General features: G+C 36.2%; 5 protein-coding genes and 1 pseudogene across 6 annotated transcripts; 4 read left to right on the top strand and 2 right to left on the bottom strand.

Annotated features, from left to right (window-relative positions):
* The first annotated feature begins 17,797 nt into the window (after positions 1-17,797).
* On the top strand, positions 17,798-22,676 carry LOC149618592 (putative glutamate receptor). Its single transcript, XM_089854507.1, has 7 exons — positions 17,798-19,848; positions 19,955-20,043; positions 20,498-20,582; positions 20,702-20,863; positions 20,927-21,283; positions 21,637-21,917; positions 22,312-22,676. Exons 1-7 carry the CDS (start codon positions 19,822-19,824, stop codon positions 22,523-22,525), a joined length of 1,215 nt encoding a protein of 404 aa, XP_089710633.1. The 5' UTR covers positions 17,798-19,821; the 3' UTR covers positions 22,526-22,676.
* Positions 22,677-22,871: 195 nt separating this feature from the next.
* On the bottom strand, positions 22,872-30,220 carry LOC149618591 (uncharacterized). Its single transcript, XM_089853870.1, has 5 exons — positions 29,929-30,220; positions 25,777-25,889; positions 25,566-25,714; positions 24,847-25,230; positions 22,872-24,220 (listed from the first exon to the last, which is right to left on the bottom strand). Exons 1-5 carry the CDS (start codon positions 29,984-29,986, stop codon positions 22,993-22,995), a joined length of 1,932 nt encoding a protein of 643 aa, XP_089709996.1. The 5' UTR covers positions 29,987-30,220; the 3' UTR covers positions 22,872-22,992.
* Positions 30,221-35,314: 5,094 nt separating this feature from the next.
* Positions 35,315-39,791, top strand: LOC149618590 (glucose dehydrogenase [FAD, quinone]-like; annotated as a pseudogene). The gene is made up of 10 exons (XR_016375157.1): positions 35,315-35,559; positions 36,427-36,632; positions 36,716-36,912; positions 36,982-37,113; positions 37,180-37,301; positions 37,412-37,579; positions 38,012-38,311; positions 38,957-39,131; positions 39,198-39,420; positions 39,490-39,791. The product of XR_016375157.1 is annotated as a glucose dehydrogenase [FAD, quinone]-like (transcript).
* A 2,605-nt stretch (positions 39,792-42,396) lies between these two features.
* Positions 42,397-45,839, top strand: LOC149618589 (glucose dehydrogenase [FAD, quinone]-like). Its single transcript, XM_089854506.1, has 10 exons — positions 42,397-42,490; positions 42,850-43,055; positions 43,162-43,354; positions 43,464-43,595; positions 43,658-43,779; positions 43,978-44,145; positions 44,228-44,527; positions 44,910-45,084; positions 45,395-45,617; positions 45,677-45,839. Exons 1-10 carry the CDS (start codon positions 42,397-42,399, stop codon positions 45,837-45,839), a joined length of 1,776 nt encoding a protein of 591 aa, XP_089710632.1.
* Positions 45,840-46,402: 563 nt separating this feature from the next.
* On the top strand, positions 46,403-50,606 carry LOC149618588 (glucose dehydrogenase [FAD, quinone]-like). The gene is made up of 10 exons (XM_089854505.1): positions 46,403-46,439; positions 47,901-48,106; positions 48,162-48,354; positions 48,680-48,911; positions 49,018-49,078; positions 49,131-49,381; positions 49,462-49,669; positions 49,916-50,090; positions 50,157-50,379; positions 50,446-50,606. The coding sequence occupies exons 1-10, from the start codon at positions 46,403-46,405 to the stop codon at positions 50,591-50,593; spliced, it is 1,734 nt and encodes a 577-aa protein (XP_089710631.1). The 3' UTR covers positions 50,594-50,606.
* Positions 50,607-51,876: 1,270 nt separating this feature from the next.
* Positions 51,877-61,402, bottom strand: ClC-b (chloride channel protein 7). Its single transcript, XM_089855283.1, has 22 exons — positions 61,063-61,402; positions 60,717-60,854; positions 60,451-60,516; positions 60,259-60,391; positions 59,070-59,179; positions 58,845-58,988; positions 58,700-58,783; positions 58,461-58,554; positions 57,496-57,560; positions 57,325-57,435; positions 57,194-57,248; positions 56,411-56,471; positions 56,195-56,333; positions 55,985-56,078; positions 55,718-55,887; positions 55,331-55,596; positions 54,304-54,418; positions 54,160-54,243; positions 54,000-54,089; positions 53,810-53,893; positions 52,224-52,304; positions 51,877-52,108 (listed from the first exon to the last, which is right to left on the bottom strand). Exons 1-22 carry the CDS (start codon positions 61,219-61,221, stop codon positions 52,010-52,012), a joined length of 2,442 nt encoding a protein of 813 aa, XP_089711409.1. The 5' UTR covers positions 61,222-61,402; the 3' UTR covers positions 51,877-52,009.
* Positions 61,403-62,345: the final 943 nt, after the last annotated feature.

Here is a 62,345-nt window from a genome sequence, read left to right as displayed (position 1 = left end):
CACCAATATGAATAATAGTAAAATAAAACAAAATAAGTCAATTACACCAAAATCAATATTCTTAATTATTTTACCAGGATTATTTAATTTTTGTACTTGAATTTCAACTTTACTGAACTTTTTGGGGGGGGGGGGGATAGAGTAAAAAAATCACTTTTATATGTTAACAGCAACTTCGCATTTGAATAGTACTTCGACTTTCATCAAACGTAGTATTTTTGGTAAACACTGCAAGCAAAAACTAATAAAATACCGTAATGCAGTAAAGGGTGCTTAGCAAAGTCGATTTTATTTTTGTTTGTTTTCTGTCATTCAGAAAGCAAACTAAATGTCCGGTTTCTCGACTATATAAAGCAAGCAAAAGGAGAAAACTTGCCTTGAATTTATCAAGTTAGTGTCGAGAGGCTGATCACTCCGCTCGAAATGATTCCATAAATTGGCGTAACCTCAACGTAATCTTCGAAAGCATAACGTGATCTCAAGGTAATCTTCGAAATAATGGCATAGTCTCAACGTAATCATGGTGTAATCTTCGAAATCATGGTTTAATATCAACGTAATCTACAAAATCGTGGCGTAATCTCAACGTATTCTTAGAATTCTCATGGTAATCTCAACCAAATCATGGCTAAATCTCAACGTAGTCTTCGAAATCATGATGTAATCTCAACGTAATCTTTGAAATCATGACGTAATCTCAACTTAATCTTCGAATTGTCAAGGAAATCTCAACATAATCATGGCTAAATCTCAACGTAATCTTCGAAATCATGGCGTATTCTCAGCGTAATCTTCGAAATTATGGCGTATTCTCAACGTAATCTTTGAATTCTCAAGGTAATCATGAGTAATCTCAACGTAATCTTTGAATTCTCAAGGTAATCATGAGTAATCTAAACGTAATCTTTGAATTCTTAAGGTAATCATGAGTAATCTCAACGTAATCTTTGAATTCTCAACGTAATCTTTGAATTCTCAAGGTAATCATGAGTAATCTCAACGTAATCTTTGAATTCTCAAGGTAATCATGAGTAATCTCAACGTAATCTTTGAATTCTCAAGGTAATCATGAGTAATCTCAACGTAATCTTCGAATTCTCAAGGTAATCATGAGTAATCTCAACGTAATCTTCGATATCATGGCGTAATCTTGCTATAAGTCGCTTATTTATAACCTCAGACTACGTAAAAGATTTGCAGTCAAACTAAAAGCGACCACCCCCTCGGATTGCGGAAGTAGAATGAGAGCTCACTGTTCATCCTTTATAATTGAAGAAGAAAAAAGAAACATGCTCAACTTGGCATTTATTTAAGATAAATCATGAAAAAAACGACACGTTCCTCGAATACGATGCATATAACGCAAACTTCATCGTTAAACAAATGCATTACTGGTTTGGTTTCGCGACACAAAAAAGCACTTAACATCCGTATGATACGGCAATACAGGTGATATTTAAATACTCGACCGACCGAAGCGACTCCAAGACGGTTATTCTTCTTGGCATAGCTTGAGTACTGAATTTCATTCATTGTCAGAATTATATATACAAAAATGTCATATAGGGTTGCTTTATCTCAGGTTTGTTTATTTCACTCTGTTTCGTTCAGGTTTCGAAAAATCCGGGTATTACTAAAATAAAAAATTCCCATCCCACCGGTTTTTATTGGGTTTTTGGTTTTCTATCTTTAACAAATATAATAATAATATATGACAAAGTGAAACCATGTATTCGTGTAAAACATTTAAGAAGATATAATCTATTAATTTAAATGCTCCTAAGCTGCATAGCTTTGCCGCGGAGATGCCGTCAGGGGCATATTAAATTATATATAAAGACATTTCAAGCCTTGTACTTTCGTTAAACATCACAGAGTGGAATTAATACACTTATTAATAATTATCATTCAAAAAAATTAAAATATGAAATGAGACTAGCACAATAATAATGTAATATGTACCACTTTTCTTCGAAAAAGCATTGAAATAAACAATACCACCATATTTAGATTTATCCTAGGATATATTTAATTTTTGAAGTTGGAATGGAGAACAGAGTCATCTGGGCGCGCCTCAAAGTCCCGGACCCACCTCCACGGGACGGATGGGGTATAAAAGAAGAGGCGGGTCAGAACGACAGAGGTAAAAAGGAATTACGTATTTTTCGCCGTCCCCGTCAGCAACGTCATCAAAACGTAGTTTAAGTGTGTCAATAAGACAATTTAAACTTTTCGTTACGTGTTGGAGGGAGGGGCTCTATACTGGGCTATGAGTAGGACAGAAGTAAAAACTAACCGTTCTCCATTCCTACTTCTAAAATTAAATCTATCCCTGATTTATCTAAAATATATAATTATTCAATTAAGTAAGTATTCTCAATTATTTAAAGGGCAACTTCAGGCTAAAATTTCTTATATCCTACCTATCTAGACGGGCGTTATGGCTTTAGAAACTAAAAATGTCCCACGCCCTGGCGGGGATCTCCAAGTGTCTTATAAACGACTAAGCTAAACAAATATAAAACCAATTTACCCATTAAACTTCCCCAAAAAGCCTGGTAATTATAATATTTTCCCCATAAAATGAAAACCCACTTTCCATGTAGTTCAGTGATCACGCCCCTTATCCGTGTAGTGATTGATTTTCTCTTAAGCTCATACCCCATCACCCATTTGAATTTATAGTTTTAACACGTTTATGGATAATTTGATTGAAAAAAGATCTGTGCATAATTAACTGGTTTATCAAACCTTTTTCTAACAGACTTTGAAACAGGGTTTCTACATAATCATGTGTAGGTTATAAGATTTTGGATGCCGATTTAATTTAATAATATCCAAGATTTATTTTAATGTGCTTTTAGTGATTTATGTAATTTTACAAGCAGGAATGGAGAACAGAGTAATCTGGGCGCGCGTCTAAGTCCACGCCCCCCCTTCCCCGGGAAAGGGGGGGGGGTATGTAAGACGCGGCAGGTCATAGCGACAGAGGTAAAGAGGAATTACGTATTTTTCGCCGTCCTCGTCAGCAATGTCATCAAAACGTAGTTTAAGTGAGCCAGCCAATAAGATAATTTAAACTTTTCGTTACGTGTTGGAGGGAGGGGCTCTATACTGGATGGTCTATGAGTCGGACTGAAGTAAATACTAACCGTTCTCCATTCCTACTTCTACAAAGAATTTTTTAATTAATTACGACATAAGGCCCAAAGGTGTAAGTGCAGTTTATTGGACACTTTTTAAAATTTAAAATAAAGTCCATGTTCATGTTCAGCACACTAAAATTAGTCAGAAACAATGAAATTTTTAACTGTAATAAATTTTGGTCAGGCCCTTGTAAAAACATTATCATAGTTTTTGAACTAAGCCGTTCAGCCTATGGCTTCATTTCGACTTAAAGGACGAAGGCTTGATTAGGTTTATTTTGGGTTAGGTAAGGTTCAAGTTAGGTTACTTTAGGTTCAGGTCATGTTAAGTTAAGATCGTGCAGTTTGAAAAAATATTTAATTTTAAAGTAATGCACTAGTACAGGTGTTTTTGTTTTGCAAAAATATTTTACGACAAACGAATTTAGTTCTTTGTGTTTTGAGAGTGCTGCACACAAATATTGATTTCCATTTAAAGTTTGCTAGGTAAACTGTTTTGGTTCAGGCGAAAAACTATTAAAATGTCGCAGAATAATAAATAAACCTTTTAAGGGTAATTAGAAAACTTTTCCTATAATGCGTTTGTTTTTGGTCATTAAAAGGACATAACGAGAACAAAATATAAGGTCCATTTGTTAGATTGGCCTGACTTAATCACGCTAGCGTCGAGGGGCAGGTAACACAACGTAATCGTTGTACACGCACTTCGAAACCATTACGAAGTCCGCAAAAAATTTCACTTGGACATATTAGAACTCCATGGAACCAGCTACTTCTTTTACTTTGTATAATTGGATATGTACCAATATGATCATGGACGTCGAATTCCCAAAACTTGAGTGAAGGAATGAAGAAACGTACGGGCGAGACCTTCATGAATTTGGCTAACAAAATCTGGCACATGTTCTTAGTATTAAAATAGCAACTGTACCCTTGGAGTAATTTTGCTGTAACCGGAGAAATGTTGGTAAAACCTTTACAGATAAACTGAAAGTGAACAGCACCTCAGGTAAAGTAAATAGAAAATGACAGAGTATTTATTTTGTACAATTTCATAACGGATGAAACATATATGACTTGGCAACGTAATAAATATGCCACATATAAACAATATCTCCTGACCACAATAACGCGTTTTTTTTTAATTAAACACAACAGTCATTATTTGAAAACGAATATCTGGTTTTTGTTCAGCCCCACACTTAACGACTTCACGTATAATTTGTTTGGCACTCCATAGTTACGAAAACAAAGCTGCAGACAATGTGCAAACTTGTTAAAATGGCTATTACATCAGATATGATCTGAAGAAGTAAAAATACTTCGAGAGAAATGTCATATACAGCAGCCTTTGCTGAGGTTTGTTGATTTTATTCTCTTGGTTTTAGAACTAATCAACTAATGGGTTCAATTTCATCACGAATACACTATTTCCCCCAATGTTTCCCCAGTTTTTGGTGTGACCAAAACTGTAATATGGCCGGGGTCATCTTGTTATAATAGGTTCATGCTTATATCATGTTTCATATTACAGGTACCATTCTACCTGGAACCAGATGGAAATGATGTGACCGGCGTATGTTCAGTATTATGGACATATCTAAGCGCGCGTCTGAATATCAGGTAGAAATGAGGTACTTCATTTCGAATTGGCTTAGAAATAATTTTTCGTTCACCTTACAGTCTGCTACATGTCGGTAGTGTTGATATGGGAAACGTGTTTCCAAATGGAAGTGGTACTGGAGCTGTTGGGACTGTTTTACGAAACGTAAGTACGCTATTGCTTGTCTATGAGTCTCTCCAAAAAGTGAAAGCCTTGGAGCTTGGACTTTCTAGCGCATGCGATATTTTAATGCTTGAGCTATGGTCTTAGTGAAGACTCATACAAATACATACACCAGGGTGACCACCCGATGGTGCGGGAAGGGGTTCCACTTATGACCGTTTCTTTGCACCGTTTGAACGAGTAGACCTAGGTTAGACATTAGTCCTGTACATATGAATAGCCAATGAAACGAGAGGAAGGTGGAGCGGACAGTTTAACCTAGTTATAAGCCCTTTCCTTGACCTGCGACCAAGTACTATTATGTGATTTCTAGTGTTATATACAAATTTCTAGGAGACAGATTTTTGTCTGAGTCCAGTTTTTGTAACAAAATCAGCGGTGGACTACCTGCATTACACAACGGCTGTTCTAAGAGAGGACTGGATTTTCGCATCCGGACCACCGAGGAAGTTTTCCAAGAATTACTTCTCGTCTCTCGAATCTTTTCAAAAACCTGTAAGACAATCATAAATGTCGCAAGCCCCATGCTCTGTGACATTTCTTTAACCTTAATCAATGGCAGACTGTATTTTATTATTCATTTATTTTCTCCATAGGTTTGGGTGATACTGGTCGTCGTGTTGGTCGTGTACTGTTTAATCTGGGCAATTATTGCACACATCTTGAAGACAAAGAGAGAAAGATGGTCCTTCTTAAAGGATTTTGGGAACTCTTTGTTTTATTCGACCATGACACTTTTGAATCAAAACAAAGATTTCACTGGTCAGCGCACTTTCGAACGGATTTACGAAGTCTCATGGAAAATAGCAGCAATGTTGTTGTCACTGTCGTTTACCGGTCTATTGCTGGCCAAATTGGCTATGAAGGACGATCCCTTACGTTACGAAACAGCAAAAGACATTTTCTTAGACAAAAACATTAAGCTGTTTCTACTGGAAGAAAGTCCACCTCACATTGATATGAAGGTAAATATTATCAGAAGTGTACTACGAAGCGGGGTGGGTAATTGTAACATGATTCTTCCCAACATCATTTCCAACAAGGCTACTCAACCGAATCACATACGCGATAAATATCTCCCTCATCAACACTCTATTAGCGCTGCTTAACTATTTCCCAAGGCGCATGCGCTTGTGGATTTTAGTCCCATGTCAAGACAATCAAGGTTTGTTGGTTAATTGATAGCTGAGGATTTAGTAAATACCAAACAGTTATAGAATTTACCCTAGCACGGTGCGATAGTTACCCATCTGAAGTTTGATGAACGGGAGAGCAAACAAAAACGGTGAGCCTGTGAAGAATTATGTTACATAACTAAAGTATTAAGAGGATACAGAGTGCCACCCTTCTTCAATTATCCCCTTGTGATATTATGATCTCTGATACAAGCCAAGATGCAATGATAGATGTTTAAGAAAATAATCCTATGTTCTTAATTTCACAGACGTCGTTGGACGTTGAAAAAAATGGTCTTTGGAAAAGAGCGTACAACGATGGTACCATACGAACGTTGAAAGATGTTCCCATTTTCGATTACATGGAGGAAGTGAACGTTGGAAGGATGGTAATTTCAACTGTGAGAACAAACTTTCTAGCAATAGCAAAAACGGTCTGCGGGACAATGCCAGACTGTTACTGTTCAAAGGAAACTTACATGATTGCAAATTACGCTATGCTAATGAGCAAAAATCTTGACTTGAAGGCGAAGAAACTAATAACATTTCTGTGAGTTACTAAGGTTTATTATTTTAAAACTTTATTGAAGTTTTACGGTGTTTTTGAATGTATCGCGTGAACCCGTAGCCAATTGGCACTACCCTTTTTTCAAGAGCCAGGATTGAAGGTGACAGGTTCGTGTCACAAAAGAAAATAATTACGTTTGAGGTGTTCATGTTGACATTACAATATAGAAAATAAATTCGTTCTCGCCTTTAGCTGTTCAATTTTTATATATACTCGTGTTGTTCAAATGAGAACACAGTATCCTCAGCTGTAACTTGGAACATAGGAAGTTAGTCCCGTAGAGTTGTATTATAACCTATTCCCTTGTAACGTGACCCTATCTTTCTGGTCATGTTTTTGTTCACCAATAAGCCATTTAATCTATTAAATTCAGAGAGTGGTACTTCTTGGCGCCAGGGAAAAAACCTTAGATGTCGGCCCTGTTCCTCTGGTTTTTGCCTCTTTTCTGGATTTAATGGAATTGTCTATAGTGCAGAAATGAATAAACACAAATAACTTCCAATCACTATCAAATGTTGAAAACGTATTATTATTATTATTATTATTATTATAACACTTTTCAACAGCGCCAGTCAAGTTGACGAAACTGGATTAATTCAATATCATAAGGACACTTTGTCATCTTTGGGACAACTGTGTCTGTCATCCACAGAACCAGAGAGGAAGCTGGACGAGCCATTGACTAAGAACAAGTTTTACTTTGTGGTGTTGTCTTACTGGTTTTTGTTCAGTTTATCCGTAATCACATTGTGCCTGGAATTGTACATGTATAATAAATAACCAACGAAGATAAGTTAATTCACACCCAAGAAACAGTGTCCAAGCAGTCGCTTCATAGAACAGAAAATATTTGACATAAATGAAAATAATGTAAAGTGACTGAAAGAGTCCACAGATTCTCTTCACTTTAAAGTAAAAGGCTTGGTTTGCATTTTTACCTTTTTACTTTTGCACCAGCTAATGATGGAGTGCAAAAGTATTGTGCTTTGTATAAAACGAAAGTTTACTACCCCAAATTTATAAAGTTAATTGATATTTCAAATTTGTCTAAAACATTAAAGAAGGTAAACGCTATTAAGTTAAACGCTCCTGCTGTATAGGCTTGTCTGCAAAGATAACGACAGTAGTATATTTAAAGACAAGTCTCTTTCGTTTAACATCACAGAGTTAAATTACTATACTCATTAATAATTAAAATTCAACTACATTAAATTCTCAAATAAGACTAGCACAATAATAATGTAATATGTACCACTTGTTTAAATACGCATCAAAATAAATAACACCACCATATTTAAACTTAGGAAATGTATATTATTTTACAGATAAATAAATATTCTCAATCATTTACAGGATAAATTAGCTTTTAAAATAATGAATATTTCAAACGGGAACCATGCATTCATCTATAACATAAAAAAATATACGAGCAATTAAGTTTTGTTAACTGTCCTTACGCGTTAGGCCTACTCTACTGAGACGATGCTGACCAGGAGTCTAACCCAATTGGACGACTAGTAACAGCTGACGGATTTGTTCAATAGGAGTATTAGCATATATATGTTGTTTGGATATTGACTTTTTTATCGGTCGTGTGAAACGCAAACTGAATATCCGTTTTCCATGACATCCAAATAACCAGTCGGACTAATTTTCAGAGAAAAAGTAAATAGACTATATCATGCAAGCGTCGAGGGGATAATCACTCAGAGAAATCTGTGTACACGCTGCTCGATATTATTGATTACGTAATTTTGGCACAATACAACTCTTAGGGTCAAGCTCTTTCTCTACCCTTAAAATGGTGGTCATATTGACATAATCTTGTCAGCTCTAGGTGAGCAGTTCCTCGGCCAAAAGAAAAATGAAAACGATCCTACTGTTTCATTTCAATAATTGAATAACAGGTAAAATCTATACGACTTCCCATGAAGGACAGTGTATGTTTCGATTTAACAATAATTCTTGACCGTACGATCAATACGAAACTCTGACCGAAATTATTTTAAATAATTGAGTGGGTTTTATTTCGCACTCTGCACTTAACGCCTTAACGATGTATTTCTTGGGCAATTCACAGTCACGGTATCTGATAGTAAAAATAAAATCGCATTCGTTGTGCAACAACCGACGCCGTTAGAAAATAGATATACTCTGTTAAAAGTAAGAATCAAAAATGGGAATCGGTACCAAAATGTCGTATACAGCATCCGTATCTGAGGTTTGTTCATTTCATTCTGTATAGTTCAGGGCACATCAAACAGTTCAAATAACATTGAGATATTTTATATTATATATAGATACCATTCTACTTCGAAGTGCAAAGAAAGACGAATGATATAACTGGCGTATGTGCCGTATTATGGGAGTTTCTAAAAGCGCGTCTAAATATCAGGTAGATACGAGCAGAAGGGGATAATAGAAGAAGGATGACAATCTGTATCCTCTTAATACTTTAGTTGTGTAACTGTAACATGATTCTTCCCTGGCTCACGCTATTTGCTTGCTCTCCGGCTCAAAAAACTTCAGATGGGCATCGCCCCATGGGCTGATTTCTATAACAAACCTCGTCTTGACGTGGGACAGAAATTCTTAAGCGCGCCTTTGCAAATAGTTAAGCGCCAATAGAGTAATGTGATTCGGTTTAATAACCTTGCTCCAAATGTTGGGAAGAATCACGTTACAATTACCTCGCTTCGTGGTGCACTTCTCTCGAAGAGTAATCTTTAGAAATAATTTACGGTCACTCTACAGTCTCGTCTATGTCGATGACTTTGAACACGGAAAGGTTTTTCCAAACGGAACTGGAACTGGAGCAGTTGGGACGATTTTACGGAACGTATGTACACATTTAGATTTTCGAATAGTAGGAGTTGGTCCCTTTGAGTTGTTTCATTATATATCGTTCATTTTAATGAAAATTAAATAATTTAGGAGACTGATTTGACTATGAATTCAATATCTCTAACACAAGAAGTGGTGGAATATTTGCAATACACAGCGCCAATTATAAGGGAGGACTGGCCTTTCATATCAGGACCCCCGAGGAAAATATCCATAAGTTTCTTCTCAACTCTCGAATCTTTTGAAAAACATGTGAAAAATAAGCGAAAGTGTGTTTGATGGAATGAGCAATAACTATTGGCTTTTCAACAGGTGTGGGTTGCGTTGTTCGTCGTGTTGATCGTGTACTGTCTTATCTGGGCAATTATCGCGCACATCTTGAAGAAAAAGCGAGACAGTTGGTCCTTCACGAAGGAATTTGGAAACTCCTTGTTTTTCTCCACCATGAGTCTTTTAAATCAACACGAACATTTCACTGGTCAACGCATTTTCGGCCAAATTTACGGAATATCATGGAAAATGGCTGCGATGTTGCTGTCACTATGCTTCACTGGTCTGTTGCTTGCTAAGTTGGTTAAGAAAGAAGATCCATTACGCTACGAAACAGTAAATGACATATTTATGGATAAACACATTCGGCTATTTCTACTGGATGAAAGTCCACCACATGATGATTTGAAGGTACAGTAAAACATATCTCTGGTTCAATTGGTTTTGGTTACTTCTCAGGCTCTGGCTTCTGATTTCAACCAAAATCTATTCAGCTCAGCACCTGTAAAATATTCTTATTTTATTAAATTCGTAGTATTCATTGGATATTGAAAAAAATGCTCTTTGGGAAAGAGCGAACAAAGATGGTACCATACATTCGTACAAACAAATGCCCATTTTTGAATACTTAGGAGAAATGACCGATGGTAAGATGGTCCTCACACTCCCCAAAGCAAGTACTGTAGCAATGTCGCAAGCGTTCTGCGGGGAAGCTTCGATACTTACCTGCTCAAAGAAACCATTCTTGATTGCAAATTACGTTTTGGTAATGAAGAAAAATCTGGACTTGGCAACAAAAGAGCTTATCACGTTCCTGTGAGTCACTAATTAATTAAAATTTTTTAAAAAACAAACGCTGGTAATGATCGTGTTGCCAAAGATCCTTGCTCCAACCTGTAAACCCATTGTGGGTGGGTCAGGTGTGTAAAATCTTAAGTGAATGGAGGGTTATATTTGACTAGCGGTATAGGTACCTTGTTGTGGCCGTGGGGACATTTTAATTGCTTACCTGTATAAATATAAAGATGTGATTTCCCCAATCTCTCGGGCACTGTGGCCCTAATCAACGGGCCAGGGATGTATAAACACATAATTACCAACCTCTCTTTTCCAATAACACACAATTTGAAATTCAATTCATGGTTCTTTCAATTCTTTTACACGCAATAGTGCCATTCAAATTGATGAAACTGGACTAATTCAATACAAAAAAGACCTATTCGTATCTTTGGGAGAATGGTGTATGTTATCCGCTCAACCACGAGAGGAGACCGACGAGCCTTTGACAGCGAAGAAGTTTTACTTTGTGGCAATTTTTTACTTGATTTTGTTTAGTGTATCTGTAATTGCAATTTGCATGGAATTCTACACCTATAACAACCAGTAATGAAACGTTAACTACACAACGACGAAAACATTAGTTTTCACTCATAAATCATGCCGGAGTTTCACATAAGGGTTTGCATATCCCCCCCCCCCAAATATCCAAATATATTTCTTTATAAACAATTAAAAGTAAAAATATCAAACATGATCATTATTCGTTTTGGGATGTAGCATAAACCATATCAACATGTGTTTTTGAATATAGTAAGATAATAATGAATTCAACTTTAATTGATGCAGGGGTTCAAAAGCGATATATAAATTATCAGCAGAATAATGATGTTTGTTGGATTCCGCAGGTTTAGTGACTATATGTTATAAAACATTTATAAATAAACATCATAAATCAAAGCAGAAGTGAGATGAGACTAGAAGTACTGAGCTAACCAATTTCTTCACCAGGCGAAAGTGAATATTCTTGATAACAAACCAACGGTTGGCCCTCTAGTGGCGGTTTCAGAATTTCCCCTCCAAAGCGTGAGACTCGCGCGGTGGTAGACGGCCGAACTAGATTCAAGCACCCGCGTCTGTGTTCAGCGGCTTTAGGTTAAGGGGAAGGGGGTAAGAAATGTTTTTGGAACTCGACCAATTTTTTTCTCTCTAGCGTAGGCGCGATTGAAGCGGCGTAAAATCCTGAAATTTGTTCACTAATGCCAGGATCTATTACCAATGCTAGAGCCCTTCACTTCTAGTCTCATCTCATTTCTGATCAAAGTAAAATCAAGCGTTCATAAAACAAAACAAAAAGTGTACTTCGTTCACAGTTCCCAGCCTTTGAAAAATGAAAAGCAAACGATCCTCCTCTCAACCCCTAGGCATACACGAACCAACTGATCAGAGAAGAGCTTTTCTTGGGGGTCAAATGTTTAGAGAAAATAGTATTCTTTGGTGACTATCCAAACGTTAATCCTTGGTACTATATTGAGCACAAGCATGTTCCCTGTACTAGGCAGAGTGGGGTTGACAATATCCTGAGGGAAAAGGGGCTTATCATATTACAAAGTATACTTTTTGTTTTTATCTATGACTAGCTGTTACCCGCGGCGTCGCTCGCGTGTAATAAGAACTTCCATCAAAATGATATAAAGAATGGGTAGATTTTACTGCTGACTAATATTTTTGTAGCACCCTAGGAGCGAAGGCACTCAGCGTTGTCCGTCAGCCCTTAGGGACATTTTTCATTACTTTTCACGTGGACATAATTCCATAAAGACGGGTTTTTTAATTTCTGGCCGCCATTTTAAAAGATGGCAACAAATCGAACGTAAAAGACCATTCAGCCCGTCTATAGGTTAAATTAAACCAATGTACCAAAAATTTGAGAAATCGGTTGAAACGCGCGGACTCAGTTGCACAGAGAAGATTTTTTTACATTTCTGGTCGCCATTTTTCAATATGGCGGCGGATTGGAAAAATCTTTCTTAGTGCGCGCCTACTACTTATGAGTAACGTTCCTACAAAATTTCAGCCTTCTAGGGCAAGCGGTTTGGTCTGGGCGTTGATTATCAGTCAGTCAGTCAGTCAGGACTTTGATTTATATAGATATAGATATTTTGCTTCAATGCTCTAACAAAACTTGCACTATAATAATGTAACAAGTATCACCAAAAATGTATATATTAAAACAAAAGGTCTCGATCACCAATTACGCGATGAAATGAACATGAACAGTAGTTAAGCATAGGTCAACTAAGGCAAAAAAATATATATATATCTTTTTGAATTATGAAAAAAAGCTCGACTGCACGTGGCAACCACATACGAATGTGGGAAACAGAGACTTTCTTATAATATATATGCTTTTGGTATCACATATGTATAAACGCACCAATATAAAAAATACCAAAATAAAATAATTCAATTAACCAGGACGATTTAATGTTTGTACTGGAATTTTAACGTTACTGAAATTTGTAGGACAAATAAAAAAATCACTTTTATTTGTTAACAGCAAAGGATGTAAACTTCGTATTTGAATAGTACTTCGATTTTCATCAAACGCGGCATTTTCGGCAAACACTACAAGCAAAAACTAATAAAATACCGTAATGCAGTAAAGCGAGGGGGTAGATACTTGAGAACTCAGGTGTACAATAAGTCTGTACTCAATGTATACTGCCAAAGCTGAACTGTGAGTTCTGAAGGCTTTGGACTCAATGCACTGTCAAAGCTGAACTCTTTTGAACTCAGGTGTACACAGAGATCCAGAGCGTCTACCCCCTCGCGCTTAGCAAAATCGATTTGTTTTATTTATGTTTTCATGCATTCAGAAAGCAAACTAAATATCCGGTTTCTCGAGTATATAAAGCAAACAAAAGGAGAAAACTTGCCTTGAATTTATCAAGTTAGTGTCGAGAGGCTGTTCACTCCGCGTAATAGATCCATATGCAGCTCGAAATGATTCCACAAATTGGCATAACCTCAACGTAATCTCAAGGTAATCTTCGAAATAATGGCATAATCATGGCGTAGTCTCAATCTTCGAAATCATGGTTTTATATCAACGTAATCTACAAAATCATGGTTTAATATCAACGTAATCTACAAAATCATGGTTTAATATCAACGTAATCTACAAAATCATGGCTAAATCTCAATGTAATCTTCAAAATAATGGCATAATCATGGCGTAGTCTCAACGTAGTCATGGTGTAATCTTCGAAATCATGCTTTAATATCAACGTAATCTACAAAATCATGGCTAAATCTCAACGTAATCTTCGAAATCATGACGTAATCTCAACGTAATCTTTGAAATCATGGCGTATTCTCAACGTAATCTTCGAAATCATGACGTAATCTCAACTTAATCTTTGAAATCATGGCGTATTCTCAACGTAATCTTTGAATTATCAAGGTAATCTCAACGTAATCTTCGAGTTGCCAAGGCAATTTCAACGTAATCATGGTGAAATCTGAAATTAAACTTCGAAATCATGACCTAATCTAAAATTAAACTTCGAAATCATGACGTAATCTCAAGGTAATCATGAAAATAATGACGTAATCCTCGAAATCATGGCGTAATCTTGCTATAAATCGCTTAATCATTATGTATCCTCCTTGTAACTGTGGTATAGTGTTGGTTACACCGAGTAATCTTTGATTAACCTAAGATTACGCAAGGAATTTACAGTCCAAACTAAAAGTGACCAGCCCTTCGGATAGCGGAAGTAGAATGAGAGAGAAATAAAAACATTCAAAACTTGGCATTGATTTAAACTCATGAAGAAAAAACGACACGTTCCTCGAATACGATGCATATAACACAAACTCTGTTGTTAAACAAATCCATTACTGCGACGCGAAAAAGCACTTAACATCCGTATGATACGGCAATACAGGTGATATTTAAATACTCGAACAACCCAAGCGACTCCAAGACAGTTATTCTTCTTGAGTTAGTGAAATTCATTCATTCTCAGAATTATAGATACAACAATGTCATATAGGGTTGCTTTATCTCAGGTTTGTTTATTTCGCTCTGTTTCTATCAGGATTCAAAAAATCCGGGTTTAACTAAAAAATTAGAACCATCCCACCGGTTTTAATTCGGTTTTTGGGTTTTTTATCTTTAGCAGCTGTCATTTAGTAATTGTCATTCAAAAGTCACTTCTTACTAAAAATAGTCTTAAAATGTTTCATAAAAAATAATAAATATTAATAATACTTTTGAAGTTGAAATATTAATAATACTTTTGAAGTTGAAATATTAATAATACTTTTGAAGTTGAAATATTAATAATACTTTTGAAGTTGAAATATTAATAATACTTTTGAAGTTGAAATATTAATAATACTTTTGAAGTTGAAATATTAAAAATACTTTTGAAGTTGAAACATTATTTATCTTAACCTATCTTTAAAATAAAAATTATTCAAATTCATCAAACACACCTTCATAATGGGTGGGCTGGGTTTTTTTTATAATTCGAACCCTGGATTCTTTTCGAGTATATTAAACATACCGCTCAACGATCAAATAGCACTTGAATCACCAATAAATCATTTCATAATACAGGTAGTATACTTCTTGGAAGAAGACGCGAATGAAATACATGGTCTATATTCTGTTTTATGGGAATATCTAGTTGCCCGTTTAAATATCAGGTACGTAGAAGTAGTTCTGAGCAGAAGGGGATAATAGAAGAAGGATGACACTCTTTATCCTCTTAATACTTAAGTTATGTAACATGATTCTTCTCAGGCGAGGGTGCCCTTTTTGTTTAATCTCCCGCTCATCAAACTTCAGATGGGTATGTAACTATCGCATCGTGCTAGGGTGAATTCTATAACTGTTTGGCATTTACTAAATCCTCAGCAATCAATTAACCAAAACCTTGATTGTCTTAATTGACGTGGGAAAAAAATTAATCCGCAAGCGCATGCATGCGCCTTGACAAATAGTTAAGCAGCGCTAATAGAGTAATGATGAGGGAACTATTTATCGCATGTGTGATTGCGTTTAGTAACCTTGCTCCAAATGTTAATTCTGATGTTGGGAAGAATCATGTTACAATTAACCTGCTTTGTATTGGTACGCTTCCCTCGAAGAGAAGTATTATATAGTTCTAATGCAAGGTATTTCAAAAGTCTGTGTCACCAATAATTTTGAGTTCACTTTGCAGTTTGATATTTGTCGGCGAGGTCAATTTCGGAAAGGTTTTTCCAAATGGAAGTGGAACCGGAGCAATTGGAACAGTTTTACGCAATGTAGGCAAAAATTATACCCAACTGACTTCTTATCAGTGACAATTATTATTAAATGTTCTAGGAGACAGATTTTTGTCTGAATCCATTTACACTAACCAAAGAAGGGATGGAATATCTGCATTACACAACGGCAGTTGCTAGCGAGGACTGGTCTTTCATATCTGGTCCACCGAGGAAATTTTCAAACGATCAGTTCTCAAGTCTAAAAACCTTTGAAGAATCTGTGAGAAATTTAGGAAAGTAAGTTAGTGGGAGTGTGCAATAAATACTTGTTTGTTTGCCTTAGGTCTGGCTGGTATTGTTCGTCGTGTTGCTGGCGTATTGTTTAATCTGGGCACTTATTGCACACATCTTGAAGAAAAATTCCTTTCTAAAGGAATTTCCAAACTCCTTGTTTCTCTCAACCATTAGTCTTTTAAATCAACACCAACATTTCACTAGTCAACACCTTTTTGGGCGTATTTACGGAATCTCCTGGAGAATTGCTGCAATGTTGTTATCTCTGTCGTTCACTGGTGTATTGTTGGCTAAATTGGCTAAGAAAGACGATCCTCAACGTTACGAAACCGTATCTGACATCTTTTTGGAAAAAAATATGAAGCTGTATCTACTGGATGAAAGTCCACCTCATGATGACATGAAGGTACGTACGTCAACCCTATTTCTATCTATTGTCGTTGACGAAGCGATGTAAAACGAAACCAATTTAAATTAGAATATAATTAGCATTTGTACTTTATTCACTTGAACTTTATGATATCACAAACGTTTGATTTCTTATCAAGCAGTTAGATTTGAACCAACAAGATGGGACCGACCATTAGCACACTTTTGCGGTGCCCCAGCGGGTCTTTCAAATTTACAGTTACGGTACAACTATTTGGTAAAGCAATACAAAATTTCCAATAGAATGAATAACTCAGCAACATTTATCTTTATAACCACAGAGATCTTTCTTTAAAATAAAAACTATACAGTTCTGTTGTAAGAGATTCTTAATATTTAATTCATAGTACTCTTTGGATGCTCGAAAAAATGCTCTTTGGAAACGCGCCTCCAATGATGGTACGATAAAACTCTACGAAGATACTCCCATTTTGGATTATATGGATGAAGCGTACAACGGTCGGATGGTAATCACATCGTGGAAAACAACTTACCTAGCTACAGCTAAATACGTCTGCGGAACAATGCCTGATAGTTACAGTTCCAAGGAACCTTACATGACTTCAAACTACGCTCTCTTCATGAACAAAAATCTGGATTTGCAAACGAAAAAACTAATCTCTTTCCTGTGAGTTGTAAATATATTTTGCAAGTTTGAGGAATGTATCGGCAATTTGTACTTCACTTAAATCATAAGTTCATAAGATATGTTCCATAAGTTTGTCACTGGTTACTAGAGCTTGTCATGAAGTGACTTAGGTGAAACGTCATAGATTCTAGTAAAGCGGCGCCTGGTGAGGCGCTGTCAAAGACTTAGTACAGACTAAATAGGAAGATGGACTGTAAAACCGAGCTGTAGTCAATTCTCGCGTCGTTCTCGAACTAGCTCTCAGTTAATCTCTAGCATTACGAAGTAAAGCAAGTGCCATACTTATGGAAAATAAGTACTAAGCCTTTAACAGCCCCTCATCATTCGTCGCTTTACAAAATCTATGACGTTTCATCTACGTCACTTCATGACAAGCTCTCATCAGTAACCAGTGACAAACTTACGGAATATATCTTATGAACTTATGGTTCATCTAATTACCACATTTTGACACAATGTTCAAGAATCAAATGTTAGGGTAAAGTACCGCTACTTAAGTTAACGCAAAGTGTCCTCCCCCAATTAAAGATGATAACAAATCAATTCCTATGGGAAAATATTTGTTGAAATTTGACAACATGGATTTTTTTTTTCAACAGTGCTAAACAAGTTGATGAAACTCGACTAATTGAAGCTAGAAAAGACACTATGATGTCTTTGGGACAAATGTGTCTGTCATCCACAGATGCGGAGAAGAAGCTGGACGAGCCATTGACAGCGGACAAATTTTATTTTGTGGGATTATTGTACTCTATTTTGTTCAGTTTATCTGTAATCGCCATGTTCGTGGAAATCAACATGTATTTTAGTTAACTAACGCAAACAAGTTAAGACATATCCAATAACCTATACTCAAAATAAGAGACATTCTATTGCTTATCATCAACCAATCTACTCGTTTTTAAGCTAGAACAGCAAAACATATAAAAGCAAGTCTCGGTTGTGGTTTAGTTTAAACAAATGCCACTAGATGCTCCCATAATCGAGGGGTGGAGTTGACTGGCCTTCTAAGCTTAGTAAAGGCTAGTTTTGGCTCCGCCCTCAACGTTAACGAGTTCTGATTGGTTCCTGCGGCTTTGGCAAGGTAAACTTTGTGTGTAGAAGATCAACAAGAATGTTAGGGGTGGCACAGGAGCCGACAGTTGCCTTAACAGTGCGGAAACTCCTACATCGGCACGGTCGTCCATTATATGCTCAATGATCAGCTCGCCTATAGAACACCATTCGTTTTATTTCTGCTCACCCCTACAAATATAATATTTTTAAATGTTTCCTGTAACCGTAATAATATCATAACCTCCCCACTACTATGCAGACACTCTGGTAATTGACGTATTTACTTAATACGCAGAGCACGCATTAACCCTTAGGGCACCAAGCCAACGGTCATTGTCACAACATCGTGTAATTAAGTCTAGGGAGGAAAGTTGTTAAACGTGTCATTAAATACGGCCACACCCAACTTCATATTCCATAATTTGAATATTAAAAACAAAAACGTGATTTATTATTTAATTCCTAAATTTAGCATAATTAATAATATTTCATTTGCGTATATCAAAAAGGACTTGTTTGATAAACGTTTCTGTGGAAGCAGAAGAAGCAAGAAGCATTGAATTTAGTTAGCTTAAGGACCGTGCAGTGGCGCGTATAAGAAAATGTCTCTCCATAACTTGCCCTAGTGCAGTAAGGGGTGCTTGCAAAATCGATTTGGAATTTGTTTGTTTTCAGTCATTGAGAAAGCAAACTAAATGTCCGGTTTCTCGACTATATAAAGCAAACAAAAGGAGAAAACTTACCTTGAATTTATCAAGTTAGTGTCGAGAGGCTGATCACTCCGCGTAATAGATCCATCTGAAATGATTCCATAAATTGGCGTAACCTCAACGTAATCTTCAAAATCAAGACGTAATCTCAAAGTTATCTTCGAAATAATGGCGTAATATCAAGGTAATATTCGTAATCATAGTGCAATCTCAAGGTAATCATCAAAATCATGGCGTAACCTCAACGTAATATTCGAAATCATGACGTAATCTTCAAAATCATGGCGCAATCTCAACGTAATCTTGGCGAAATCTCAAATAAAACTTCGAAATCATGACCTAATCTCAACGTAATTTTCGAAATCTTGACGTAATCATGCTATGAATTGCTTAATCATTATGTTTCCTCCTTTTAACTGTGGTATATAATGTTGGTTAAACCGCCGCAACTGCGTAAGATTAGCGTAACCTCAGATTGCGTAAAAGATGTGCTGTCAAACTGAAAACCAACAGCCCTTCCAATAGCGGAAAGAGAATCACAGCTCACTGTTTAACCCCTTGAATAATAAAAAACATGAATAACTTGCAATGGATTTAAGAAAACTCAGGAACACAACGACACGTACCTCGAATACGATCCATAAAACACAGCTTTCCATGTTAAACAAACCCATTAAGGTTTGGTTTCGCGACACACAAATCCACTTAACATCGATATTTGCACTGCAATGCAGCTGATATTTTAGAGCATATTGACTGTTTTACTCCAACAAAAGAAACGATTTGAAAACGGTTCTTCCTCTTGGCATAGATCGAATACTGAAATTCATTCTTAAAAATATCGATACAGAAATGTCGTATAGAGTTGCTTTATCTCAGGTTTGTTTATTTCACTCGGCTTCATTTTATTTTTGAGTATATTAAACCTACCTTTCAACACGAACAAATAGCACTTAAATCACCAATAAACCATTTCATATTACAGGTATTATTTGTCTTAGAAAAAGAGACGAATGAAATGCATGGCCTATATTCTGTTTTATGGGAATATCTAGTCGCCCGTTTAAATATCAGGTAAGTAGGAGTGGGAATGAGCAGAAGTATAAAATGTTTTTCATCGAGATACGTGTACCACAAAGCGAAGTAATTGTAGCATGATTCTTCCCAACATCAGAATTAACATTTATTATAGAAAGGTAACTAAACCGGTTCACGTACGCGATAAATAGTTCTAACATCATTACTCTATTAGCATTTAACTATTAGCCATGGCTCATGCACTTGTCGATTTTTGTCCTTTGTGGGTTGATTGCTGAGGATTTAGTACCAAACAGTTATAGAATTCACTCTAGAGTCTAGCACGGTGCGATGTCCATCTGAAGTTTGGGGAACAGGAGAGCCTGGGAAGAATCATGTTACATAACTAAAGTATCATGAGGACACAGTGTCATACTTCTTATATTATCCTCTTCTGGTATGAGGTATTTCAAAAGTCAAGGCTAAAAATAATTTTGACCCCACTTTGCAGTTTGGTATCTGTCGACGATGCTTATTTAGGAAAAGTGTTTCCAAATGGAAGTGGCACCGGAGCAATTGGGACAGTTTTACGCAACGTTAGTCCAAAAATTATACCCAAAGCACAAGCCCCTACTCAGTGACTTCTTGCACAGGCGATGTGTTAAAGATTGTCGTATACCCCTTGCCGAGTACAATTATGTATTAAATATTTCAGGAGACAGATTTTTGTCTGAATCCACTTACACTAACCAAAGAAGCGATGGAATATCTGCATTACACAACGGCAGTTGCTAGCGAGGACTGGTCTTTCATTTCTGGTCCTCCGAGGAAATTTTCAAACGATCAGTTCTCAAGTTTAAAAACTTTCGAGGAAACTGTTAGAAATTTAGGAAAGTAAGTTAGTGGGAGTGTGCAATAAATAGTTGTTTCTTTGCCTTAGGTCTGGCTGGTATTGTTGGTCGTGTTGCTCGTGTACTGTTTAATCTGGGCACTTATCGCACACATCTTGAAGAAAAATTCCTTTCTAAAGGAATTTCCAAACTCCTTGTTTCTCTCAACCATTAGTCTTTTAAATCAACACCAACATTTCACTGGTCAACACCTTTCTGGGCGTATTTACGGAATCTCCTGGAGAATTGCTGCAATGTTGTTGTCACTGTCCTTCACTGGCGTTTTGCTAGCTAAATTGGCTAAGAAGGACAATCCTCTACGCTACGAAACAGTGTATGACATCTATTTGGAGAAAAATATTAAGCTGTTTCTACTGGCCGAAAGTTCACCTCATGATGACATGAAGGTACGTACGTCAACCCTTTTTTAATCTATTGTCATTGAGCAAGCGATGTAAATCAAAACCTATATAAATTAGAATATAATGAACATTTGCACAACGCTTTATTCACTCGAACTTTATGATATCAGAAACGTTTGATTACTTATCAAGCAGTTCCAGATCTGAACCAACAAGATGATACCGAACTTTCCGGTTCCCCAGTGGGTCTTACAATTTTTACCATTAGGGTGAAGCAAAACCTAAGGAATGACAAATATAACGAATAACTGAACAACATTCAACTTTATGACAACAGAATTTTTTCTTTAAAATAATAATTATACAGTTGCAAGAGATTTTTGATCTTTAATTCACAGTACTCTTTGGATGTTCGAAAAAACGCTGTTTGGAAAAGGGCCTTCAATGATGGTACGATAAAGTTTTACGAAGATACTCCCATTGTGGATTATTTGGAAGATGCGCACAATGGTCGGTTGGTAGTAACAATGTGGAAAACAACTTTCCTAGCTACAGCTCAATACGTCTGCGGAACAATGCCAGATTTATACTGTTCCAAGGAACCTTACATGGCATCAAACTACGCTCTCTTCATGAACAAAAATCTGGACTTGCCAACGAAAAAACTAATTTCTTTCCTGTGAGTTGTAAATATCATTAAGAAGGTATAAGATATGTTAAATAAGCATGACACTTCGTATACTGAGAGCTATGTCGAGAATGACGCGAGAATTGACTTCTTGCGGTTTTACAGTCCATCATTCTATTTAGTCTGTACTAAACCATTGACAGCGCCTCATCGGCCGTCGCTCACTAAAACCTACGACGTATCATCTACGTCACTTCATGACAAGCTCTCAGTAGCCAGTGACATTTTGACACCCTGTTCAAGAAACAGATGTGATGGCCAAGTGGCGCTATACTTAAGTTAACGCAAAGTGTCCTCCCCCAATTAAAGAAAGCATGAGTTAAAACAAATCGATCCCTATGGGAAACATTTGTTGAAATTCGACTATATGGATTTTTTTCAACAGTGCTGAACAAGTTGATGAAACTCGACTAATTCAAGCTAAAAAAGATACTTTGATGTCTTTGGGACAAATGTGTCTATCATCCACCGATGCGGAGAAGAAGCTGGACGAGCCATTGACAGCGGACCAGTTTTATTTTGTGGGATTATTGTACTCTGTTTTGTTCAGTTTATCCGTAATCGCCATGTGCGTGGAATTCTACATGTATTTTACTTAACTAACGTAAACAAGTTAAGGCATATCCAATCACTGTCCTTTAACGGTATCGGTTGCTCGAGAAACGATAAAAATATTTTACCTTAAGTGGATAAAGAGATGATTTTACCTTTCAACGATGATGCCTCTTTAAAATTGTTATATTTTCAAATCAGTGATGCACCTGTAACGTAAATTTTATAAATTGGCCTGTTACTGAGACTAACTAAAATATTGTCATTCAATCCTGATAATTTTAAACTTTCATTGTAAAAACTTAACAGCACAAAAAAACGAAGACTCTTGTTTCATGAATGTATATACATTAATTTCTTAAATCTTTCACTACGGCTTATGAAGCTAAGAAACCCATTGTTAATAGTTTTAACGTTAGAGAACAAATCTTACACAACCAATATGGCGTCTTTATAAAAAATAACAATTTTTTCACTCTAGCCTTTATTTGATGTTAAAATTACTCTCATTTTTTTACGAACAATATTTGAAAGCGTTCGAGAGTACTTGAGCTTGTGTCGCTGCAAAAGGAAACCCAATCTTAAGTAATGGACCTGAAAACAAGGTTTTTGATGGAATACTGAAGAAGGGTGTCCTCAGTAGGAAACTCTTGTAACGCTTCTTGCGAATACGTGGAACTGGTTCTGGTGAGAGTGGCTCACTTTGAGTATTTATTGTCTTTCTTGAAGGGGTAAAAGTTGGCGTAGCTGCGAAAAAACTAGGACACTGAATGGCAGCATTCACGTTCTTTAGAAAGGACAATTCTGGCACACTCTTGGTCAGTTTCACGTTATCATGAAGCTCAGGTGTAACTGATTCCTGAGTCTCAACTTGTATCTCTCGTTTGCATCCACACTTTGACTTTGATTTTATGGCTTGTTCTTGATTGCAACTAATCTTCAAACACTCCGTTTCCATTTGTATTGATGGCGCAACGACGTTCTGCTCAATGTCATTAACCAATTCGCATTTGCAATCCTTTGCATCTACGTTCGTTACTCGCACCTCATTTGGCCATGGTGTAACTTGCAGTGACAGACTTTCATTTGTTTCCGTAAATTCTGTTAAACCATATTTTATTTTTGGAGGACCACTGAAATTGTCGTTAGGTTGAACTCCTTCGCATAATAAGGTCTTGTTCCCTACTTCAACTAAATCCGTTTGTACGTATTGGTTTCTTGTCTGCCATTTTTTCTGTGAATTTGCGCGTGACGTAAGCTGAAGTAACGAAGCTTCAGTTTGTGTCCATCGCTCAAAGGTTTCAAATGACTCATTGGTAAACTCCAACTTTATGGAAATGTCATCATCGACTTCTAACAGTTCGTCGTATAACGATTTGGGTTTCAGTGATTGTGTTTCGAAGTCGAGACTGTTCAAACAAAATGACGCATTCGAAGTTAGGGACAAATCTTCGCAGCCTGAGTCATAATAATCTTCTGATTTCATTTGCCCCTTACAATTACCGTTCATAGATTTTAATGATTCAGTGTTTGGCGTATTAATTGTACTATAAGGATTAAGAGATGCGCATTTAAAAGACGTATTAGATGACGATCTGCGCAGTGATTTGTTGTTGTTCAACAGCCGAATTGACTCTACTTCGGCATCAAGTGAAATACCCTGTTCCGAGTAAGAAATTGAAAATCTCCTTGAATCACTTAGTGTGTCTTGGGATCTGGTGTTACGACAGACTAGACATATCCTGAAAACAATAAATAAAAATAATGAGATAACTGTTACACTACGTATGACCTTTGGCTAGAAGAATGTGTCATATTCTAGCGTATATGCGAAAACATAAACCTATAAATCTCATCTGTGATAAGGGCTATAGTATTGCCACCGGTAGAGGCTGCTTCTCCATTTTAGTTCAAACTTCAAACGGGATCAGAAAAACGAAATACATGGCCTATTGTGATTTCCCTTCCTTTGTACAGTAGGGTTTGGGGAAAAGGTCAAGATCACAATAGACAATCATTTCTGGCAAATTTGCAGCCTGGAGAGACCCATCACCCTTTTAATTTTGGCTCATGTGGGGCCAATAACATGCTGGCTATCCTTCAGCACAAAAATTTTACTTCTCCAAAGCAGGACCCAAACAGAATTCTTCACGAGGACGGACTCACGGAGCAAAAACTAGCCTGTGCCAAGCTTAGCGGGCCAGTTAACTTCACCCCTCGACTATGGGAGCATCTAGTGGCATTTGTTTAAACTAAACCATAGCCGAGACATGCTTTAATAAAATACACGATCGCGTAGCAATATCATTTCGACCCAGACTTATGGAGAGTACTATAAGGTTATGACACAACATTTGCGTTCAGTTACCTCTGATTTTCTTGAAAGAAATCACTCTTTTCTTTCTGTGCTTGTAGGGTTTGCACTTGTTCTTTCAGGGATAAGCTTTCTTCCAACACCAGAACCGTTTGAGCTTCAAGTGCGTCGAATCTTCTTTGTTCTCTGCACAACTGGCTAGACAACTTAGCAATTTTGCCCTTTAGTTTTGTTAATTCCATTGATTCAGAGCTATAACAAGCAGGAGGTGGTCCTTCAATAATACGGTTGATTTGGCCGGCGGATTCCGCTTTTAAGAACGTATTAACGGTTTTAGAGATTTCTTTTTTGATCCTAGTTTCCATTTCTTTCTGAAGATGGATAACCCTTTGAAGTTCTTCGCATTTGAGCTCCAAGGAACATATGAGTTCTTGCAAACTGAAACGTTAAGAAATGGTTAAAAAAAATAATATTTTTACCCATTCATTAAAGGGACACTATAGACTGCTAAATGTCAGGCTAAGTTAAACCAGATGGGCACATTCCCTCACTAGCCTACCCCTCTGTAAAGTTCGCCGCCATTTTGACGGAAAGAGGGGGGAACTTTGTGATTGGCCTAGAGTAGGTTCCCTTAGAGCGATTCCACAGAAAGCATTGGACGATGAGTAAAAATTATTTGAAATACGACACAGTCACCACGTGTCACATGGTTTGATGTTATTCTGAATTACACCACTTAATATAATGTCCCATTAAATAAATTCAATAAACACCTTTTAATTCGTATTTTGTCCGCGTGAGATTCATTTAGCAGTTTCTGATTTGTCTTTTCAAGCTCTAGAACGGTGACTTCGAGTTGCTCATATATCAAAAGTCTCGATTCACTGACATCTTTTAACGACTTTGATTGTTGGGATAGGAACTGCGTGAATGAAAAAATCGAATTTAATCAAACTGATTTGAAATTAAACTTGAGTTTCTTACCTTAATTTCATTATAATAATCATCTATTATTTCTTCCTGTTGATTTAACGTTTCTTCCAAATCTCTATTTCTTTCAAGTAATTTCTTGCCCAGTTTCGCAGCTAATTGCAAATCTGAAATATTTAATGAACATTAAATTTATGTCCACTTGACCAAAATATAAAAGTCCAATAGGCCTATCATTTAATAATAGACCATTTCGATGTAAATACGAGAGAATAACAAGGGGGTAAAACTTTGCCTTCCATCTCGCTTTGTGGCGCCTGCGCTGTAGTCGTTTTGTATCATGAGAGTGCGCAGTGAAGGCAATGTACAACCCCCCTTGTATGTCCTAATACTGAGGGTTGCCAACCAACGTTTTACCATCGTAAAGGTCTATTTCCTGTGTCACGTTTACAATTTCCTGACTGTAGCAACAACATGCTGTCGTTTGAATTGCGTGACTCACAGGGAAAGTGACGTACGTTAGTCGTAAAATTGTTATGGATATTGGCATAATATTCGAAAAGAAAAGTTTACTTTCTGTTGTAATAAAAAAATCTTAATGATCTTGTCTTGTTATAAAAAGACGTCAGCAAACACGACGTTCTACGTCTTTTATAACGCCTGATTTTCCTGGTGCGTTTATGTTATACGCGATAGATATAAAGAACTATCATTACCCGTAAATGACCATGAAAATTCTATAAACTCATACTCTTTTTGCCTTCAGGGTAAAAAATAAATAACTTATAATAACTTCAATCTTGAATTTATTCATTAATATGAATAACTATCTCCAGGAATATATTTATATATTAATCTTTAAAAAAGCCCTGCCATTGACAGAGCTAAAGTGCAGCTTAGGCATTTCGGGCTAAAGGGACTTTGAGTGTGGTTAGTCCCTTGACAGGAATGTCCATATACCTCATGTTTCGACTTACCCAGCGTGGGAAATAAAGCAATGGCACAGGGCAGATGCCCAGTTTAAAAATTGCCAGGTACAGTTTAAAAATTAAATTGGAGGGAGGTCAGTGGTCCACGGGACCACTAAGAAAATTCAAGGGTGACCAGAGTAATAACATTAACTCAAATATTTTAAATATCCACTTTTTTAGTTTAGCAGACGACTTGCCCTGGTCATTGACTGGTCATGGACCAGTTAAAAAAAACCTCCTTATTTCCCACCCTGGTCTTAAGCTGACGATACTTTTGAAAATGGTGTATAGACCATTTCGGAAAACACATACAGAGAAACCATTGGTCGCCATTGGGGTATTCAGTTCTCCCTATTGCCAAGAGGCCCGAGTTCACTACACGCTATTTGGGAGGCTAGCCAACTCACACTGCCTCTAGCGGTGCTTCTTGGAGAGAGGGAAAAGACCCCAATGGCGGCCTCGCCACTGTGTGTTTGTTTCTCTGTATGTAATTTCCGAAATTGTCCATTCCGAGCTAAAAAAATCAGCAACTGTATATTTTACCTCAACTAATGCACTTCTGTTAATTACAAAACGAAATATAATAATTCGAATATTGAATAACCCGTTTAATTGCGACGTAATGAGGTCGAGAAGGAAATTCCTAAGCTGTATTTAAAATAATCTAATCAAATATCATTTATATTTCCCTATAGTTTATTTTTAAATAGGTAAATTAATATTAACTTCGAGATGAGAAAACGCGGGTTTCAAGTTCTAGTTTGACTTCAATCTTTTAACCGTATCTGGTTTTTGTTAAATTCCTGTTAGGGTAGACACTCACTCCACAGGTTTATATAAAATAATTTTAGTTTGCCTATGGCCCCTGCCTAAAAATACTTTTCATGCCATCAAAGTTCGTTTCACCCTCGTGTTTCAACTTCTCCAAGTGTAGAACTGGAGACTCAGGTGGTGAAACATAAAAGACCCCAACAAACAGTCTTTTATGTTCTGGTATGGGGAGGTTCTGTTAACCCTAACAGTCCCTTAGCGCAGCTGAGTGCTTCGAAGTGGTTCTGTTATGTCAATTTGGGGAGGTACTACCGTGTCAAATCGAACAAAAGACACTCTATTTGTATGAAAGAAGTTTTTCCTTAGAAATGGGTAGAGTCGACCTGCCTGCACCTGTATGCACTTGATGGGGTTGTCATTTGTCAGAATGGGACTGCATTTATTTAGTTTGTAACGCCGTTTAGATATTAGAGAGTTTAAGCTACTCTAAACTCTATAAAGAAATTTCCTCCCTCGTTTCTTAACTTTCAGGGTTGCCAGAAATTTGTTATTAGAGCTTCTACTGCAGGTTTGTAACTGAATTATAACTACTAAATCGACACAGAATACTACAAGCTGTTCAGTCTGTTAGAGATAGATATTGAGTTGCACTCAGAAATGAATGGCTAGCAACACTTATCTGTACACTATATATATAATAGTATGACGCTCGTAAATTACAAATCAAATATATTTCAACCAAACAATTTGTTATTAATCAAAAAGTTCTTAGAGAAGTGGCCCTTGGTGAAACATACCTAATACGTATAAACACCTTAGAGTAACATGGGCCCGGAAAACTGCAGGCCATTTCATTTATAATACACAAACAAATCTTTATCATAACGGCCAAACATGGGAAATCCACTACACATTGTTATTGTGGAAATATCAATAGTTCAAAGAACATATGCGTTATCTGTTTCTACTTTGTTTTTCATAAGGGGCTATTCACTACCACATATTACAATATAATCGGTAACTCTTATACATAATGTTTATGAAGTGAATAGGCCCTTGATTGTATTGTTTCTCGTCTTACTTATATATCTTATCTCTTGAATTCAAAACTGAATACTTTCTAAACACAGAAAAACTTTTCTTTATCAAATGATGTTTTCAATAGGAACCTTGTGCTCAAAACGCTTGAATGATTTTTAATTAATTTACATGTAACAAAAGTATGACCCCGACGAGACTCGAAACGAAAATTATAAAACGTGTGATGTTCTAAACATTTTTCACACTCAAGAGTAAAAAGATAAGGTAAAATTATCGAGTTGTATTTCAAAATATTATCTCAACTAACATTGACTGTTGAAACTTTAATCACTAAAACGGGTCATAATTAAATATAGTACCATAGTTTAGATTGAAGTAAGATTAATTTTTTTTATTGCGATTAACGCTCTGAGTCTCTGACAGTGTGAATTCGGTGTATATGCCTTTATTCCGTGGGTTAGTTCACAAACTACAATAATTTATGAATTTTTCCATGTATTTAAGAATATTCCAATGTATTTACGAATATTCCAATGTATTTACGAATATTCCAATGTATTTACGAATATTAAAATGAATTCAAGAATATTACCATGAATTGAAGGATATTACCATGAATTCAAGAATTTTACCATGAATTCAGAAATTTTACCATGAATTCAGGAATATTATCATGAATTCAAAAATACAACCATGAATTGAATAAATAGCACGAATTTGAAAATATTACCATGAATTCATGCATTTTACCATGAATATATAAAATACCATGAATCCAAGAATACTACCATGAATATATAAAATACCATGAATCCAAGAATACTACCATGAATATATAAAATACCATGAATCCAAGAATACTACAATGAATATATAAAATACCATGAATCCAAGAATACTACCATGAATCCAAGAATACTACCATGAATCCAAGAATACTACCATGAATCCAAGAATACTACCATGAATTCAAGAATACTACCATGAATATATTAAATACCATGAATCCAAGAATACTGCCATGAATATATAAAATTCCAAGAATTCAAGAATACTACCATGAATATATAAAATACCATGAAATCAAGAATACTACCATGAATTCAAGAATATTACCATGAATTCAAGAATACTACCATGAATATATAAAATACCATGAATTCAAGAATATTTCCATATATTCTCGACTATAATAATCCTATATATTATTTTCCTTAATTTCCATGGATTCCTTAAAATCTTATGCAAAAAACCCAAATGCATTTCACGAATTCCAAGAAACCTTATAAATCAAGTCGATTCCCAATAAAATGCACGATATCCTAAAGATTCGCAACCTCCCTAAAATCTTAGTCCAATTAAGTGCTATAAAACTTGGAACCAAAGATAAATCTCGTAAAAGCAATGAAAGTAATCAACTTACCATCAATATAAGACTCTTCGGCCTTATCTTGCAATTCTTTATCTTCCATAAATTCCATTTTTAAAAAGTTAATTTGGCACAAACATTTTCAATTAAACTGAAACATTAAGAATTGCTCGACTTTCGAGATATTTTTGCAAAAACATTGCTTTTAAGATAAAAGTAGCGGAAACACTTCACGAGCATGAAGACCCAAAGAGTTTCGGGACAACACTGAACTGAAGAGTGAAGAATAGAATAGATTGAAGATATCACGCGCCTGAGCCGGGTATTTGAATTTAACACAATCTACTGAAACACAAAATCTTATCAAGAGAGTTTCTCTAAGCCGGGTAAGGCCTCCCTTATCGTCAATCCGAGTTTGCGTTAAGTATTTACCTTACCATGAAAATTTCCCTCATTTTACGTCACGAGCTCCTAGAGATAATGAAGCATTCTTCGGTTGACACGCTTATCAAAAGGGATAAGATTTAAGGGTAGATTTTTCAATACATGTAGCGACATCTATGGCAGATAGGAAAATCTTATTTTGAAGTTTTATTTAATTTTTTCTGTGTGGAATGAAATACCTTTTAAATTTGTGAGGTTGAAATTAAGATTAAAGATTAAATATTTGTGTTTCTTTGGTCCTTCTACGATAAAACTTATAGATGGCAGCACAAATTTTATGAAAAATATGAGGCATTTTTAAACATTTTATAGACTTTTATGGTTAGGTGCTGCCGCGTAGCGTCAATTAAAAATAGAAGATGAATTTGCTTCTTTTCAAGGCACAGGGGGCATCGTTGAAGTTTAGGCAAGGTTTAAGCAAAGAGAAGGGAAATAGGGAGAGATAATCGCATAGGCAGCCGTGATCCATCTAGAGGGGAAAATTTGTGATACGCGGCGGCTCTTAACGCGCACCTTATTCGCGCACAGTTGACGTTATTGGTTCTCCTCTTTCTGGCTACTACGCCACCAAAATTGCTCGGAAAGGTTTAAACGTTAAACGTACGCTTTAAAAATAAAAAGCCGAGGCTTAAGTGAAATGATCAGCCAAGTGGGCTTTTTTAAGCAGAGTTATTTATTTATCAGAGGTAATTTAAAATGGTTTACCACAAAAAATGCTGCTACTTGAATTGTAGTAGCAATACGCGGTATTCAAGTAATCCAAAAATGAACGGTATAACTTTTAAACCATTTCGAAAACCTATAACCAAACATCAACAATGTGTAATTAAAAAACATCATTTCGTGGGTTCGTGTGCTCAAGTCATTTTTCTAATGGTGATAGTGATCCATTAGCAGGATTTGGTGTTATATGTTTACAAGTAAGATATTTTGAATATTTTCCTGAAACATTACACGGCTCTAATCTTATACTATCTATCTAAATTACCTATGATAAATAAATAACTCTTTGCTTAAAAAAGCCCACTTGGCTGAACATTTCACTTAAGCCTCGGCTTTTTATTTTTAAAGCGTACGTTTTAACAACGTTTAAACCTTTCCGAGCAATTTTGGTGACGTAGTAGTAGCCCGAAAGAGGAGAACCAATAACGTCAACTGTGCGCGAATAAGTTGCGCGTTAAGAGCCGCCGCGTATCACACATTTTCCTCTCTTCTCAATACGGATGGATCACGGCTGCCTATGCGATTATCTCTCCCTATTTCCCTCCTCTTTGGTTTAAGTAACGTAGGATGCAGGCCTACTAGATGGGGGTACAGAGGCTACGTTATAGGTATGGAGACAACTAGGTCTACTCCATCTCACCTCTTTCCTCCAAGGTTAAGGTGCCACTGCCACACTAGCCGACATTTTTTTTGGGGCCAATTATTTATGTAGAGATGGCCGATACCAGGCTTAACCCGATACCGATCGATACCGGTACAAACATGAACCGATACCGATCGATACCGATATTTACTCACTATGATCCAAAACCCGATACTTCAACCGATACCGATATGGTATCGGTTCATCCCTAGAGTAATAGGCGCGTACTAAGAAAAATTTTCGATTATTAGTTGTTAGATAAACTGAATTCTGGTACTTTTTATATAAATGAGAACTCGTCACGATTGAAATTCATAGAAATGAGATATTATCACCATCATCACGTTACTAAAAGACCTTTAAATGTCATGTAGCGCATTATAACGCATTTTAAACGAGTATCGGTTTAGTATCGGTATCGAACCAACCGATCCGATACTATCGGGAAACCCCGAATATCGGTGCCGATACCGATATGGTATCGGTACCGGTTCATCCCTAGATTTATGTTAGGAAATTAAGCTTTTAATAGCGACATCTAGTGTACTTCTCACGCTGACTGATTTCAAAGTGATAAATGCAAATAGATTCAGCAAGTGCCAATGTGCCAGTTATAATTGCTGAAAAACCAGGAGATATCATGAAAAATTAAGAACAAGGAAGTTAATTTGCATTTCGTCATCTTAGTTGTAACTTGTTATGTATATTTTGTAATTAGTATATATTTTTAAAATTGAAATAAAAACTTTCACTATGAATATTCAGTATGAAAAATGGGGGTTTTCTAGATGATATTCTAAATTTTTGACAAGTTGTTTCGGGCTGCAGCAAGACTACAACGATATGAAAAATACGTTTTCCCCAAAGTTGATGGATGTCACCTTGAATGTCTGCAAAAGTAGATAGGATTCTAGCTCAGTGCGTGTTGTCAAAGGGATAAAAGACAGATCACCGTTTCAAGCAAAAATTAATTTATTTTCGTTGGAAGAATAATTATTTTTTCCCGTTTCAAAGGGTCTTAAGTTTCTGTCAAATCTTTGCAAAATAAAACGAAAATAAAGTTGTTGTTTTTTTCTGTGAAATTCTGTTAAACATGCCATGATATTTTAAAATATTTGGTCATTTGTTTTTCCAGTGAAAATTCTGGTAAACAGATAAGGATTTTCTAGAAAATTGGTGAAAGTTCGACGTTTAACCTTTGGTCACATCTCAATTATAATATTGGGGACTGGAAATTCTAAACACATCAGATTATGCAACTACAAGAAAACTACCAACCAATATGAAATTCCCTCAGTTCTATGACAATTTTAAAAGTCCCTGATTTTCAAATGTTATTCAGGTGAGACAGAACAATACGACACCAGTGATTCTACACGTGTGAAGACATTTTTCATTTGCATAAAATGAAATATATTGAAATGTCATATGGAAAACTAAGACAGATGGTTTCGAGATGTCACACAGACCTTCATTTCAGATTGTGAATTGCAGATAGCAATATTATATTAAAATTCGGTTAACGTAGGGTGTAGCCAACTCTTTTCACGCGTTGGTAGAAAAATACGTTACAAGTTTGAGACACAGTACACATTCTACGGTTATATACAGGTGAGGTGAAGCGCTAAGCAGTGGAAATACATTTAAATAGTCAGGTAAAGACAATAACATAGTTAAAAATATTTGTCAAATAAAAACTTCAAATTTTGATAAAAGCTTTTCAAAAGTCTATTAGTAACACATCCTTTCGGTTAATCAGATCGTTTTAAAAATTTACGCTAAAGATAATCTTATACCTATTAAAACATGGACATGGGAAAAAATTAAGGCGTTTTAGTGACACTTTAAAAACCACGACAATACCGATTTTAATCAGTATAATTAAAGTATATTTTAAATTTAATGAATACTTAAAATTTGGAGATAAGGGCCTTAAAAACATTGGCACCCTTAACAATGAAATTGGCGCACATATGTAGAGAAGACATATCAGAGTGCTCTTCTTGTTTAGACAATTCCAATACCCTCGAAAAGTGGACATTTTGAACAATACCTTTAAATAACGATATTACCTTGGTACGAATAAAATATACTTCTATCTCATGTGCTGTTACACTTTGAACTACTTTTACATTACCAGCTTAGGCAAATTTCTACCTTTAAATGTACACTTCTGATACATAAAGGATCATTAACGTTCTAAGATTGGATGCTATTGAAATTGTCTAAACAAGATGAACACTCTGATATGCCTCTCTCCACAGTGTGCCAATTTCCTTGTTCTAGGGGCCAATGCTTTTAGGGCCCGTATTTCATAAACTAAATGTTTTAGACCCCATGTTCTTTGACACTTTTCACTCTGTCTGGCCCAAAGAACACTCCCTTTGATTCATGAAAGACTTATCAGAAAAACATTGGCACAGATAATAATTTATGCAATTTGAGTTAATATAGTTTTTGCCAATTTAAGTATAAACCCAAGTAGTCACAATTCTGTCATGACTGAGATTGTCAAGTAAAAATTATGACGTTTGTTTAAATTGAAAAACGCAATAGAATAGTAGAGAAGACGTGTGGGGTTCTAAGGCGTTACAGATAGTGGTTTCTCCAGTGGAGTAGCGATGCGTAAGCAGCAATTATAAATGATGCTCTAGATAGAAGTTGAGGTAGAACTTTCGCGGCTTAAATTTTAGTAAAGCCTAATTCAGTTGAAGCCAGAAACTCGACCTATCAGGTAATGTTTAGTTAGAGATACTTCAGTTTCAGATATTATAAATTTTAGTTTAAATCAAATCGGAATAAAGTGATACTAGTTTGGTTAATATCTTGACTGTAGGTACAGATGTTACAACATATATTTTAAAATAATAGTAACTATATGCATAAAATTAAATTATAATAATAGAAAGGTACTTTAATTTTACGAAATATGAATTCTAGAAAATGATTGAGATTAAGCCAATGCTTTATAAATTTGGTTAATAACTTGGCTGAAGGCCCAGATATTAGAAAATCTTTTAAGTATTTAGTTATAAAACCAAAAAATACAAGCTTCAAATATAAATATTAAAATTTATAATTTAAATTATTAATTTAAACATTACTTTGCCAGTACTTAACGTTGGTTCTAATCACATTATTTTAAAGATAATCAGTTTAATTATCTCAGCCTGTGTCGATATGTAAATTTTATTATAAGCCATGATATTAAATCTAATTATTTACTATTGAAAATTTAGCCTAATTATTTTAAAAATAGTATATTTTAATTGGGTTTATTTCCAAAATTCAAGGGAAAATGTTAAAAACGATTTGCTTAATTTAACTTTGGGAAGCAGTATATGAATATCGAATGTTAAAAGGCCCAGTTACAATGAAACCGAGCTGATTTTTGAGCAATGTTTGATTGGTTCTAGCTAACTGAAAGTCGTACGAGTTCCAGCTAACTGAAGAAAGTGCAATATTGATTATCTTCAGATAAACATCAAAGAGTCTCTTCATCGGTTTCCTTAAAATTTTTGCATACTTCTGAGGGAGTCCTCCATTATCTTCATTTCGCTGGAACTGTATTGCACGACATTCAAAAGGTTAGGTTTAGCAGGACCTATAAAAACGGGATCGCCTGGCCCAATTTGTTACTCTCCATGGCAAGCTTTCTGTTCGCTAAAACTCTTTTCGTTTGCCTTTAATATTCATAGATTAACTTAATTTTACTTATTTATTTAGGATAATTAAGATATCCTTACGCAAAGGTTAATATTTTCGAAATTGGGATCGTAAGAGAGTTGGAAAAATGCGACTAAAACTATTAGTTTTGGCGTTTTTATCCATTGGACTAAATGTGAAAGGTCAAGATGTCTACGACTTCATCGTAGGTACGGTATAAAATTTATTTATTTATTTATACTGATTAGAAAAATACGTAAATGAAATAAAACTATATAATAAATTATGAGGGCGAGCTAATTAACAGTAATATAATAAAAGCAAATATATTTACATATCTGCTTTCAAAGATAGTGCTTTATTACCGTTATAAACCTATAATTCAAGGTCCTCATAAATTAGAAATTTAGGACCACATGCAAGGCAATGAACTTGAAAAAGATTTTTATTTGCCACTCTGAGTTAAAGGGCAACTTAATATCGTACATAGTTAGTTCACTAGATGGCGCGCTAATAATATAAATTAATAGGCTATAGAGTGGTACTGAGAATGGATGAGCTACGGGGACATGACGTCATGTTGTATGGCCTGAGCTGACGACTTCCAATATGGTCGCCAAAACCACGGTAAGAGATAGGAGGATGTGACGTCAGACAAAGTTCGTAGCAGCAGACTATACCGGTAGATGCTACCATAGTCGAGTGGTGGGGTTAACTGGTTTAGATAAGCTTAGCAAGGATTAGTTTTAGCTCCGCCCTCGTGGACGAGTTCTGATTGGTTCCAAGGTAAAATCGTTGTGTAGAAGATTTGCCATCATGTTAGGACTGCCAAAGGCGCCAATATTTCTTTTAAGGAAAGCATAAGTTTATCGAAGAAGATATGATGAAATAAGTGTTCTTAGAATCTACGGGTTATTAGGTAACATTGTGAAACGAGGATGACGTGGGGGTATAAAATGGTAACTCCGCTAGATGTCGTAAGTGTTTTTTTAGGCATGACGTAATCACACAGCTGGTTAAAACATTAATTTTTAGTTTTGAATGGGATTTAAATTGTTGAACTTAATCTATTTCAGTTGGTGCTGGGTCTGCTGGTGCTACCCTAGCTAGTAGATTAAGTGAAGAACCATCTTTCAAAGTTCTTCTTCTGGAAGCGGGTGAAAAACCACCGAAAAATTCAGAGATTCCACTTCTACTCGGCAATTTCTTCGATGGCACCGCAATTAATTGGAACTATACGTCAGAACCCGAAGAGGGAAGTTGCACGGGTAAAGTTGATAACGTATGTATGAAGACATCTAAGGCAGCCCCACACTTAAGCAAATTCTTATAAGGTTATGATAAGATGATAACTTTGCAAAACAGAGATGCGAGTATTCTATTGGACGAACTTTGGGAGGATCCAGTCAAATTAACAATATGTTGTACGTACGTGGAAGCGCCGCCGATTATAATATTTGGGAAAAAATTGATGGTGCTGAAGGATGGGCTTATAAAGACGTCTTACCTTATTTCAAAAAAATCTGAAAATCTGACTGCAACAGATGGAGTTATTGATGAATGTAAATGAGCTTTTGTAAACCATGTATTAATATTTGAAATAATGAACGCTGATTTTTAAATTTAAATAGCCACTCATGGTAGAAAAGGTCCACTGACTGTCTCCAACCCAAGTTACACAAATGTAGTGTTAAACAAATACATAAGCGCCAGTATGGAAATTGGAATTCCTCATAATGACTACAATGGAAGGACTCAACGGGGTAAAATTAATAATAAACGAACATTATCAATAGATAGATTCTACTAACGTTTAATTATACTCAAAGGGTTTGCCGCGACACAGGCCACAATGCGAAACGGTTATCGATGCAGCACCGAAATGGCTTATTTGCAACCAGCCTACAAACGAAAAAATCTTAAAGTTATAACTGGCGCCTATGTCACCAAAGTAAGTCTTTTGGAAACTGTTACAGAAATTATGGGGGATGTTCTTTGGGCGATTTCGAGTAGAAAATGTTACATGAATTTTTATTATCTAATATATTTGACTATTATTAGGTTGATATTCAAAACAAAAACGCAGTGGGAGTGTTTTACATCAAAGGAAACAAAACGATTCGAGTCGCAGCGAGAAAAGAAGTCATTTTAAGCGGCGGTACCATAAAGACACCGCAAATCCTCATGTTATCCGGAATTGGTCCGAAACAACATTTGAAGGATATTGGTGTAATATTTTAATTTAACCAATATTCACAAGAGCAAAAAATAGAAGAGTGTATAATACTTCTGCCTCCTCATGCTGCTCTTCGTTTGAGGGGTTAGATTTCAACCGCTCTAGCGTCACGACACCGCCCTTCCAGAATAGCCTACTCACCGCTTTTAGAGACAGAAAAAATAGTTCCCCCCAAGCGGACTACGGGCTTAGAGACGGTTCCCTCTCCAAGAATCCCTTGAGCAGCGCTACTTTCCAAAAACAAAAAATCTAACCTCTAGCTTTCTGATTGGCTACCTAAATTTTTAGGAGTGTAGAAAACAGGATGACCCTCAAACGAGGTAGAAAGCGGGCCTAAAGTTAAATTTTGACTGAAGTTTTAAACTCTCCTCTATTTTCTCTTGATATTAATTGTAATCAAGATTAAAATATGTGCATTTATATAGATTAAACTAGTGGCTGATTTGCCAGGTGTTGGCCAAAATCTACAGGACCACGTGTCAACCACTGGTGTTGTATTCTCAATAGAGGGCAAAGGTGTACCGACGTTTAACGAAATACTTAACGCTAGTTCAAAAGACAAATACGAATTCCCGGAAGTTTTAACTGGTATCCTATCATCACCTGGTTTCGTGGAAGCTATAGGTTCTACCAAATCACCATACGAAACAATTAAAGGCGACTACAACGATGTTCAATTTTTTATCTTGACCAATATTTTTTTCCATGAATCTTATAAACCCAAGGTAAGCCATAGAAGCGCATGCAACTTCGATAGACCTTTTCGACGTAAAAAAGGGGGTACAAAAATACTACAGCGCAGGCCTCAAAAAGTGAGATGGAAGGCAAAGGTTTACCCCCGTGTGTTTCAATCTTAGTTACATCGAAATTATCTATAAACCCTTTTCAAATTATCGTCTGCTTTATGAAGGCTTAAAACGCAACATCCGGTAGTATGTGGACGCAAAGACGTTAGAAAGAGCTTTAATGTTACCCGTCCACCAAATTCCTTTTATTTCAAGCCATATCTGATGTCTTTGGATGTTCCTTCTTAAAATTGTAAAGAAAGCATCGGCGGTTGTGGGTAAAAATTATTTGAAATACGTCACAGGCACCACGTGACGTCAAGATATAAAGACTCCACAAAGAGTGGGACCGTACACCTAGTCCTCGTTTTTCGTGGGATTTTGACGGAAATTCCCAGAATTTGTAGTTTTCGAACTAAGCTTCTTTGAACCACCACGCCTTTTGTCAGTCACGTGGTGCCTATGAAGTATTTCAAATAATTTTTACCCACGCCCCGATACCAGCTTTACTGACCCTATAAGAAAAAATGGAGGTCAAACACCAGATGATCGAAAATAATATTTACTAACAATTACTGATTGCAGGTTAAGAACTACTTCAAAAAATATTTCGATACCAAAGTTCTCGTGATAATTCCGACAGTTTTACATCCAAAATCAAAAGGAAACGTGAAATTGAGATCCAAAATTCCAACTGACCCTCCATTAATTAGAATGAAATATCTAACAGATCCCCATGACCTTAACGTCATGGCCTATGGTAAGAGCCATAAATACTTTGTTATGATGGGCAGTTGTTCTAAATCGAAAGACGAATATATTGCAGCTATTGAAACAGCCAACAAAACTGTATTAAACACAAAGGCCTTCAAAAGTCTAAAACCAAAACTAATAGGACCTATTCCTGGCTGTGAACAATTTGAACTCGCATCAGCTAAATACTTCGAGTGCGTTACCAGACTTCTAACTGTATCGCTTTACCACGCTACTTCTACTTGTAAAATGGGTAGAGTTAACGACAGAATGACGGTTGTGGATCCACGTCTAAAGTAAGTATTTACATCTTGTTCTCTTTCCCAATTAATTATTTTAAATTAATTACAACTACAATTAAATAGAGTAAAAGGAATATCGTCACTGAGGGTTGTGGATGCTTCGATTATGCCTCGAGTAGTGTCGGGAAATACTAATGCACCAACTATTATGATCGCTGAAAAAGCGGCTGATCTGATCAAGCAAGATTATGCACCGCAACAGAGTTCATTCTCTACTAGTACGTCTACAACCTAATGAGATCTCATTCACACGTCTGCAAATTATTGAATATATTAATGATAAAATATCTAAATTAAATTAATGGATTTAAAACCAGGCATGATTGTAATATTAATTAAGTCAAAAATAAAATTAATAAAACCGACGTATTAGTTTGACCAAAGAGGGTACAAAAGAGGGAGTAGGAGGCTTAAGTAGAGTGTTCTCCCTTTGAAAGTTTCATCTAAGCTTAGGGTATGAGTGCATCTTTCTCTACCCTCTTATTGGTTGAAAAACAGCGAACCGGATAATAGGAAGAAAAGTTAACTCCACCCCTCGACTATGGGAGCATATAGTGGCATTTGTTTAAACTAAACCACATCTGATTCAGGTTTTAAATATACATGACAAAGTGACGTCATACAATCAAGGACTGAGAAGTATTAGGAAACATTTCTCATTGAAAGAGTAAAAACAAAAACTTCCCGTAAACAATTTGTGAGGGGTAATCGTCCAATTTCATATGTTAAGCACCAGAAATTTAAATATAAACGTTATGAAAGTTAATATTAAAATGGGGAGTAGCTTAGAATAATTTAGCTACATTATAAATTCGAAAAAGCTATAGGCACGGGCTAAAGTTGATAGATGAAAACAAAAAGTGTATTTCATTCACAATTCTGTTCCCAGCCCTTGGCTGTAAAATGAGAAGCAGACGACTCTCTTCTCAATTCAACCAATAAAAGATGAGCTTCATTTTATCAAGGTTAAGGTTTATAGAAAACAGTACTCTATGGTGGCGATCCAAACGTTTATTCTTGGTACTATAGAGCTATCATATGCAGAAGGGGGTTGGCACTATCTGAGAGGTAAAGGGGGTATTTCTCATATTACACAACGCGAGAAAGCTTCAATGAAGTACACTTTTTGTTTGTATCGATAAACTTTCGCTGCAGGGAAAAGATTTATTTAATTAAATTTTCCATATACTCAAATAGAAAGAAAACTTAAAAAATTCAACACATAGAAGTAGATTGTGTCAAAGTGTCAGGAGTACATTTGTTAGAGAATATGACCTCAAAAGTCTCTTGCGAAACGAGTGTTCAGTAAATGATAAGGATTTTATTAAAAAGAAGTTAAAGTAAAACTCGAATGGCAGGATTACGTGGCTTCAAGGCATATCTACGCAGATTGTAAGTTCAGTTCTGACTAATGAAACCAAAAGCAGATGAAAATAAAGGAAAGTGAGCTAAGCAATGAGAAAGTTAAGTCTCGGCTGTGGTTTAGTTTAAACAAATGCCACTAGATGCTCCCACAGTCGAGGTGTAGAATTGACTAGCCCGCTATGCTTAGCAAAGTCTAGATTTAGCTCCGCCCTCGACGTTAACGAGTTCTGATTGGTTCCTGGCTTTGACAAAGTAATAGTGATGGGTAGAAGATTAACCAGAATGTTAGGGGCGCCATCCCTACATCCCCAGACTATGGGGGCGTCTGGTGGCATGTGTTCAAACTAAATCACAGCCGATATTTGAGCACTTTAAGTTCACTTTCTCTATGGTAGCTTCTTTGTTCGACCAATCAGAGCTCTACTTTAACATTAAATTATATTTTATCATTAATCAATGACGAAAATAGTCAATTCGACTTCTGAGGCAATCCATTATTTGGTCCTTGGAAATTATCACATTTTGTAGTTCAAATGTAAATCTTTTTTCTCGAGTACTAGCGCAAGTTTCTTCACTATCATTGTTACTACCTCAATTTTTATTGTTTCTATTTGCCAATGATAAAATTTAATTAAACTGTCTCGCAATATGGATCGGTATTAAAAAAAAAGATTCAAGAACAGCGTCAAAATTCAGATTTCGTAATAACAGCTGGATTAAAAGGGGGTATATCGTTTCTAGATGTAAAACCCTGGCTCTAACATCAAACTCGCAGTTCTGTTTTAAATGTGGAAGCCTTTAGTCACGACGTGAGTATGGTTTAAGAATAAAACTTGATAGTTCGTATAATTTACTCTTTGAAAGTAAAATTGTTTCCAAAATTGTCGGGATGCTAAATCATGGACATTGAAATATTGAGGACCAGAATTTGCTATGCTTTAAAAGTAAAAAACTCTCGCTTTCAGCACCAATCAGCTCGAGGGAGGGTAGTCGCGTGGTTTGAGGGGGAGGTCATCGTTCAAGGTCGTTCTCAGCACGTTAAGTTTGGGCCTTTTTACGCTCTCGTCAACCCTTAGCCCATAATTAAGGCATTTGTTTCGTGACCTTGTACGACGGTATTGCCTGATGCAGGGGGTTTGATGGTCCTCTAAATTCACTGTCCACGGATAATGGAAATATTTTAGTAAAATTAAATATAAGTGAATTCACAGCTTTCCTTGTGCAATTAACAAAACCATTTCTTTTTTAAAAAAAAATACCGCTTTTAAACACCTATAATAGTCGCGCTCTAAACAAAAGGCGCTATTATACTGCATAACTAAAACTAACTATTTGGGTATTATAAACAAAAGATATTAAATTAATTTAAGTAAAAACAATTTCCCTAAATGGTTTTAAGATAAACTTAACAATTGCGCTTGTGAAGGCCATAGCACTGCACCAACTTTCATATTGCTTCTAAAGCCAGTGAAGCAAAGTTCTTCGCGCTCCGATAAGGTGTTAATAGAAGCTCCGTGCGTTAACCGAAATAGATTTATGTATTTAACTAATTTTAGGGCATTTTAGATCACGAGACGATATCTAAGGATATTAAAACAAATAAAAATGGCAGTTTTAAAGTCGGTTCTTCTATTTATGTCGACAATTTTAATAATTGGACCAAAAGTGGAATGCCAAGATAACTACGATTTTATTATAGGTATTGTATTAGATATAATTGTTTTTTAGACTGGCTATACTTGTTATTTAGATTGGCTATGATTGTTATTTTGACTGGCTATAATTGTTATTTTGACTGGCTATAATTGTTATTTAAATTGGCTATAATAGTTATTTAGATTGGCTAGAATAGTTATTTAGACTGGCTATAATTGTTATTTAGATTGGCTATAATGGTTTATTAGACTGGCTATAGTTGATTATCTAAAATTGAGTTTTTAGACTACCTAAAATTGGGTTTTTATATTACCTATTGAACTGTTTTTGAATAATATTTCACAATAAAACTTCGCCATCTTGTGAAATAAATATGCCTTTAATATAACTAAAAAAATTTAGTTGGTGCTGGATCAGCGGGTTCTACGCTAGCAAATCGGCTAACTGAAGAACCATCATTCAACGTTTTACTACTAGAAGCGGGTGAAGCACCACCTAGAAATTCCGAAATACCACTTCTTCTTGAAAATTACTTTTATGGCACCGCCATAAATTGGAACTACACCATTGAACCTGATCAAGCGAGTTGCACGGGAAAAGTTGACAATGTAAGTACTTGCAAGTCTTATTGTAAACATTTAAAAGAAACTTTTTGTAATGTTTATCCAAAAGAACGCATAAAATAATGAATATTTCAAATTTGACTATTGTCAGAGATGTCTGTATTCTGTCGGACGAACATTGGGAGGATCCAGTCAAATCAATAACATGTTGTACGTAAGAGGAAATAAAGCCGATTATGACCTATGGGAAGCTGACGGAGCTGAAGGATGGGCGTTTAACGACGTCCTACCATATTTCAAGAAAGCCGAAGGATTGACAGTAGTAAATGACGTCATTGATGAATGTAAGTAACTATTGACTTTTTTATACGATTGAAATTCCCTGATCTTTTCGGCCCATTTTGGAATTACCCATCTTTATCCTGGCCTTGACGAGCTCCATTTTTTATCTAGCTGCCCATGGCCAGGCTGGCCCACTCACTGTGTCGAATCCGAGTTTCAAGACTCTAATGGTAAATGCCTATATTGATGCTATCAAGGAAAAAGGAATTCCAAACAGTGACTACAATGGGAAGACACAATATGGTAAAACCAAATGAAGTACAGAAAAATTATTCCTCAAGATTACTAAATAATCAATATCGCAGGATTTGCCTCGACTCAGGCCACAATAAGAGACGGTTATCGGTGCAGCACTGAAAAAGCATACTTGCAACCAGCCTACAATAGAAGCAATCTGAAAATTATAACTGGAGCCTTCGTAACCAAAGTAAGATTTGCGATGTAGACAATGGCTTGACCTCAATTCAGCCCAACCCTAACCAAACCTAAACCTGCTGAACATCGAAAAACCTAACCTTTTTATTTTAGAGTGGGTCAGGTTTAGTTAGGATGATTTAGTTAAGGTTAGGTTAATTTACCTTAAGATGAAGTAGGTTAGGCTAATGGATGTACTTGAACAATACAGGTCGATTTAGAAGGCACGAAGGCAGTTGGAGTGACTTATATAAAGGATAACGAAACGATTCAAGTTACAGCTACGAAGGAAGTGATTTTATGCGCAGGTGCCATTAACACACCACAGATCCTCATGTTATCCGGAATTGGTCCGAAGCAACATTTGAGTGACGTTGGTGTAAGAATGCCTTTAAACATCCCAATAGGTTCAGATTTCATGAATAAATTAAACGTTTAACCACCTGACTGATCTATTTTAGATCGATTTGGTTGCTGATTTGCCTGTTGGTCAGAATCTAGAGGATCACATAGCAAGCAGCGGGCTTATATTTGAAATCAAAGCCGATGGTGTACCAACATTAAACAATTTGCTCAATTACACCACTCAACCGTCATACGACTTTCCGGACGAACTAACTGGAATTTTGTCAGCTCCCGGTCTCGTAGAAGTCATCGGCTTAATAAAATCTCCTTACGAAGAAGTTACAGATGACGACTACAACGACATCCAATATTTTATTTTGACGAACCTATTCTTTCAAAAATCTATTACACCCGAGGTATGGTTAACTCTTATTTAAACGGATATAGTCATTCCCTTTGTCAATCTTGACGCAAGGTCCGTCCATCGTTCACGTCATTATGGGTTAAAGGGGCTCAACGGAGCTGTTGGGGTGAAGTCCGACCTAGTTCCGGGGAAAAACACTCCGCTCTTTGACCGTCGAGGTGGGTGGGTAGCAATATGCTAACCAGCAGTATGATCCTCCTTCACCCCAACAGCTATGACTAGGTCAGATTCACGTGGTTGTCCGTGGTGTTGTGGAAACACTATCCAGCAGGGGTCAGCTACCTAATCTAGTATCCATTCATCGTCTTCTAAGTGGTCGTCTAGACCCATCAGTTCATCAGTTGTTAATATAAATTTTTCTATAATTATTGCAGCTAATGCAATATTTCGTTGGCCTATTTGATAAACAAGTCCTTCTGGCAGCACCGACAGTTTTGCATCCGAAATCGAGAGGAAACGTGACATTGAGATCAACTAACCCATTTGATTCTCCAATAATTCATATGAATTATTTAACAGATCCCCATGATATAAAAGTTATGGTTTATGGTAAGTAACATCAATCTTATTTCCCCTCCATTTCTCGTACCCGATAAGACCAAAAAGAAAATCACCGTAGTTTTAATAACATTCTTAGATTGAAGACTGATATGTTTTACTTCACATGTGTGAATATTTCCTTCTTTTAGGGGTCATTAAATGTTTGGTATCTCCGTAAACTAAACGTTGTAGACCCCCTTGACACTCCATGTACCCTTTAATTTATAGCAGACTTACGAGAAATAACTTATATACTCCTGAGCCTGATTGACTCATGAAGACTCACGATATTGTACAGTACTCAAAACATAAATTTCAGCTATGAAAAACGCCAGTGATATTGTACTAAACTCAACGGCCTTTAAACAATTCGAACCAAAACTAATCGGACCAATTCCTGGCTGTGAAAATTTCGAACTCGGATCTGACGATTACTTTGAATGCATAGCCCGCCTTCTTGCTGTTTCACTTTACCATGCCAGTTGCACTTGTAAAATGGGTAAAGTTGATGACCCTGCGACAGTGGTGGATTCCCAACTGAAGTAAGAAAACGCTCTTTAAATGAATTAACAACCAGTAATATATTATGTCAATTAAATAGAGTGAAAGGAATTTCATCACTGAGGGTTGTGGATACCTCGATTATGCCCAGAGTTGTATCGGGAAATACAAATGTACCAGCAATTATGATCGCTGAAAAAGCTGCTGATCTGATCAAGCAACAATACGCTGATGGAAGCAGCACTTCTACTACAACTTCTTAAAACAATCGCCATCTCTATCGTCTAAACTTAAATAATAAACAAATTTGTTCGAGATATAGATCATTTTGCATCTTCTTGTCTAAATAAAATAAACCAATTTGCTGGAGATGTAGATTACTTAATAAAAACAGTCACCAAACCTAACCTATTGCTATTTGTAAACAATAGAATGACAGGGTTAGAAACAAAATTTCATACCAGGATTCATACAAGTTTTGGAAAACCGATTTCCCTGAGTTTTCCAGTTTTTTTCTCATATATGGTGTAGTAACAACGGGAATGGTTTTTGATAGTTGAAGCAACCCCTTCATAGCAAACTTACCTAAACCTCACAAATTTCCCTGAATTTTACTAAGAATTCTAAATTTCCATTAGTTTCTTGTCAACTATTTATTTCCCTAAGTTTTCCAAGTTTTGGAGATTCTGTTCCAACCATTTAAGAAAAAAACGACCAACACTTCATGGACATGTACATTAACCCTAATTCAGATAACCAAAGAATGAAATTACAAAAACAAGGTTAAACGGAAGGCTTCAATTATGAAAATCACCTACTATGACAAATGGTTTTAAATAGGTCATTCAGTGGATATACTGGCTGTGAGCCCACTACAGCATAAACTGGATTCACTTCGTCAAGTAAAGTAATGCTAAAATTTACTCGTACCCTTACGCGTTGCCATAAGACAATATGGGTGTTGCAAAAAGGGGTGATACCAGCAAAGTACAGTGGGGTCTAAGGGAAATCAATTTTAAGTCGAAAATTCAACTTCTATGATATGCTAAATTAATTAAGGGGTGCTCCCTAAAAGACCGGACCAAAGTTATATTTTCGACTCAAAATTTATTTCCCATAGGACACATGGTAAATTGGTTTCTACCACCATTTTTGGAACACTCTTTATAGTTGAACTATAAAAACAGCCATGATTATAAATGTCTGTCAGAAATGAATGGGGATGTTCTTAGGACGATTTTGAGTCGAAAATATAATTTCTATGACACTTTGCCATCCGAGAAACCGTTTTCAAGATACGATTTGAGTATTTTACGGATGACCCCTTAAATTTAATTAAGAAACTGAAAGGCAATGATTTCTAATTTAATTAAGGGTTCATCCCCAAAACCCTCAAAATCATAACTCTAAAACAGTGAACCTTAGGACAAAATGTCATAGTCCATTTTCAGCCGAAATAACCCAAAGAACATCCCCCTTCATCTCTGACACACCTTTCAGAAACAACCTGTATTTGTGAACCATAAATCTTGCGCAACGATAAAGATATATTTTATTTAGCTTATCCCAAAAGATTTGTTCTCAGTACCGATTGAAATTAATGTTTGGACATCAGAGTTTCCACTTTTAACCCAATTTTTGGATGTTTGGTCACCTCATTAATTAGTTTTCAAATATTGCATTTTTTAACGTCAACGGGAAAAATATACATGAAAGTAGAGTAAGGTTAGGTTAGGTAATAAACTACCGCCGATTGTAGGTTATCAATAGTTGTCAGAGTACAGGTAACAGAGTCGAATTCCCCGTGAATTCAACTACCTAGTTATTTATTTGGTTTCATTCAACAAAAACGCAGCTAATAATTATGGTTAAAATGGTTCTCGTATTTACACTGATTACTTTATTATTTGGACTAAACGTCGTGGAGTGTCAAACCATCTATGACTTCATCGTAGGTAATGATCTAACATTTCTTATAATAACTATTACCATAAGTTTATGAGATATGTTCCATAAGTATGACACTATCTATACAAGTTCGTAATGCTAGAGACTTACAGCTCGAGCTAGTTCGAGAACGACAAGCGAGAATTGTAGTCCTACACTCGGTGGTTAGTTTTGAAGTCCATCTTCCTATTTAGTCTGCATTACTAAGCCTTTGACAGAGCCTCACCAGGCGTCGCTTTACGAGAATCTATGACCTACCTCCCTCACTTCATGACAAGCTCCAGTTTGTAACCAGTGACAAATTTATGGAACATATCCTATGAACTTATGGAAACATCCAATAGCGAAAACATTGAAATATACAAAACCTTTTTAAGTTGGTGCAGGATCAGCAGGTGCTACTTTAGCAAGTCGATTAAGTGAAACTCCATCATTTAACGTTCTACTTCTGGAAGCTGGTGAAAAACCACCCAGAAATTCCGAAATACCCATGCTACTTGGAAGGTTTTTGGCCAATACAGAGATAAATTGGAACTATACCATGGAACCTCAAGAGGAAAGCTGCAGAGGTGTGACTGAAAATGTTAGTATTTTTGCCTACATTCTTTTCAGTTTGAAACTAAAACGTCTGTCGGCAGAAATGCGTGTATTCCATTGGAAGATGTCTGGGAGGATCAAGTCAAATTAATAACATGTTGTACGTACGAGGAAATGAAATAGACTATAATCTGTGGGAAGCTGATGGTGCGGAAGGATGGGCTTATAAAGATGTTATGCCTTATTTCATGAAATCTGAAGGATTATTTACCAAAAATGAAATCGTAGAAAAACGTAATGGAGCACTCTCAATCTCTTATCTATAAAGATGTTACATAAACGGTGGTGGGACCCAAGTACAGTTGGTTCTATAGAAGATTTTGAGTCGAAAATGTTCTACGACATTTTGTTCCATGGACCACCGTTTACCAGTCATGATTGGAGTGTTTTAGGCCTACTCTTAAAGGAAAGCGCGGCTCCATGATCACCCCTATTATTTGCGACTCAAAATTGATTTCACGTAGACCATGAACAAACTGTATATGGGTCCTACCACAATTTTCGCACCACCATTGTATACTTATATTAAAATTTTCGTTACATTTCTATGTTCAAAAAGCTTTCCATGGTATGGACGGTCCACTGACGGTAACTACTCCCAGCTTCACAACTGACGTATTAACCGCCTACATTAACGGGAGTGTTGAAATGGGCTTTCCAAATAATGATTACAATGGAAACATACAACTTGGTAAAAACATTACTATACACTATATCATGTGGAAGATGTTCTGCATAACACTTTGTTACAGGATTTGCAGCATCTCAAGCGAACTTAAGAAACGGATACCGTTGCAGCACTGAAATGGCGTACTTGCAACCTGTATACAACAGAAACAATCTTAAAATTATAACTGGCGCCTACGTAACCAAAGTAAGACGTTAAATTTATGAAAGTGGAGTCTGGTGTTTGGCCACCTTGTTTTCACAAGACAGTGCATTGATTGTAGAGATCATAGTATGCGATGGTAACTTTTCCCAGGAAAAAACTGAATTGTTAATACTATTAGGTTGACTTGGAAGGCACAAAGGCAGTGGGCGTTTCTTATATTAAAGATACAGGAGAAGGAAACCGAACATTTCAAGTCACAGCACGGAAAGAAGTGATTTTGAGCGCCGGGGCCATTAATACACCGCAAATCCTGATGTTATCGGGAATTGGTCCGAAACAACATCTAAAGGATATGACTGTAATTCATATAATTGTAAAGATAATAATGAAGATTAACAATTTATATTTATGTTTATATAGATTGATTTAGTTGCTGACTTGCCTGTTGGTCAGAATCTACAGGATCACGTCTCAAATAACGGACTTGTTTATTCCATAAATGAAGGAAGTGTCCCGACGCATAATGAAATAGCGAATATGACATCTCAAGAGAAATACGACTTCCCTAAAGTTCTAACTGGTCTTTTGTCAACACCTGGTCTAGTTGAAGCCATAGGCGTAATTAAATCCCCTTTCGAAGAAATCGAAGGTGATTACAACGATGTGCAGTATTTTATGCTAAGCACCATGCATTATCAAGAAGTATTTACTCCCGAGGTATGACAGAATTAAATATTTAACTGCGTCCAGTAAAACACAATGGACTTTTGTTCAACTTAATTACTACGAACTTTCTCGTGACGTCACAAGCTCCTATCTCTTTTACCTCGGTTTTGGCGACCATATTAGAAGTCGTCACTTCAGCCCATAAAATTTAGGCTACCAATATTGACGTCACGTCCTCGTTACTCCTCCCCTCTCAGTACCACTCTATAGTGTTTCAAAAATCGTTAAATATTTCAGGTAAAAGAGGTATATGGCAAACAATTTGGTAAATCAATTATTCAGATATCGCCTGCAATTTTACATCCAAAATCAAGAGGAAACGTAACATTAAGGTCAAAAATTCCAACTGACCCTCCGATAATTCGCATGAATTACTTAACAGCCACCCATGATATCAAAGTCATGGTTTATGGTAAATGCGTGTTGATTTACGATTAAGTGAATTAATATTAATAAATAATACTGGTGTTAACTACAGCAATGAAGAAAGCCAACGAAATTGTACTAAACACAAAGGCCTTTGAAAGTCTGGAACCGAAACTAATCGGCCCTTTTCCCGGTTGCGAGAGTTTCACACTCTCGTCTGATGAATACTTCGAATGTCACGCTCGCCTTCTAACTGTATCGCTTTACCACGCTAGTTGCACTTGTAAAATGGGTAGAGTTAACGACCCAACGACAGTTGTGGATTCCCAGCTTAGGTATGTATTTTATATAATTGTAAATTTCAGTTAAAAATAACTGGATTTACTCTGAAAATTAAATAGAGTGAAGGGAATTTCATCACTGAGGGTTGTGGATGGCTCGGTAATGCCCAGAATTGTATCGGGCAATACAAATATACCAATTATTATGATTGCCGAAAAAGCAGCAGATATGATTAAGGCACAATACGCTCCTGAAATGTCTACATAATAATAAGATTTACATAAATACTTGCCGAGTTCATTCTAAGCTATAGGATAGCAGAAAGTGTATGTAAAGTACAATAAATGTAAAACTTCATAAATTTTTATGTGTGTTGGTGTAAAAAAATACCGTTACAATTGAAGGATTTAGCAAGGTTGCTTGGCCACTTGACGTTTCAAGAACTTGACAAACAATAAAACGAAACTTTTTGCGAAAGTAATTAGTTTCCTTAATTAATAGACTTAAAAACTATTTATTTGCAAACAATTTTACATCGATGCTATCTTCATCTGTGTATCATATTGATGCAACATTATCTAAATCTTGTGCATCTCCCTCTATTGATGGAACATTATCTAAATCTTGTGCATCTCCCTCTATTGATGGAACATTGATACTGGCAATTTGCTATTTTATAATCTTCATATTGCCATCAGTATTATCATCACTTATCCAATTGCCTTCGAATTTCCATGGGTACAAAACTCATTTTTCCAATTTTCATTGACGTTATACGTTAGTTTTTCCAATATCCATTGACGATATCATCATAATCTGGCTGAAGGGAGGCAATAAAATTATAAACCAGACTTTTAAAATGATTTATTTTTATTCAAAACAATTCGTGTACATATCACAGTTTATGTATTTGGCACATTATTTTTATATCGAATTTCCATTGGTGCAATACTCATTTTTCGAATTTCCATTGACGCAATACCCTTTTTTCGAATTTCTATTTATGCTACGTCTCAATTTTTAGAATTTCCATTTTTTCAATTTCGATTGATGCTATATCTCAATTTTTCTAATTTCCATTGACGATATCATCATAATCTTGCACATCAAAAGCACATTATCAAGGTCTATGCGAAGCAGATTGAAAAGCACGTCGTTTTTCCCCAAAAAAGGGAGGCGATAAAATTATAAACCAGACTTTTAAAATCATTTATTTACATTTAAAATAAATCGTGTACATATCAGTTTACATATTTGGCACATTATCTGTTTATCGAATTTCTTTTGGTGCAATACTCATTATTCGAATTTCCATTGAAGCAATACCGATTTTTCGAATTTCTATTTATGCTACAGATCAATTTTTCCAATTTCAATTGATGTTATATCTCCATTTTTCCAACTTCCTTTGATGACATATCTCAATTTTTCCAATTTCCATTGACAATATTATCATAATCTTGCACATCAAAAGCACATTATCAATGTCTGTGCGAAGCAGATTCAAAAGCACGTCTTCCCCCAAACGGGGCCAATAAAATTATAGACCAGACTTTTAAAATGATTTATTTTCATTTAAAATAATTCGTGTACATATCACAGAGTTTATGTATTTGGCTTGATATTACATGTTTATAATTAAATATGATACATTAATATTATCGCATACTACTATTAGGTATATTAATTATGTGATATATCCAACTCCTCAACACCCATTTTTCCTCTATGTTTCCACAAACGGTATCGGGCTAAATCTTTTCTCGTAACAATTCCAGTTACCTTGAAATACACATTCGTTTAAAATACTTGAAGAAAATAACATTTTACCTTATGGGTGATCGGATATGATATATAATCCTGATCACGCATAATGTAAACTGTGTTAAAAACGAACCAGATTTCTGTCATCGACAACCACAAGATGTCGTAGTCCTAAAGCCCTAAAAAGTCTGAATATCCTTGGAAGTGAAGCTGACTGTTAAAAGAATTAGTTCAAAGGATTACTTCCTCTGAATCATTTCAACGTGAAAAAGCTTCTGCTGAGAACATTTATGAAGCCTTAAGGCCATATTGCTTGTGCATGGGAAAAATTGTTAATGCACAATGTACAAAATTCAAAAGGTTTGTGCAAGTAATGATGAAACTACGTAACAACGAGGCAGAACCGATGTTGCAACATATTCTATACCATTCACCATCATTTCAACGTGAAAAAGCTACTAGTGAGACCATTTATGAAGTCTTAAAGCCATATGGCTTGTGCAATGTGCATGGGAAAAATTGTTAATGCAGAATGCACAAAATTCAAAAGGTTTGTGCAAGTAATGATGAAACAACGTAACAACGAGGTAAACGTGATGTTACAACATATTTTACACCATTCACCATCATTTTAACATGAAAAAGCTACTGGTGAGACCATTTATGAAGTCTTAAAGCCATATGGCTTGTGCATGGGGAAAATTGTTAATGCAGAATGCACAAAATTCAAAAGGCTTGTGCAAGTAATGATGAAACTACGTAACAACGAGGTAGACGTGATGTTACAACATATTCTACACCGTTCACCATAATTTCAACGTGAAAAAGCTACTGAGGAGTGAGGAGACCATTTAGGAAGCCTTAAAGCCATATGGCTTGTGCATGTGAAAAATTGTTAATGCAGAATGCACACAAAATTCAGAAGGTTTGTGCAATTCATGATGAAACAACGTAACAACGAGGTAGACGTGATGTTACAACATATTCTACACCATTCACCATCATTTCAACGTGAAAAAGCTACTGAGGAGTGAGGAGACCATTTATGAAGTCTTAAAGATATATGGCTTGTGCATGGGAAAAATTGTTAATGCAGAATGCACACAATATTCAGAAGGTTTGTGCAATTCATGATGAAACAACGTAACAACGAGGTAGACGTGATGTTGCAACATATTCTACACCATTCACCATCATTTTAACGTGGAAAAGCTTGCTGAGGCCATTTATGAAGCCATATGAGTTGTGCATGAGAAACATTGTTAATGCAGAATGAACAAAATTCAAAAGGCTTGTGCAAATAATGATGAAACTACGTAACAACGAGGTAGACGTGACGTTACAAAATATTCTACACTCTTCACCATTTCGGCAAGTTATGAATGCAAACATGACTGAAATTGAATTTCCTTTCTAGTGGAAAGAATGAAACTTAACTCGCTTAGTAAAGCAACTTAATTTGCCTCCAGTCCCCACAAATTTGTTATATAGGAATAAACGTGCAAATCTCTCCCTATTAGCACCAATACAAAACCGTATGCACAATAATAAGTCAATGTGTTATGTTCAAAACATTAAAAAAACGTTACAATGCTATGTGTAACTGCAAACCCTTACATAACACAGAAAGGCTTCGTCTTAACAGACACCCAAAAACGCATGCAAAATATTTTCACTGAAACTACGCAATGAATTGTGCTGAAAACAAAAACCACTCACATGAGTAACTGTGTAGGTTGACGGGTTCATGTAAGGCCTCAGATCTATTGTAAATTGACGTTCTTGACCAGATATTTGAACTTGCTATAAAGAGAGTTTACGATACACATGAAAAATTACCAATTCATATCCACAATGGGCTGTTTCTCTAGAAGAGTAATAATGTTTAGTTTATTTTCATGTGCCTTACCTTGATTGGTGGATATCTGGGATAGGCATCGCGAAAATCTTTCAGAGATACTTTTTTGTTGGGCCAGTCTTCAGACGTTTCATTGTAAAGCTGTAAATATTAACATTGATATCGTAGCCAAAGTAACAACATAAAAATGGGTTATTCATATATATTATACCTTATGCTGTAATAGAACTATCAACTGCCAACGAAGTATAAGACCCCTAAACCTTCCAAATGATTTTTCATCTTGAAAGCTTTCCTGTTTGTTTAAGTTCATTAGTTATTCAAGAATTAGTTCATAACAATTGTAATTGCTTACAGGATCATTATCAACTACGGGGAATCCATTATGAGGTTGGGATGTAAGTACATCAACAATTTTACCAACTTTCTCAACAGAACGGAAAGTAGTTACAGGATTACTCATCACAGCACTGTTCAAATATTAAAACGGTTTAGAATACCGATATCAGTAAACCTTTTCTCCAGGTATAAATTTACTTTAAAGGGCTCCTTCGGACCCTTAGACACATGGCCCCGCGGATTTCCATCCCCTCTTCATAGACGATCTTCCTCAACACTTTGCCCCACCGATTTCCGACCCCTAAGTAGTTCCCTCCTTGTTAATATCCCCCTTCTTTCACTCCCTCCCTCTGGTTAGGTTGGGGGGGCTCGGAAATCCGCGGGGCCATGTGTCTAAGGGTCCGAAGGAGCCCTTTAACATAGAGTGGCGTGCTATGTATTAACATAGAGTGGCGTGCTATGTATTAACATAGAGTGGCGTGCTATGTATTAACATAGAGTGGCGTGCTATGTATTAACATAGAGTGGCGTGCTATGTATTAACATAGAGTGGCGTGCTATGTATTAACATTGAGTAGCGTGCTATGTATTAAAGGGCTCCTTCGGACCCTTAGACACATGGCCCCACGGATTTCCATCCCCTCTTCATAGACGATCTTCCTCAACACTTTGCCCCACCGATTTCCGACCCCTAAGTAGTTCCCTCCTTGTTAATATCCCCCTTCTTTCACTCCCTCCCTCTGGTTAGGTAGGGGCGGGGCTCGGAAATCCGCGGGGCCATGTGTCTAAGGGTCCTAAGGAGCCCTTTAATAGCTCTATAACTTATATAGCACCCTTGAAATTCACCATACACTGCACATTACCACTAGATTACCCATTATGTTTGTTCATTATTTAAGCTACCACTTAGGGGGCCCACAACCACAATCTACCTCAGGTGCCCCTTAATCTACCTTTTTCCCAAAATATTAATTACCAAATTACCATTTTCAAAAAAGGGAATTTCACATCATTAGGTACACTGTAAACAGTGTTAAACTCACCTTGCATATATATTTTGAGATAGTGGTGGTGGAGCCCAAGCCAAAAACGGAACACCAGTCAGTTGAATATGCATATCATATACACCTTCATTAAAGAAATCTCCGACCCATTTAGCAACCATCAAACTTATCATCAATGGCAAACCCAATGTGATGTTTCCGGTTGCTTCAATCATAATGACGGTAAGACTAAGCGTCATTCGAACAACACCCCCTAACATGGCTGCGGCACCCAAAAGTGCAAATTTTCCTGGACTGACCCAATCCTAGACAAACAAACAAACAAACAACCGAAACATTGAAAGCTAATAAATCACTTAAAATGTAAAGATTGAGCAAAAAAATTGGTTAAACTAAAGAAGTATAGTAAATGGTAAGTTAACTTACAGGTCCTGCAAAGGCCCATTCTGCAACAATACCCAACAATCTTCCCCAAGCAGCGCCAACTAAAAGCACGGGAATGAACAACCCACTTGAAACGCTCAAGCCGTAAGTCCAACAGGCAATTAGAAAATAGATCAGGAAAAATATTGTAAGTGAAACTGGTGACCAGGTACCTGAATAAATAAAAAATTCCATGAAGAATGTAAGTCCTTTTCAACTTTTCACAGGGAAATATTGAATTCAAAAACGATACAAAGAATAAAACTTTACCAGGGGCATCGTGAAATAAACTTCGTACACTTGCTTCGGGTGTTTGAAACCAAATTGCGCCCATTGCACTGTATTCCCCATCACCACACTTAAACTGAAAGAACAATAAAAAAAATTGCATTTGCACTTGACTAAGTGTTTTTGGAGTAAAATTGGCAATTAAAACTAACAGTCCATTTCCCGTTTTTAAAGGGTAAATCACCTACATACCTGCAATGGAAATTTAATGGGGTCACTACCAGTCAACTGGCAATCATTGATGAAAAATATCATTAAAAATCCAACAATGGCTGTACACGTAGCAACCATAACGGCCTCAAATATTAATTTCCACTTTTGGTACAGGTACCTAGTTATTTAATCAAGGTATTAATTTTAAAGTACTATTGATACATTAAGTACAGGGTCAACGTGTAATAAATTTACCTCATTCTAAATATGGTTAGTTTTGCATTGACATGATTGAAAAGAGCACCCATTAAGCCACCTAAAATGTAAGATCATATTCACAAAACACAAACTAAGTGGTAAACCGAGGCCACACATTGGAAGCCAAGGCTTAGCTTCTAAAGTCAACCTTGCATCATTTTTCGGACAATACTTAAAGGAACAGTATTTAATTAGCCTTGAAAACGAGGGCTACTGCACCTCCACCATTGGTTTAGTGGCGTCTGCTACCTAGAACCTTTTACCCCTATGGGATTGGTTGAATTCTCACAGGCTGAGAGAAGTAAGGGTAAGGAGGTTCTGGCTAGCAGACGCCACTAAACCAATGACGACGAGTTGTAATAGTTTTTAAGACTATTTAAATGGTAATTATTCAATTCCTCTTATATTTAGAAAAAGCAGTCGTTCCAAGAGGGCTACTGCACCTCCACCATTGGTTTAGTGGCGTCTGCTACCCAGAACCTTTTACCCCTATGGGATTGGTTGAATTCTCACAGGCTGAGAGAAGTAAGGGTAAAGAGGTGGTTCTGGCTAGCAGACGCCACTAAACCAATGACGACGAGTTGTAATAGTTTTTAAGACTATTTAAATGGTAATTATTCAATTCCTCTTATATTTAGAAAAAGCAGTCGTTCCTTTAAGGTATAATGTTATGTTACCTGAAGCTTTACTAGTAAAACACCACTCCGTACAATAACGTCTGTACATTGAATGGGTCATTTGCTACTAGGCCTAGTTCTTTATAAATCAAACAAAACTCACCTATTACTCCTATCAAAAGATATATTGGTAGTTCTTTAAAATTATAAGATATATCCTATAAGGAAACACATACAAAAGAAGTTAATAACTTTAGACATTTTCCTTAATCATTGGCATTAAATCAATTTTACATCAAATTTCCCGAAATTGATTAGACCAGAGTATGAAAGTTGTCCCGGATGATCATGATAGGCACTCAGTAACAAGTTAAGTGAAAAAGCTGATATCATTGAACAGAAAAACTGAAAGTTTCCAGCAAAGTTCAAAGATCAACTCTAACGAGGTTTTAGATGGAAACATACAATTCTCCAGGTAAGACTTTGATTCCAAAAGCTGGCACCTTCTTCTAAACTGAACAAAACGCCACCTATGGATGGTGAACAGAAACAAAATGGTGGTATACATGAAAAATGCCTCAAACTTCCTTATTAAACAACCAAAAACTAAAATGAATATTCTTTGTATTCTTTCTTTTCAACTTTGATAATTAAGGCGCCATCTTTAAGCAAATTTTAGAGGCTATATTTTTAAATCTTTCTTTTCTTTGTTAATGGTGGCGCCATCTTTGTGCAATTTTCTTAGGCCGAGTTTTTATAAATGTTTCTTTTCTTCGATACTTGGTTAATAGTGGCGCCACCTTTGGACAAATTTTGAAAGCATACTTTTCTCATTTTTATTTTAAAATATGTTTTGAAAACAAGTGCTTTTCTTTCATAAGTTAACCGGTTTTCAACCAGACTTAGAAATAGCACACGTCCACTGGTCCAAAACCAGTTTATTAATTGCTTGGACTAGTTTTTTAATTCAAGAAGTGGGGGTTACTGGTCCTCAGGACCACTTTATTAATTGCAAATCTATAGGAGAACAAAGGCTGGGACCACTCCGGAGACCAGTTTATTATTTAGGACACTTGGGGGTCACTGGTCCCAAGGACTAGTTTAAAAATTATCCTTATTTCTAAGTCTGTTTTCAACTAGGTCATTTTATAATTATTCAAAATTTTGCTAATAGAGGCGCCACCTATTGGGACTTTTCTGAAGCTTAAATTTTTTGTTCTTGTGAATTTTGAACTTAAATTTTTTGTTTTTCCTGTTAAATTTGAACTTAAATTTCTCGTTTTTCCTGTGAAATTTGAACTTAATTCTTTTATTGCTTTATTAATTATTCAGTTAAGGTGAAGGTCAGGCACAGGCTGAATATATTTTATTTTTATCCAATAGAAAAAAAATAAATAATGAATATTTCAAATTAGAATGCCATAACTTACCAACAGGAGCACCAAAAGCAGCTGCTACACCTGCTGCAGCTCCAGCTGATACAAAGTCGCGCTTTTCATGGTCTTCTCTAAATTGCCTAAAAATCTAAGGAACAAAATATTTTATGCCTTTATGTCTGGGATGGTGAAAAGCCCCGCCCATAAACCCCTCAGAGATTAAAAATGTGATACATAGGCACACAATGATTCCAACTAGCAGCATGTTTTCCCGAAGAAACAGACAGACTTACTTTAAAATCTTTTCTAAGAGTTGTGCTTTTCCCTTGCGAAATTCCAGCAGCAATAACACCCCCACAATGAATCATTGGTCCTTCCTTAATTACGATTAATGTTAATTAAATACTACCAACTGCTGGAAACGCGTATTACCATTACCTTTCCAACAGCTAAACCTCCAACTACTGATAAAATCACGCCAAGAGCTTTGACTATGTAGGTTTTAATCCTAACAACTTCGGGTATTTTTACACCATTTAAGTAGCATTTAATTGCTGGGATTCCGCTACCAGCAGCTACAGGCTTGAAATAAATCATGATAATTAGACGTTACTAATTAATGATGGAATTAACTTGATTAAAATAATTTTATGTCAGACTTACAGCTATGTAAGTCACTAATAAAGTGCCAATAAGAACGAAAAAGGCATTATAGGCAATCCATATACCTACAGGAGCAACTAGGCAATCTCCTTTAACGCAATTATCAAAATCTGAAGCCAAAGTGATTAAATTTAGGTGAGTACTCAATACTGTACTCGTAATAAGTTACTTCAGGGTTCATACAACTTTTGGAAAACAAATTTCCCTGAGATTTCCAGGTTTTTCCCCATATACTTCCCTGAATTTTCCAGGTTTTTGGAGCAAATGTTAACGAAGGAGGGTGGGACAAATATGACTATAACATACTCCAAGGACATCCCCGTATCTCTAGTAGAACCAGAGTTATGAGCCTCCAAAGTATAGTGTAATGTTAATCCTATGGAGAGTATGTTAACGAACATTTTGCTTACTCGGCCCCTGTTTGTCGTAGCCCTATGTTTTTAGTATGGTTGTATGGGGGCCAAATAGGACTATAACATACTCAAAGGACATCCCCGTATCTCTAATATAACCAGAGTTATGAGCCTCCAAAGTATAGTGTAATGTTAATCCTATGGAGGGGATGTTCACGAACATTTTGCTTAATTACTCGGCCCCTGTTTGTCGTAGCCCCATGTTTTTAGTATGGTTGGATGGGGGGCAAATAGGACTATAACATACTCAAAGGACATCCCCGTATCTCTAAGCCTCCAAAGTATAGTGTAATGTTAATCCTATGGAGAGTATGTTTTTGCTTAATTACTCGGCCCCTGTTTGACGCAAATTTCCCTGATTTCCCTGAAGTTTACTAAATATTCTAAATTTCCCTGAATTTTCCCGGAAGTTTTTGTCAACTATTTATTTCCCTGATTTTTCCAGGTTTTCCAGGTTTGTATGAACCCTGTACTTGATTCAAACAAGTACCCATAACAAGTTACTTGATTCAAACAAGTACCCGTAACAAGTTACTTGATTCAAACAAGTACTCATAACAAGTTACTTGATTCAGACAAGTACCCGTAACAAGTTACTTGATTCAAACAAGTACCCGTAACAAGTTACTTGATTCAAACAAGTACCCGTAACAAGTTACTTGGTTCGAACAAGTACCCATAACAAGTTACTTGATTCAAACAAGTACTCATAACAAGTTACTTGATTGAAATCAAACAAATACAATTAAGCTTAGCACTGAAGAACGATGTCTTACACTTTTTAAGAGTTCTGAATTTGTATTCTGAAATAGTTTCGATTGTGACATCTACAAAGGCCGCGGTGCAGGCAGTTAAGATTCCAATGCAAAACATGACAAACCATCTTAAAACGTCTGTTTTTATAACATACTAAAATATAAAGAAATCGCTGTAGCTTATACCAAGGGTGAAGAACATAATACACTTACAGAGAACCCCTTACGTTGCTGCTCTTCAAGAAAAACTGTATTCTCACAAGGATCATAGTCTAAACTCTATAAAAGTAGTTGCTAAGATTACTTTCCAGCACAAAAAGCTGGGTAATGCCTTAACCTTAGTTAGTTTACAAGGGTTAAGGAAAAGGTGACATACACCTTATTATGAGGGGTTATGTTACTAATCCCCCCAAAAGTATGGCTTAAATATTATAAAACCACCACAAAAAGAATTTTTAGAAGTTTTGTTCATTACATACCTCATATTTTTGAGATAAAAGATGAGAGTCACCAGCTTCAGCATGCCTAGGTACACTAGTTGAGGCATCAATTGAAGACCTTACCAAGTCTTGCCTGGACATGCTTCTAGTACTATGTGTAGAGCTAGAAGCCATTGTCTGTTGTAAAAAGAATAGGCCTATATTAATTTATAACTAAAACTATTAAATTCTGCATATGGGTGTTGCAATTATGTCATGCAGTTATGAATATGTATGTAATATTGTGTTTCCGGTAACAGGATATCCCTGTTGCACCTTTACATTGTTTTAAGACGCTCAATTCCCAAAACAGAGTTGCGCAATATTTATTGTAAGAAACACTTACGTCCGAGTCTTCTAAGTAAAAGTTCGGCCTGGTTATAGATCCATGAAATTGGTGGTCTTGGTATTGGTAATATCCACCAAATAGAGGTGTTCTTTCATTGGAATCTTCATTAGCGACAAGAGCTGCATTAGTACCTCTCTTGCGGCTTTGGTTGGGCATTATTTCAATTTGGTGTAATTAACTTAACTATGAATTATTTTAATTAAAATTTAAACGCTTATCAGAAAGGTTTTTGACCTTTTCATCAAACATGAAAGTGAAACTTCGGAGGACACTTTCGAAATGATACAATCACGAGGAAATTGCGCAATTCTATCGTAAATATCGTCTGCTAAATGTCTCGCGAAATAGCCCACAGCCCACTCGACCACGCACTCAAATATAAACGATTATGATAGTGGATAACCCTTGATAAAGACTATATTCTGTTGCTTTTAAAATATTTTTCAATCTGTAAAAGCATGCTTTTAACGAAAAAAGTAAATATAGCTTATTAGATAAATAAAATGAAGTTTTAAACGTACGTGTTCCCGGACACAGAGCAAAAAAAAAAAAAAATAAAAAATAGTACTTGCATCATTATGGTGCCTTGGCCCCCCATAATTTCCACGGAGTAGTTTTAAAGGAGTGACCAATGGGCTTGAAAAGAAATATTCATTAAAATTCATACTTCTTAATCTTAGATATTGTTCCATGTTCCATCATTCCATGGTTGCTGTAATGCCGTTTGCTAGCTTCCAAAACGGCAAAATCACGTCGTGGTGGTCGAGACTCAAAGTGAACGGCAGCACTGCTCTACAAGTCTACGGAACTTGACTACACGCGATTTTGCTACTTGTGTAGTCTTCAGAGTTGCCAGTTGGGCGGTTTCCCGCCCAAATTGGGCTTGTTTTTGATCTATGTAGCGGGAAAAAAATGGTTGGGCGGAAGGCGGTTTTTTGGGCTGGTTTTTCGGGCTGGTATTTTGGTAAGGTTTCTGCCGGTCTCGGTCTGCGAGTCGGCGGTTACGGGTAAGCGCAGTGATTCAGTGAAGGGAGGAGGGGTTCGGCCGGCCACTCGGAACTCGTGAGATTCATTCTGCTCTGTGCCACTTTAGCTACCTTCCCCCATTCATCTAACACGCAGTGCCTCTAGGCCCTAGGCTCCTAGCCCCTAGTAGCGGACTGGATTGAAAACTCTTGGCGGGAAATTCGCGAATGGTAGACTGGCATTTTAAAAACGGGGAGCGCTACAATTATAAAATTAAAAAAAATAGGGATTCTACTAGTCGAAATGTCTAAAAT

The sequence above is a fragment of the Phalangium opilio genome, unplaced genomic scaffold (genome assembly GCF_054372755.1).
Source record: "Phalangium opilio isolate 3A_F unplaced genomic scaffold, DU_Popi_V2 ptg000209l_1, whole genome shotgun sequence".
Lineage (NCBI taxonomy): Eukaryota > Metazoa > Arthropoda > Arachnida > Opiliones > Phalangiidae > Phalangium > Phalangium opilio.
Note: the sequence above shows the minus strand (reverse complement) of the source record. Positions and strands in the feature narration are given on the sequence as shown.

Excerpts from the sequence above, each read along its gene's own strand:
- LOC149618592 (XM_089854507.1), top strand. The coding sequence starts at position 19,822 with ATGTCGTATAGAGTTGCTTTATCTCAG. Across the intron at positions 20,044-20,497 it reads GTCGCCCGTTTAAATATCAG|TTTGGTATCTGTCGACGATG; the intron begins GTAAGTAGGAGT and ends CCCACTTTGCAG. Across the intron at positions 20,583-20,701 it reads TTGGGACAGTTTTACGCAAC|GAGACAGATTTTTGTCTGAA; the intron begins GTTAGTCCAAAA and ends TAAATATTTCAG.
- LOC149618591 (XM_089853870.1), bottom strand. The coding sequence starts at position 29,986 with ATGGAATTTATGGAAGATAAAGAATTGCAAGATAAGGCCGAAGAGTCT. Across the intron at positions 25,715-25,776 it reads ATTATTATAATGAAATTAAG|TTCCTATCCCAACAATCAAA; the intron begins GTAAGAAACTCA and ends TCATTCACGCAG. Across the intron at positions 25,231-25,565 it reads GACAAAATACGAATTAAAAG|TTTGCAAGAACTCATATGTT; the intron begins GTGTTTATTGAA and ends TTAACGTTTCAG.
- LOC149618589 (XM_089854506.1), top strand. The coding sequence starts at position 42,397 with ATGGCAGTTTTAAAGTCGGTTCTTCTATTTATGTCGACAATTTTAATA. Across the intron at positions 43,056-43,161 it reads GCACGGGAAAAGTTGACAAT|AGATGTCTGTATTCTGTCGG; the intron begins GTAAGTACTTGC and ends GACTATTGTCAG. Across the intron at positions 43,780-43,977 it reads CTGGAGCCTTCGTAACCAAA|GTCGATTTAGAAGGCACGAA; the intron begins GTAAGATTTGCG and ends TGAACAATACAG.
- LOC149618588 (XM_089854505.1), top strand. The coding sequence starts at position 46,403 with ATGGTTTTAAATAGGTCATTCAGTGGATATACTGGCT. Across the intron at positions 48,912-49,017 it reads GAACTTAAGAAACGGATACC|TGGAGTCTGGTGTTTGGCCA; the intron begins GTTGCAGCACTG and ends AATTTATGAAAG. Across the intron at positions 49,079-49,130 it reads CATTGATTGTAGAGATCATA|GTTGACTTGGAAGGCACAAA; the intron begins GTATGCGATGGT and ends TAATACTATTAG.
- ClC-b (XM_089855283.1), bottom strand. The coding sequence starts at position 61,221 with ATGCCCAACCAAAGCCGCAAGAGAGGTACTAATGCAGCTCTTGTCGCT. Across the intron at positions 52,305-53,809 it reads CAACCTACACAGTTACTCAT|TCAGCTTCACTTCCAAGGAT; the intron begins GTGAGTGGTTTT and ends TTCTTTTAACAG. Across the intron at positions 52,109-52,223 it reads TTGTCGATGACAGAAATCTG|GTAACTGGAATTGTTACGAG; the intron begins GTTCGTTTTTAA and ends GTGTATTTCAAG.